General features: G+C 42.2%; 4 protein-coding genes across 7 annotated transcripts in view; 2 read left to right on the top strand and 2 right to left on the bottom strand.

Annotated features, from left to right (window-relative positions):
- Positions 1-1,173: 1,173 nt before the first annotated feature.
- On the bottom strand, positions 1,174-5,900 carry soul4 (heme-binding protein soul4). Of its 2 annotated transcripts, none has more exons than XM_026360425.1 (6): positions 5,755-5,900; positions 4,560-4,752; positions 4,140-4,225; positions 3,651-3,792; positions 3,369-3,552; positions 1,174-3,286 (listed from the first exon to the last, which is right to left on the bottom strand). In XM_026360425.1, the coding sequence occupies exons 2-6, from the start codon at positions 4,711-4,713 to the stop codon at positions 3,112-3,114; spliced, it is 741 nt and encodes a 246-aa protein (XP_026216210.1). In that variant the 5' UTR covers positions 4,714-4,752; positions 5,755-5,900; the 3' UTR covers positions 1,174-3,111. The 2 variants fall into 2 exon arrangements, with proteins under 2 accessions (XP_026216210.1, XP_026216212.1); XM_026360427.1 differs by lacking the exon at positions 5,755-5,900 and adding an exon at positions 5,366-5,711.
- A 2,736-nt stretch (positions 5,901-8,636) lies between these two features.
- LOC113161262 (mitogen-activated protein kinase kinase kinase kinase 3-like) lies at positions 8,637-40,559 on the bottom strand. Its single transcript, XM_026358750.1, is given in 33 exon segments — positions 8,637-9,443; positions 9,446-9,508; positions 9,584-9,654; positions 11,503-11,595; positions 11,673-11,741; positions 11,812-11,983; positions 14,081-14,184; positions 15,814-15,872; positions 17,720-17,825; positions 18,103-18,163; positions 20,207-20,286; positions 21,180-21,264; positions 21,378-21,419; positions 22,672-22,751; positions 23,258-23,399; positions 23,496-23,550; positions 23,640-23,768; positions 25,465-25,523; positions 25,956-26,018; positions 26,133-26,191; positions 26,273-26,342; positions 28,207-28,326; positions 28,813-28,894; positions 29,894-29,956; positions 30,786-30,917; positions 31,213-31,285; positions 32,103-32,145; positions 32,351-32,398; positions 32,476-32,531; positions 33,604-33,668; positions 33,797-33,887; positions 35,264-35,321; positions 40,346-40,559. Coding segments are annotated over 33 exon segments (2,757 nt in total). The 5' UTR covers positions 40,442-40,559; the 3' UTR covers positions 8,637-9,275.
- A 1,829-nt stretch (positions 40,560-42,388) lies between these two features.
- tmem178 (transmembrane protein 178) lies at positions 42,389-56,549 on the top strand. 3 transcript variants are annotated; one of them, XM_026358783.1, is made up of 5 exons: positions 42,389-43,033; positions 49,512-49,625; positions 51,286-51,423; positions 52,581-52,805; positions 54,443-56,549. In XM_026358783.1, exons 1-5 carry the CDS (start codon positions 42,508-42,510, stop codon positions 54,607-54,609), a joined length of 1,170 nt encoding a protein of 389 aa, XP_026214568.1. In that variant the 5' UTR covers positions 42,389-42,507; the 3' UTR covers positions 54,610-56,549. The 3 variants fall into 3 exon arrangements, with proteins under 3 accessions (XP_026214568.1, XP_026214569.1, XP_026214571.1); XM_026358784.1 differs by having other exon boundaries at positions 42,391-43,033; positions 56,036-56,549; XM_026358786.1 differs by having other exon boundaries at positions 42,391-43,033; positions 52,581-54,578.
- Positions 56,550-56,778: 229 nt separating this feature from the next.
- The window catches only part of LOC113161286 (son of sevenless homolog 1), a 26,404-nt gene continuing 22,234 nt past the window's right edge, over positions 56,779-60,948 (top strand). Inside the window, exons 1-2 of the mRNA XM_026358782.1 lie at positions 56,779-57,468; positions 58,555-58,680. Of these exons, the coding sequence (XP_026214567.1) occupies positions 57,382-57,468; positions 58,555-58,680 (213 nt within the window). The 5' untranslated portion in view covers positions 56,779-57,381. The remainder of the gene's footprint in view (positions 57,469-58,554; positions 58,681-60,948) is intronic.

The following is a 60,948-nucleotide window of genomic DNA, read 5'->3' as shown; positions in this document are numbered from 1 at the left end:
GTTCGCCTGAAACCACTATGGGAAATGGGTATGAACCCTAACCCCATGTAATCCCTATTTCATATTTTAATGAATAAAACTAAACACTGATAAAAGTAGTAACCAGCTGAGATCACTGTAAATGTCACTGGGAGTCACCTGGTGGACAGGTGGTGGCAGGACACCGATCCTGTCACGGTTAACCCATCATTCATCATCAGTTCTGTAACGTTGACAGAGCCTATGGAGTTTAAGTTGAACACAGATACTTTTACGGCTGCACTGTGGCGGTGTGTGGAACAACGGAAAGGGCCTCCAGGATCGGAGTCTCGTGCACGGAGTGAGTTTCTTCCTCTGTCTTTGCTCACGTGGAAGAGTTAGCAATAGAAAGACATAAACGATGCAGCTAAATGTGAAAGTCAAAGTGAGTTCAGGTCACTGCTGGGCCGAAACTGATCCTCGTGTCACTGATCATAATCCTGATTCACATGAATTTACATGCAGACACTGAAACTCTTTAGGTGCTGATGCAGTGACCGTTTCACCATCAATCAGAGCAAAGATCCTCTTTAGCTGTCCATACCACAGGTGAGTCCCAGTCCACATGCAGTATGGTGCTTTTGACCAAGATCCTGATCCACCATTAACTGGACTTTCAAGATCCAGGTGTATTTAAACTACAATCCACTGCACTCAGGTGAGTTAACTAACTGCGTGGCTCCAATTATTATTTTTTTGTTTTGTTTTACTCGAAACATCAAATTATAGATTATAAAAAAATTAAATCGTTGATTGTCTCTACGAATAATCATTTTGTTACAGTAACGGTACATGTTCAGTACACGGTTTAGCAGTAACTGATTCAGTATTACTCATTTCACTGTCAGCTCAGGAGGAAAACATGTAGTACAGTGATGAATATTAAATATTTAAAAGCACATTTTCCACAAAGACAGTAAAAACTGCTTCTCTCATCTGATCACTGTCAAACCTCCGCTCTATTGTGAGTTGAAACTAAGAATTGGAATCACATCACAAACGTTTGTAACTGGCATCAAGCACAAGGCAGAGACCATTACAACAGTGTGACTGCTGAGGGACCCAGTAAAAGCAGTAATGTAATGTTAATGTAAATTCATTATCATCAAATGATTTCAACTTTTACAGGATTTAACGACGCTTCAAGTTGCGTCGTCACTTTACATCAGATTTTATTTTTATTATCTTGCACACAAAGGAAAAAAAAAAAATCACTTTTACAATCAAAACTAGTCATCAGATAATAACAGGCACAAAAATCACAAAGACTTGTAGTTTGGTCATTTTCAAGTTTCATGTCGAATACTGAGGAAATAAAAAGTGAAGAACTGCAAAATTAAGTGTTAAATTCCGTTTTTAAAACGAGGTGTTTCTAATGTGCAGGAATAAAAATGTAAGTTTCTACGTTACTGAACAATAATCAAATCTAATCTAATCTAATCCAATCCCAGGTCTCTCCTGCGCCCTGAGCCTGTGATCTCACCTGTGTCCCGATTCATTAATCAAAGCAGTGGCTATAAACCGGTGAAGAACCTTTACTGAGCATTTCAACTAGTCTACTCTCTGAACTCTCTGATTAATTCGGTTTAGCATTGTCTGGAAAGTCCAGGACACCTGCAGGACTCTGGTTTATCCCCGCTCGTGTGTGCAGGGCGTCGAGGTGTGACAGAAGCAGGTCTTGAGTGAGCACGAAACAGTCGGGATCCTCTGGGAATAGTAAAGGAATCCACAGGGATTCGATCCAGCGTCCAGTTCTTGGAAACATGGATATATATTATAAGAACTGGATTTCTGGCAGTGGGGATAAAGCATGTGGCCTGCGACTGGGCCAAAGTCTCGTCTGCCCATCTTAACGCAGAATGATCAACTGTAACTGGACTTTCTATTTACTCCCAGGTTATTCAGACCTTAGTCTTTAGTCCGGAATGTGATGTTTTCTCTCCAGTCCAAAACAGATTGTTTATGGCATGATAAACATTTCAAAACCTTCAGAGAATCACCAACAAACTTTTATAAAAGCACCACTTTATAAAAAATATTCTGTTTCATTCTTCACTAATCTGTCAGCAACCGGTCTGTGGAAACGACTCAACTCCAGACCAGCTTCAGATCCTGGTCCAACACCTTTCAGAGCGGCAGATTAAAGGACAGTTCCATAGTTTATCAGTCACTGAGAACCGTTTGCTCGACACGAACCCGTCTGATAGACGAGAAGCTTCAGCAGGAGGAGATGATGTAAAACTAAGGTTTTATTCTGAGATACGAAGTGTTAATGAGTACCTGTAAAACTGCCCTTTAATCAGTGACTTCAACCTGTGAGTTTCCTCCGACAGAAAACCGACAGATTCTCTTTTCCCTTCATGAAAATTTCAAAATCAGTTTCTGATCTGAATCTGTTTCAGAGAGGTTTTATGTGATCTACCGAAAACGGATTCCGTTTCTGTAGAAAAACTAACTCTGTTAGAATAACCTGAACTTTAAATGCAACATTTTCTGACTGATTTTATACAAACTGTGGCAACAGCAACAGTTTTAAAGTGAGTTCAGAGTCCACAGACCCCGACTGGTCGTGGTTCTGTTCGGGTCTACGATGTAGTGCTGCAGCCTGTGTTCTACTCCCTCCCACTAGAACACATCAACAGCCTCCACACTTTAACCAGTTCCTGAATCTTAAGGAGGATTAAGTGCAGGACAGGTTTAGAAGGGGTCCCTAATGAACTGGCCACTGAGTGAAATCTGATAAACTATAAAGGTTTTACAAACCCCGTCTCTAATGCCACTCATGCCTGAAAATCTAGCTTAGCATGACAACTGAGACAGGTGGAAACGGATAGCTTAGCATTAGGACTACCCGCAGATGGAAAGCGCTAGCTTAGCATAAAGAAAGGAACAAACTCCAATGAATTAATCATGTTTCATCTAAACATTAAATTGAGAAAATATGCTGTTTGAATCCAGACTGAACCTGAACCTGATCCATCTCCACGGAAACCACCTGATAAACCATATTTACACAGAAAAACTGACAAATCAGAGAGAAGCTAACAAACATAAACCTGCTGTGATGGTGGAGCAGAGGATGATGGAAGACATCTACAGACTACGTCTGATGAACCAGATCTCGTTCCTGCGGCGGGGGACGCCAGGGTTCTCATACACGGCCACCATGTAGTCGTCTCTGCGCAGCTCGTCGCTGACGCCCAGGATCTCCCACAGCAGAGCGATCTGACGGCCCACCGTGACCTCAGTGGTTGTCCCAAAAAACGGCCTGACAGCCAATCACAGAGCACAAGTAATTTAATCACTAAAAAGTAAAAAAAAATATTTGGGGGTGGGGGGGTAGCACTCACCTGACAACCACTCTGATTGGCTCTCTGTGGACGATGGTGATGTCTGGGTCGAAGGGCTGGGGGGGGCTGGACTGGAAGTCAGCAGGCAGGAAGAATGAAGTCTGGACGTTTTTCTCAAACGTGTTTCCGTCCTCCATCATGTGGATGGTGCTCACCACTGGCACCGTCATCCCCAGATACCTGCCTACACACGATCAATACAGCCCCATCAGCCACAGCAATCTGTTCACCAGCGTGTTTACAACAGATGTGCTACAGGTGTGTTGTGGGTCGGAGTCTCACCTGCAGAGTTCTCTTTACAGATGAAGCGCATCAGCTTCATGAAGCCCATCGAGATGCTCTGTTCATAGAGATCTTCTCCTCTGGTCACACATGCCCAGTGTCCGGCTGGGTACACCCGCTCCTCGTACAGGACCTCCCCCATCTGGGGAGAAGCACACACAGACCCTCACCCATTTAAAGCAGGTTTCTGCAGTGCCCCAGTTGTCTTTAGTACATGTGAACATCAGATTCCTGTTTCAAAAATGGTTCGGTTCCTTTGCCTGCTCCTGAGCTAAACCCGTATCTGGCTGAACATGAGCCAGATCACACAGAGATGTTCAAAAAAATAACTCTCGCCACAAACTGATTACAGGATGCTGATGTTTGGAATCAGCATCAAACTAAACGGCGAAGTTGGATTTAACGAGACGGGTATGTGTAAACACCCTGGCCCCGACCTCAGATCCAGATCAGATCTGTTCTGGTCCAGTGTGGACTCAGGGCCTTTACCTTCTCATGGCGGGAAATGGGAGCGAAGGGGAGTGGTTCCCTTTGCTGACTATTTCGGGTCATTTCCTGTATGGGTCCGGTCATTTCTGTAACAAAAACAGGAAACAGCTGGATTAACATAGAACCAGGCATAGCACGGAACAGTGATACAGCACGTTCTAGCATCAACTGGATGTTCTGAGAGGAGAAAAAAAATTTCTTATTATTAAACCAGCAGAACTCAGTGGTTAATTATTGTCATTAATAAAACAGATTTCCTGTTATAACTACGGATTTTCCTTCTACATCAGCTGTAGCACGAAAGGTTGAAGTACTCTGCTCCTAAACCTTCAACCCAACCTTAAAACTCCCACACCACTAGCAGTCTCTCATTCAGGTGCTTTTATTGTGAAGGGTTATAGTTACTCCCACTAAACTCACCTGGTGGCACTGACACCTGGTGGGTGCTGGCCACCGCCTGCCAGTGACTTAGCAGTCTGTCATCTTCCTCCATTGGCTCAGGGTTGTCGGTGATGTCATCATCTAGCTGCTCATCATCCAATCCCTCAAGGTCTTCCAAAGAGATCAGTGCCATGATTGGAGGAGAAGCGCCCACCTGGATTGTTGATTGATTCTGTAACAGGAAATAAATACAGGTGGGATCGGCAGGTCACAGTCTGCTGATTAATGAAACTTTTTGATTCTGGACTAAAATCAGGCCGATGGCCATGTTACTGCTGCTGCTGATTTATCGCAGCACAAACGGGAAGTTTGTTTTTTGTCTGAGGCTGACACTCTGACACGCTAGAACCTCTGTCTTCATTCTTAGCTGTTCTGAATCTGTTGGACTGATCTACGTTGATTGAACAGTGACTGGCTGAAACGTTTGCTGTCTGTAGGACACCAGTGAGAACCAGACTGAGTGTGAACGTTTGCAGGTGACACAGCATCAGTTAAAGACTCTACTGAGGAATCTATTGTGTTCACAAAGCAGCAGGTTTTCTTCCTGTTCTCAACCAGCCCACAGTCTGACTGATCATTAATAAAATAAACCACAGTCACCAGTTAAACCAGTCACTAGTATTTTAATTGACACTAAAGATGTTGTTTTTGATTTTTTTTAATTTGAAAATCAGACTTCCTGATAAGACTTTTATTTTATAAACCGGATATGACTGTAGAATAAATAAGGAAATAAAATTATAAACATTATTTTAAGTGTTTAATTGTTTACCACTGAACCTAACCTGTCGTCCAAAAGTCGGATTCTGGTGCGGGCAGTTCCCGTCCTGGAAAAGGGCTCGGGTCTCGATACCGACCCATCATTAATAAATTAGGTCATCGCGGGACCACGTCCAAACAAACTGAAACAGGCCATTAACCCGCTTCAGTTCGGCCTGGATTAAACCGATTTACTATATGGACTAACAGGAGCGCGGAAGACCTGGTTCAGGAACCACAAGTACCAGAACCGGACCGGGTTTATCTAATCGCGATAAGGTTAGCTGCAGTTAGCTGAACATCAGCAGTTAGCACGGTTATCCTGGTTAGCTCCATTAGCACAGATCTGCAGATCGTGTACAGCTCGGGTAGGAACGGTTATCTGTCGGGTTTATTACGGGTCTACGGGTCTTACCGTGTTCTACTCGCACCTGTCCGCCAGGTGAGTCCGCAGCAGCGTTTTTAACGACACGGTGCTTCTTCTTCTTTACTTCCGGTGAACTGCGAACCCGTCAAAATAAGATCCGCAAGAAGTGATGGGGTCAGCCTTAATATCGTAAATATATTTATGATACAGGGAAGGTTGGTTAAATTTAAAATCTAGAGTTGTCTTTGCATTACGTTATTTTTTGGGAGTGGAATAAAAACCTATATGTGATTGTAGAATGGGAGGCAGAGCCTTTAGCTATCAATCTCCTCTCCTGTGGAACCAGCTCCCAGTTCAGGTTCTGGAGGCAGACACCCTCTCCACATTTAAGACTAGACTTAAAACTTTCCTTTTTTATAAAGCTTATAGTTACAGATGGATCAGGTGACTCTGAACCATCTCTTAGTTATGCTGCTATAGGTTAGTCTGCTGGGGGACCTCTACTGATAAACTGAGCTCCTCTCCTCTCTCCTTTCTCCTCTATCCATTCAAATTCTACCATTTCATGTCATTAAGTTTGTGTCTTCTCTCTCCTGTAGTTGTGTTTCCTCCTCTCTGTCTCCCTCTCTCTGTTCTCCTCTGCAGGTATCCTTCTCTTTGGAGCTGTATATCTCCACAGTCCAGTTACTGGTCCTACCAACCTGTCCAGTGTTTCTGCTGCTTGTTTTTTGTTGCCTGCTGTTCTTTTCTCTTTTCTCTTTCCACTCACCCCAACCTGTCGAGGCAGATGGCTGCCCACTATGAGCCTGGTTCTGCTGGAAGTTTCTTCCTCTTAACAGGAGTTTTTCCTCTCCACTGTCTCCTGGTGGTGCTCAGTGGGGTTGTTGGGTTTTCTATATAATTCTATATACAGTAATAATACTGTAAGGTCTTAAACTGTAAAGTTAATTGAGATTACCTTTGTTGCGATTTGGCACAATATAGATAAACTGAATTGAGCTGATTCTGTAGTGTTTTGTAGCTAACATTTGAATTCATACATAACTTAAACCGAACTTACGGTCGGTGTCCTATGAGTGTGATGAATCAGTTTAAGAAACAATTTAAACTAATGTAGGGGGTCCATATTAACAATACATAGCACTACAATATAATATTAATGTTACTAATATTTTGAAACTGTGTATCTAATTTAACAGGATTGTATGAGTGATATATTCCCAGATAACTTCTTGCCTGTGAAATAATGTTCCTCATTGCTTGCCATTGCCATTATTCCAGCACAAAAGTGTGTTTTCATTTACTGGTCCTGGTTAGTGTGGTGCAGAGTCCTGATCCAATGTGGCGGCGCAACAGACACGTTCCAGGAGCCTCAATGTGCATCTGTGTTTGTATACAGTATCTTTAAACCTGACCTGTTTGACATCATCAGCGCTGTTTTGGGTAAGTCAAATTCTTTTTGTGTTTTGTCTTTTACCCAACTGGGATGAAGACGAGTGAGTTTATCTCCTGTGAAAACTTTTTATTTACAGGAAAGTGCTCAGTTTGTTTTAAAGCTGTTTTCAGTGTTAACTAGTTCTCAGAGCCTGGTTTCTGATCAGTGCTGTTCACACAGAGGTTGGAGGAAACTGTCATTGTAATGAGCTCTGCAGTGCCTTCCACGAGTGACAGGGTGGGCCGGGTTGGTCCAGTTGGGTTAGGGTTACCAGTGCTGTTTCTGTGCTATGATGTACTCTAAATCCTGACTGAAAATCTTCATACTGCGCAGGTGGTCACATAATTGCTTAGAAACTACTTTTTCAAGGATTTTAGAGATAAAGGGCAGTTTGGATATTGGTCTATTATTTACTGAAACCTCTACGTCCAAAGTGGCTTTTTGAGTAGAGGTTTGACTACAGCAACCTAAAAGCCTGTGCCTGTTGTAAAGATAGACTGATCTGATCTAATATAGATGTGCTGATCAAAGGTAATTACTGAAATTAATTCAGAATGATCTATGGGGAGGTAGACTTATGATTTTATTTGAAAAGAAAGTCATGAAATCATTGCTGCTGGGAGTTGAGGGGATACTAGGCTCGACAGAGCTAGACTCTATTAATGAGGAGTAATATGAAGTTTTAGCTTTTTTATATATTATTGAACTATCTTTCCAGGCAAGACTCATCTAAATTAGTGAAACGCCACCTCCTTTCCAGCTTACGTGATCTCTGCTTTAAGCCACAGATTTGTGAATTGTACCATGGGCTAACTTCCTCTGATTCACTAGCTTCTTTTTCAGAGGGGCAACAATATAATAATAATAATAATAATAATAATAATACAAAATACAATAATTAATCCACTTGGGGACAGCTGCCAGACAGTACATGTCGGTGCTACTACAGGGTTTTGGTGTCTTGTCCAAGGACACCTCAGCAAGTAGGCACGCCTCCCGCGTGGCATATCGAGTATTGTTCGGAGTCAGGCTGCAGTATTATCAACAAGATGGTCTAACTCGTATAAGAGTAGGCAGTTATCAACATCTACCTGGATATTAAAGTCACCCACTATAATGACTTCATCTGCTCTTCACTGTTCTTTCTAACTAATTCAGATAGAAAGTCTGAGCATTCAGTTAAAAAATGTTTTCTTCTTGAAAATAAGAAAAGCAGATTAGTGGCAGTTGTTGTTAGGTGGAAACGATAGTTGTTTCTGTCTTCTCTTCCTATGTTTCCAGTCAGCTAGGCCCTGGAACCTTTGTTAATTAAGCCAGGTATTTTTTTTCAGGTAACTTAAGGGTGCGACACCTTCCCTGTGCTTGTCTGCTGTGTCAGGGAGTGACCATCTGTGTTAATAGCTTAGAAACTATTGAGTAGTGTTGATATGTTTTAGAAAAGTCTGTAAGCCCATTGCAAATGTGTATTTTGTGACTTAAGGATTACAACAACAAATATAAAAAAGTTTTTATTATACAGTATTTACATGTCAGCATAGAAAAACAATACTCTACTACTGTAACTCTGACTCTAGATGAAGGCACAGCAGCTCTGCCTTCATCTGTGTGTGTACCGATAAGCTGTGAGTACAGACCATTTACAATAATTACTGTAGGTTAAGGTCATGGAAAGACTAGTAGGGGTGGGGTGTGACCCCTCACCTCGCAGGTTGTTGCAGTTTGAACATGTCTCTCTGTCCACTAGTGGACAGACTGAATACTCAGATAAACAGTAGAAACCAGGATATCGCTGCTAGTCTCTTCACACATTCTTCAAACACACAACTATTCAGTAAATAGATTCTGGACCACAGAGAACCACAATCTGGTCCAGTTCTTTCTTTCACAGAGACTGTGGATTTTGAATGCTGACAGAATTTGTTCAGTACCGTTTGACTAGTGTCAGTCTTCTGACCTGAACTGGTTTGGTCCTCTAGAAATGAAGTAGAGAAGAGATTCTTGTTGTGTAACACCGGTATACAATTATAGACTGGTACCTGAAGCAGTTCTGGTTATTTGAACATTGTTTGATGCTGGCTTGGTTTTGGTTTAGCTCTGGTGTGGTCCTAAATTTGTTCCCAATGCCTTTAAGGTCTCAGTAGCTGTTTTCGTGTCCAGCGAGGATGTACAGGTTACTGTGTTCGGTTGGATTATCTGTTGCTCTGCTCTCCAGAACCACCACCCTGCAGACAAACAGGTGAACAGTCAGGTATTCAGACAGGTGAGATGACTGACAGGTGAGCAGACAGGTGAACAGTAGGATGGTTCCGACCTGTCGGAGCTCAGCAGGCGAAATATCCTGCTGCTGTCAACGATCTCCTGAGTGACCTGCAGAGAAAGAATCAGGTTATGACTCAGCAGTGCGGTGGGCAGGTTCCTGCTCTCTGATTGGGTGATAATTACCTCATTAGATTTTAAGCCCCGTCCCTGCATGCCGTGTCTCCAGAATGCCAAAACACTGTCCTGCAAACACACTGAGGTAAAGACATGGTCAGCGCACCTGGAGAAAGCTTCAGGTTTTAACATGGTCTGAGGTGGTTTAAGACTGAGTTCCAGACACAATCTGTAAGACGGACACTAAGCGTTTAGAAGTGGTACACCCAGGGGTAGGCAGGGTAAGCGTAAGGAAGTCTTGCCCTAGGACCCCTACTGGCCACAGCTGGGATTCAAACCCCAGTCTCCCACACTACACTAACTAGCCAGATGTTATATTATTATCTTATTATTCAGTGTCAGTTCGATGCAGGGCTGGTTAGAAGCTGAGCTTGTTATCCTGAGAACAAACGCAGACAACTGTGAAACAACAGTTATACTTCCCAAGCTCCAGATTAAATCTTTGAAATGTATAAATTTCACATTTTTTTCTGAGATGATGCACATATCAGTTATAAAGTATTGAAGTGCCCTCAACAGCATAGAGAGAAGCAGGTGTCGCAGGTGTCATGGAGCATGCACAGCCTGTTAAAGACGTTTATCTCCAGCTAATTATGTAGGTATCAAACTGTCAGAAAGTTCAAAAACTATTCATGAAATATGTCCCCGTAGTAACAGCGATGGTATGTCTTTGTAAAACTTCTGACTCATTAGAATTTTCTTATTTTATATGTAGTCGCCGCCAGACAGAAGCAGAATACCAGACACATGAAGACGTTTAAGAACATGAAAAACACATTAATATGTTGTCTTTAAACAGCCTGAGTCCCGGACTCATGACACACATGTTTAAACACAACACAGTTAGGACCGAGGACTGATTTAAAGCATTTTACATAATACATCAGGTTCCTCTGACTCTTATAAAATGTTGTCAAACCTTATAAAGACATTCTAGCTAAGTGACAGTTGACAAAGTATGTACGTCATTATTATTTATTTGAGGCAACGAGCAGGGAAACATGGTCGACTGCTCTGACGGATGGAAACTGCTGAGCTGAGGATTTTTAAACTTGAGCTGTTGCTACAGATTTTTCCTGCACCAGGAATTAATTTTCCAAAGACTGGGACTGAGCTCAATAAGGGGACGGTGGTTGTGCACAATGAAAACTGACGAAAGCTGCAGCAGCAAAGAAAAATTGTTATTCTCATTATTTAGGCTGGTTAGTGTAGTGGTAACATCACCGCCTCCCATGGGGGCGACTGGGGTTTAAATCCCAGCTGTGGCCTACCTCCAGTAGGGGTCCTTAGGCAAGACCTCCTCATGCTGCCCTGCCTATCCTTGTACCTTGTACTGACTTGTAAGTTGCTTTGGATAAAAGCGTCTGACTAAAATGTAAAAAATGTATTTTTTTGTTTCTGGACAGATTTTGTTTGATTTATAGCTGTTTATTTTATTAATTTGGTTTGTGCAATCTGGGACATTCAAACCTGTAAAACATGTTATATTTGTGAGTTTGAGTTTTTCTATTAAATAAGAAGTGAGACACAAATGCTGTGTCTGTGTTCTGAGTGGGGTCAATGATTTAATCAAGAACCCCGATTTAGCTTCTGGATTACTGGTTATGATCTGAGACCCTTGGGTTTTCTTTTCCATACTAGCTAGCCTTAGCTGAAGCTCAATACTAACCTGTTCAGAAGACAGTTTGTTAATTCCAGGTCCATCCTAAAACCTGTTTGGACCCGTGTTACTGGTCAAATGCGCAATAGGTAGAATTACACAGGTCCAAACAGAAACAGACCTTCTGACCCAGAACGAACATTGGGAAAGAATTTACAGGCTGTAGCATTGTTGTCTGATAAGCTAATAGTTCAACTTAGCATATGACCTATAGTGGTCATGTTATTAAATTAATTAAATTGCATATTGTTCCTTCAAGGTGGTTTACCAATCGACTCAATCTGGAAGTTGAAGGTGAGCTCAGCTAACAGCTTCTTGCTGGACTTCAGTTTCCCCTGAAGGTTTACGATCTTAATACAACCTGCAAGAAGCACAAATAAAGCTCAGCTCAAATCTCTTAGATCAAACAGACAAAATCATCTGAGCTCAGAAACTTACGGTCCAGACAGACCAGGATGGTGTCTCTCTCCAGCTGAGTGATGTGGATCACACAACTCTGAGGGTTTTCTGAAGGAAGGAAACATAGTTAGACAACTGTTCATGGTAGGACACATACCTGTGTCAGTAGAAGATGTACCTGAATCAGGTGTGGCAGAGCAGGAGGAGTTGGGATCGAGGGTCTGAAAGCTGATGGGCTGGTCTGGTTTGGTTTCTCTGCTGAGACCGACACAGATTAGCGGGTAGGGCTGCTCCGGGACAACGAGCAGCTCCAAAACCTCCAGAGGACATGGAGGCTGGAAGTCCACGTTCTGAAGAAGCCAGAGAAGTAATGACTTTTCACTGTGTCTGGTTCTCACAGTCTGAAGCTTGATTTATGGTTCTGTGTAGAATCTAGTTGGTGGTGGGGTTTGATGACACTACAGTGGTGTGAAAAAGAGTTTGCCCCCTTACTGATTTCTTATTTTTTTGCATATTTGTCAAACTTTAATGTGTCTGATCATCAAACAATTTTAATTATTAGTCAAAGATAACACAAGTAAAAACATCATGCAGTTTTTGAATGAATTAAAAAGTCATTTCTAAAACTTTGGGACTGCAGTGAACCACAGTGAGCCATTATCTATAAATTGCAAAAACATAGAACAGTGGAGAACCTTCCCAGGAGTGGCCAGCTGACCAAAATTACCCCAAGAGAACAGCAAAAACTCATCCAAGTGGTCACAAAGACCCCACAACAACATCCAAAGAACTGCAGGCCTCACTTGTCTCAATTAAGGTGAGTGTTCATGACTCCACCATAGGACAAAGACTGGGCAAAAATGGTTTGCATGGCAAAGTTCCAAGACGAAAACCACTGCTGAGCAAAAAGAACATAAAGGCTCATCTCCATTTGCCAGAAAACATCTTGATGATCCTCAAGACTTTTGGCACAATTCTCTGTGAACTGATGAGACAAGTTGAACTTTTTGAAAGGTGTATGTCCCATTATGTGTGGCGTAAAAGTAACACCACATTTCAGAAAAAGAACATCATACCAACAGTAAAATATGACGGTGGTAGTGTGATGGTCTGGGGCTGTTTTTCTGCATCAGGACCTGGAAGACTTGCTGTGATAAATGGAACCATGTATTCTGCTGTGTGCCAAAATATCCTAAAGGTGAATGTCCGAATCCAATTGAGATGCTGTGGCGTGACCTTAAAAAGGTGGTTCATGCTCAAAAACCTTCCAATGTGGCTGAATTACAACAGTTCTGAAAACGTTTGATTGCAGTTGTTGCTGCTAAGGGTGGACCAACCAGTTACTAGGTTTAGGGGGCAAACACCTTTTCACACAGGGCAATGTAGTTTTTGATTTATTTTTACCCTTAATAATAAAAACCTTCATTTAAAAACTGCATGATGTGTTTACTTGTGTTATCTTTGACTAATAATTAAATTCGTTTGATGATCCGAAACATTAAAGTGTGACATATGGAGATCCTTTCTACCTGTGGCAATCAATCTGTACAATTCCTCCCCCCTCTGTAAGGGGTGGGGGAAGTGATACTGTCATAAACTTGCTGTGAATATATTGACCCAATTTAATTTATCTATTTACGTATTCTGTATATATATTTTTCAGTTTTGATGTTATTGTGTATTTCTGTTTGTGTATTTATGTTGGTGTTGGATCTTTCCTGGTTGTGGTTCCTTTTCTTTCTGTCTGTTTTGAGAACAATGGTAATGAGGCAAAACAATTTCCCTCTGGGATTAATAAAGTTTTTTGAATCTTGAATCTTGAATCTTGAATACATGCAAAAAAATAAGAAATCACAAAGGGGGCAAACTCTTTTTCACACCACTGTATGTGGAGCTTCTTTACCACTGGCTGAGTTACATTCACCCTGCTCAAAGCCAAGTAGGACGTTAAATGTTGCTGGTGCTGTCAGTGACAACCCAACAAATTTCGCTTCACATTCTCCTTTACTCACTGGTTTATAATTCATGTAAATATGTTTGTTTGTATGTGTCCATGTTGTTCCCTTTTCTCTGTTATTATTTGGCCTTTGTCTGTAACAAAGACATTTTTTAATTCCTCGAATACAAATTCACTAATACAGACAAAACTAAACCAACCATATTAAGGTTACTCTGAGTGACAAGTATATTAAGCTACATTCCTCGCCTGGGGGTTAGGGTTAGCAATGGACACTGAAAGTGGGCAGATCATGTTGGAGTTGAGATACATTTCTGGGGAGGTGCATGTCACATAGGCTATTTGACACAGAAGCATAAATCAAGCTTGAACCATCACAATGTTCAGCTGTAGGTTCAACTGTAGGGGGCGCTCATAAAAATTATTTTTCATAAAAAAATGTTTCTCTACTTTCAGAAAAAACCCACCGCTCTGATGTTTTCTGTCTTACCTTCACCAGCATGAACTTCTGCATTGGCTCGACCCACTCCAGCAGGACCACACCTGATTGAAAGGCTCCACCCAGGTATTTATGACCTGTGTAGGGGTTTCTCACTGTGGGGAGGGGGTGGGGAGGACAGATAAGTTACAGTTTCTGAGAAATCTGGCCTTGACCTGTTTGTTGGTGACTGAGCTCATATTCTTCTAAAACTCACTGAGTCCTGTCACCACATCAGAGACACAGAATAATGTCAGGGTAATCGTCCATTGCTATGCAGATGATACCAAGCAATATGTATGTTCAAAACCAGAAGAAACTAATCAATTACTCAAACTTCAAGCTTCTTAAAAGGTATAAAGGCCTGGATGTCCTCCTTCATTCTCCTAAATCCAGACAAGACAGAGGTTATTTTGTTTGGTCCTAAAAATCTCAGAGACACTATGTCTAATCACGTTCTCACCCTTGATGACTTAGTATTGGCCTCAAGTAATAGAAAGAAATCTCTGAGTTATCTTTGACCAGGATATCTCCTTCACTTCATACATCAAAGAAATCTCTAGAACTGCCTTTTTTCACCTGAGAAACATTGTTAAAATTAGGAGCATCCTGTCCCAAAGTGATTCTGAAAAACTAGTCCATGCATTTGTTACTTCCAGACTGGACTATTATAATTCATTATTAATGGGATGTCCCTATAACTCCTTAAAAAGCCTCCAGTTAATCCAAAATGCTGCAGGCAGAGTTCTGACTGGAATTAGCAAGAGAGATCATATTTCTCCTACGTTAGCTTCTCTCCATTGGCTCCCTGTAAAATCCAGAATTGAGTTTAAAATTCTTTTCCTCACATATAAAGCACTTAATAATCAGGCTCCATCTTATCTTAAAGACCTCATAGTTCCATATTGTTGTTATTCTTTTTTGTTGCCTGCTGTTCTTTTCTCTCTCCTCTTTCCACTCACCCTAACCGGTCCAGGCAGATGGCCGCCTAACCTGAGCCTGGTTCTGCTGGAGGTTTCTTCCTCTAAAGCAGTGCTTCTCAAATAGTGGGGTGGTGCGATGCTGGGGGGGGGGGGGGGGGGGGGAAACATGCTTTTTGGCCATACTTGAATAACATCTAGCACACTAGATGGCGGTGGCGCTCTCATTGTCCGAGTGTGCATAGAGAGTATTAGCTCTATGGTGTTATTGCACCGAGTATGCGCACATACTGCACAGAACGGGAGTTTTGAAGTGCAGTGAACAAACCCTCAAGAGACACCATGAAAAAATATTTAACAGGGATGAAAAGAAAGAGAGAGGTAATGAGAGAAACGAAAGTCACCTGAAAGCTAAGACGAGGAAATATGACGAAGGTTATGTAGCGCTTGGCTTAACAACGGTGGGAGATGAGGAAAGACCGGTAGGTTTACTGTGTCGGGGGGGGGTTTATTCATTCTTCCTGGGGGGGGAGTAACAGAAAATAATTGAGAAACACTGCTCTAAAGGGAGTTTTACCTCTCCACTGTCTCCTGGTGCTGCTCAGGGAGGTTGTTGGGTTTTCTATCTAACTACAGTTATATTCTGTAAACCCTAAACAGCGTAAAGTGGCTTGAAATGACCGATAAAATTGAATTGAAATTGAATTAATGTGTTATAGATTACGTCTGTAAAAACCCAGATGAGACAGCTTAAGTCCGAAGACAAGTGATAATGGAGCGTACACTCGGTTCATGGTGTCTAATGTGAAACTTGCGAAAACTCACCCACACAGCTTTTCAGGCAGCCTTTGGTGTCTGGAATCTTACTGGAGATGGAAAACTTCCTGGAAAACACACAGAAGACAGAGAGCGTTTTTACTGTGAGAGAAGCATGAGACTGAATCTGAGTAGCGGAGCAGGTTTGTTTATTGGACTTAATCGAGTTTTAAGACCGGTGTGAAAATCTGATTTTAAGAAAATTTCTACGAAAACTGAGAAATTTCAAATTGTTTTATATTATTAGATTTTATTTACTGATGTATTAATGTACTAGTCACTTCATTGCTGCAGAGAGATGTTTACTACTATAAACTGTAATCATTTCAGTATTGTTTATATTTAGTAAATAAATACAGGTGTCAGATAAATGTAGGTGAATAACTTAATACCACAAGTACAGAACCTTAGGAAATATACTTTACTATTTTCCGGAATTGCGTACACATAGTACAGTGGCAAGAAATTGTGAACCTTTCGGAATTTCATGGTTTTCTGCATTAATTTGTCATAAAATGTGAGTCATAACAATACAAAAACACAGTCTGCTTAAAATAATAGTACACAAACATTATATGTTGTCATGTTTTTATTAAACATAACATGTAAACATTCACAGTGCAGGGTGAAAAAAGTATCTGAACCCCTAGCCTAATGACTTCTCCAAGAGCTAATTGGAGCCAGGAGTGAGCCAACCTTGAGTCCAATCAGTGTGATGATATTGGATGTGTTGCTGAAAACTGTCCTGCCCTTTAAAAACACAAACCAGACTTGGGTTTACTGTTTTCAAGAAGCACTGCCTGATGTGAACCATGCCTCACAGAAAAGAGCTCTCAGAAGACCTATGATCAAGAATTGTTGACTTGCATGAAGCTGGAAAGGGTTACAAAAGTATCTCCAAAAGCCTTGATGTTCATGTGTCCACGGTAAGACAGATTGTGTACAAATGGAGAAAGTTCAGCACTGTTGCTACTCTCCCTAGGCGTGGTCGTCCTGTAAAGATGACTGCAAGAGCACAGCGCAGAATGCTGAATGAGGTAAAGAAGAATCCTAGAGTGTCAGCTAAAGACTTACAGAAATCTCTGGCACATGCTAACATTTTTGTTGACACATCTACAATAAGGAAAACATTAAACAAGAATGGAGTACAGGGGAGGACACCACGGAGAAAGACATTGCTGTCCAAAAAACGATATATCGCAGCACGTTTGAAGTTTGTAAAAGAGCACCTGGATGTTCCACAGCACTACTTAAATATTCTGTGGACAGATGAAACCAACATTGACCAATCACCATCCAAACACACAACACTATGTGTGGAGAAAAAAAGGCACAGCACACCAACATCAAAACCTCATCTCCACTGTAAAACATGGCAGAGGGAGCATCACGGTTTGGGGCTGCTTTGCTGCCTTAGGGCCTGGACGGATTGTTGTCATTGACAGAAAAATGAATTCCAGAGTTTATCAAGACATTTTGCAGGAAAAAGGAAGACCATCTGTCCGACAACTGAAGCTCCACAGAGGATGGGCGATGCAAGAGGACAATGATCCAAAGAATACAAGTAATTCAACAGAAGAATAGCTTCAACAGAACAAAATACGCCTTCTGGTCAACCAGTTATTAAGTCCAAAGATTCACATACTTTTTTCACCCTGCACTGTGAATGTTTACATGTTATGGTCAATAAAAACACGAAAACATATAATGTTTGTGTACTGTTATTTTAAGCAGACTGTGTTTTTCTATGTTGTGACTCACATGAAGATCAGAGCACATTTTATGACAAATTACTGCAGAAAACCAAGAAATTCCAAAAGGTTTGGAAGGTTTTTCTTGCAACTCTATATGTTTTTAAGCCTGTTCTACATGGACCTGCAGCAGGGCATAAAGTGAGTTTTTGGGCGGAACTGACCGGGGTAGGATGCGCTCGGGCAGACGATGAGTCGACAGCTTCTGTTTCTGTCGAGCGTAATCGAACAGTCCCGTCAGACTGTGGCAGTAGAGCTGAGAGGCTTTACCTGCAGACAAGAATCAGGTCAGCAGTCAGAACAGTAACTGGTGCTGAAATGAAGATGTCAGATCCAGTTTATAATTCTGTGATCATTCAGTTTCAGGAGGCTATAGCTGCACTGATGCCTACTGACTCGTTCTCTGTCTTAGTCAGAATGTGAGTTTGAAAGACAACATTTACTGATGGAATAGAAAAGAACGTGACGGAACAGCAACCGTTAAACACCTCAAATCCCTTCAGGTGTGAACCCAAAGAGACATTACAGCGGCGACACAGAGACTGACCTGAGATGGAGATCAGAATGTTGTTCATCACGTAAACCCAGGTACACCTGCGGGGAAACAGCTGCGCACACACACACACAAATGTCAGAGGAAAAATCCAGAACCAGTCAGGGTGCTTGTACATATCTTATAGACACACCGGATCTTTCAGTCACGCCTCCCATGGGAGGTATAAAGTATCCTCGGAGGGGTGAACCAAAGGTTACACTGTAACCCTATTGTTATCTATCGCAAGGGACTCTTCAAGACACCCCACGAGGAGACCGTGCAACCAACACCAAGTGACAAAGGAACTTTATACAAATGTACAGATATCAAAGCCCACAGCCACCCCAGCCCCACAAAATGCAGAGGCTAAGGGCGATAAGGCAGAAGGCCGCCCAATGAATGTCGCCAGATGCAAAGAAACCGCAGGGGCCTGAGGTGCCCTCCCAGAGGCAGGAGACGCTGCACCAATTAGGGAGACTGATCTGTAAGATGCCAGAACAGCCTGAGGAGGAAGGGGTCAAGAAAAGCCCCATGCGGGCCCCCTGTGTGCGCCACCATGCCCAGCACACGGTCGCCCAGTTTAGGAGCCTGAGCTTCGACAGGTGCTGTCCCAAGCAGCCAGGTGTGAAACACACAACGAGCTGTTCCAAGTGCCTGAGCTTGGGGGTACGCCAGCACCTTGGGGAGAAAGGCCGTATGGAGGATGACACCGGAACCATCGTAGAGGAACCTCAAGACATCCGCTGCCGAAGCAGCAAGGGGATCCATGTCCCAGGTCGCACACCACCCCGCAAAAGCGTGCCAGTAATAAGTGAAGGCCGTCCTGGTGGACTGTGCTTGTGCTGCTTGCACAGTCTGCACCACAGACAACGGCAGCCCTAAGGCCAGGAGCCGGTCCTGCACAAGGGCTCTGGGGCTCAGCCCGCTGAACCTCAACCTGAAACACAATTATGATTTAAGACAGAACAGCCTCAACAGGGCTCTGACACTGCATCCCCCCTTGGAGAGACACTAGGGGAAACCGGGGGTGGCATGTGTGGCACTCTCCATAATGTCGTCAGAAGTGTTTTAATACTAGCTAGCGACAAGACGACACTCAACGAGCTGCCACCAACCCAAGCCTGATTCAAAACCCACAATTAACGCTATTCAGTGATGACAGTACACCCATGAGAGAAGCACAGAGGAGAGAGAGGTGAATAATGCACCCAACAGCACTGAAATTTTTTTTCACGCGTAAAGACCGATATGGCTGTAGCTGTCTGATGGTCAGAGTGTGATTAACAGTGTGTTTTAGGGAGAAGACTGGTTAGTGTAGTGGTAACATCACCGCCTCCCATGTGGGAGACAGGGGTTCAAATCCCAGCTGTGGCCTACCTCCAGTAGGGGTCATCAGGCAAGACCTCCTCACGCTGCCCTGCCTACCATTGTACCTTGTACTGACTTGTAAGTCGCTTTGGATAAAAGCGTCTGCTAAATGACTAAAATGTAAGTGTAAAATGTAAAATGTAAGACTGAGCTAGCCAGGCACTGCAGATGCTCCTGCAGGTCTGATTGCAATCGGACACTGTGGATCCTTGCCCGAAGTGGTGATCCGTACAGACAGACCCTACACAGAGGGCAGTTCTTACCGCTGACTCATACCCGGACCCGCGGAAGAACGGCTAGAGTACACCATTAGCTAGCTACCCACACAGACTGGAGACCTGACTAGGGAGGCTGCCGACAACGCTCAAAACCCACTCCAACACGTACACACACAACACCAGACGTTCTTTGCTTTTCTCTTTGGTTTCTAGAACGACTGTTTGCACCCTGACATGGTGGAGATCAAACAATCACTGAGTTCACATCTCCGAGGGTAATTTATACCTCCAGAGGGAGGCGTGACCGGAAGTGTGTCTCCCGTATCCGGGAGGTTATTTTCCCGTGGAGAATAAAGAGATAGTCTTGAACGATAGAGAAAAGCTACTATGGATAAAAGGCATCTCCAAGTTTCTGTATCTGCCCCCTGGTGGTTTCTGGTTTTAAATGAACTCAAGCAGAAGCTCTGAGACTCAACCCGGACATGTCCTGGTACTCTGTCTCTGAGCCTGGAACTGGAGCCAGGTCTCACCTGTTCCATGCAGTTCTCGTGTAGCTCGTTCAGGTTCAAGGTGTAGATCCCCTCCTCGGCTCCAAACACCAGATACTGATCTGAAAACACAGACATGAGATGAACTCAGAACATCAGTTCTCCGTGCAGCCCTAGAGACAGGAAGCAATGAGTTTGTGACTGTTTCACTTTAATTATTAAACACCCACACTGCTTAGTGGCTGCTACTGAAGTAGGATGATATTCTTCTGCTGTTCACTTTGTTCCAGGACAACACTTAAATTTTCAAAATAAAACACTGGATCTTCTCTCGACTGTGAGATTTCTGCAACACCGTGTTTATGGTGTGGAAAGCCTTTATTTTCAGTCCCTAATTACTAAGCATTTAGCAGGCAGGTAATGATTGTGTAACAAAAAGTAATTTATTGTAAAGTATTGTCCTAATTTCTCAGTAGTACATCATTGAACTTGGGCTGTTACCAATATGGATACTAACTACAATTATAACTTCACCTGAGGTTTGAACTAACTGCCTACTTTGCCAGGATGTACACAGTCATATATGATTTATTACCAACTTAAACTGCTCCACATTACAAGTTACTTATTCAACGTGATGGGTAATAGTGAAGGTTTTCTTAGTATTTCAACTGTAGTTTCTGTATGTACCAGCTATTACTTATTGTAATTACTTTTTACATGATGTAAAGAGTAATTTCAATAATATATATAGGTATATAGGTTTCCTTATATTTACCAGGTCAATGCTTATTAGTTAGGAGACTGTTAAAAAAAAGTTCCCTATGCTCCTAGTTTGTAGTATTTGTACTGCTCCGTAAAACAGCTGCTGTGGGAATAAAATAAAGAAATACTTCATTCAAATCTGAATAAATGAAGTAAAACAAATGTAGAGAGGAAAAAAAGAACAAAGTCAGAGGAATCAGTAATGACACATGTGTCTGTGGGTCAGAGGTCAGGGGTCAGGTGAAGGTACCTCTGGTGAGGGGGTTGATCCAGGAGGCAGCCGAGTGAATCTTGAGAGGACAGCCATTAAAAACTTTGGAGAAACAAGCTCCCATCTGAGACAGAAACCCAAACACAGGAGGGTGAAGAAGGTTCAGATCAGCTGCATTTTATTAGCGTCACTGAAGCAAACATCTGGATCCCAAGTACGAGTGTGGAAAGGACTTACGTGGACTTTGGGAGTCGGGGGGAGCCCATTGCTCACTGGTTTCTGAAAAACAGCAACATCAGCAAAAGGAGCCACAACTATCGAATCCGCCCAGAAATGTTCATGTACAAATAAAATGTGAATAGTATAATTATAACTTTTGCCAGAGTTCAGGAAAAATCTGCAGCTAAAAAAAGCTAAAAATACACATCTCAGATCTGAAACGTGCTACATTTAGATAGAAAATACTTTTACTTTGTCAGGGCTGCATCTTAATTGATTGTTGAGAAAAGGATGTTTATGGTTCAGACATTCTCAACATCACACCAGGAAATTGCCTGCTGTTCTTTTCTCTCATCTCTTTCTACTCACCCCAACCGGTCGAGGCAGATGGCCGCCCACTATGAGCCTGGTTCTGCTGGAGGTTTCTTCCTCTAAAGGGAGTTTTTCCTCTCCACTGCTGCCTAAAGCTTGCTCAAATGGGATTGTTGGGTTTTCTATATCATTTTTGTATAATTATTCTCTGTAAGGTCTTAAAACTTACACTGTAAAGTGCCTTAAGATAACTTCTGTTGTGAATTGGCGCTATACAAATAAAACTGAATTGAACTGAATTGAAAATTGTATTTTGAGAGTTTGTACTTTGTCCCTGTTCCTGCTTCTATGTTTTCTAGTTTATCTTTGCACCAGTTCCTCATTTCTGTTTAAGGAGAACGAGTTTAAACCAGTCTTGAAGGATCATTTTTTATTAAGTAAAAACTCCCCGTTAACAATGTTGCAGGCCTCTGACTGTTATATAGCGATATACTGCGTACCTGTTCTATGTACTTTTACTGTGTACTGTGTATTTACAGGCTGTGTTCTGAACACACACACACACACACACACACACACACACACACACACACACACACTTTACTGGTTCACAACCTCGTACACATCATCATTATTACTGTTCGTCTCTTCTGCATCTATAATGTTCTCCTTTTATTTTCTTGTAGGCATTTTATTTATATACTGAGACGTTTGCTGCTGAAGCACCTGAACCCCCCTTTGTCATTTATTGCAGTTAAACTGAAGCCTGAAACCAGGTCCAGCATGAGCAGCTCTAATGGTCACTGCCGGTATTTAATCAACAGAAACTGAAATGATTCAGTTCATTCAGTAACATTCACTGTTGTACTTGGTTTCTGTTCATTTTTCAGCAAAATCCATCTAATTCTGTGAAGAACAGGTTTAGTCCCAGTTCTTGAGAATCAAGATTGGAACCTCAAGTTAAGATCCTTATATCTGCAGAATAGTTAGTTTGTCTTACAGGAGCATCTGCCTTGTCTTTTCTGCCATGGACAGCAGGAGACGCTGCAGGCTGACTGTCAGAGGAGGACGAGCTGTTCCCTACAAAGAGACAGTGAAGGACGTGAGTAGACCTGCGATAAACCAGAAAGAAGCAGCTGTACCAAAAGTCTGAAAAACAATCTGAGACTCTGAGGATTCAGAAACAGAAGTTTAGAGTGAAGAGTAAATGTTTCGGAAAAGTGTTAAAGCTCAGATCTCCGGAGTCTGATCCAGTGAAGCAGGTGACTCAGAATCTGGATCATTTCTTTCTTGGACACACATCAGGGCTGAAGGTTTTAAAGGTGACAGAGAAGGACTCTTTGTTTGTAGTTTAGTTTGTAGAAACTAAATCATCCAAAACAGGATCAGACATGACCGGTTGATCAAAACCTCAATGTTCTGAACAGCTTCAACACTGGGCCCAATCAGACCAGTTCAGACCACCAGAATAGGACTTTCTGGATCTTTTAGATCCTGATGGATCTCTTTAATAAAATGCACGTCAAGATCTGAAGAGACATGTTACACTTCTAACCAGACACATCAGGTTTCTAAAGACAGCTCACCCAGGCTGCTTAGTTTGTGTGGGGGCAGTTTGGGAGGTGGAGGTCTAGGGGGAAAGTGGAGGACAGAATGTGCTGGGCTTTCTGACAGAGGACAACACTTTATTGTACCCTGGTCCTCGTCTTCAGAATGCAGTGGTCCATCCTGGTGGGGGTAAAGATATGAGAGGTTAGTTCTGTCTGATACAAATGAGCCGGATACAGAGGGATGGACTGATCCAGGACAGGTAAGGGCATTTACCTGAAGGGGAGGAGCTTTATGATGATGGTCTGGCCGCAGTGTTGAGTCTTTTATTCTGAAAGACACACAGAGGCTTCCTGTAAAGTATCCACCCTAAACTGGATTGAACTGTAAAGAACACCTGTGCAGGTGTGTCACACTCACTGCATTTCACTGTCATTGTCATGGTGACCTGCAGCATCAGAGATTCTTGATTGGTCATCTTCACCACCTGCTTCCACACAGCCATCATCCTCACCCGCTGCATCATCAGCTAGGTGAATCTCATGAGCTCTGGAAGGTAAAAATGTCTCACCTGAGAATAAAGGAGTACTCATTTCTATTCACCTGACTAAAACTGAAAATAAAATACTGTCACGGGGCACTCTGTCAGCAGGGCCTATTGAAACACATAGAAGACAACAGAAGCACTGTTCAATCTGCAGTTTTGCATATTCCACTTTCATCTTTGTGTTCTTCATTCAACAGTGAAGTGAATAACTGTCACTCAAAAAGCAACCAATGGAGCGATGAGACAGAGATTTTTCCCGACATTGATCTTCAGAGTTTCTTTGGAAGTGGCTGTTGTCTCCTTGTCTACTATGCACATATTTAATCTGGGGATGATTTTCCTCTTACTGTCACACCCAGGGGGGATGGCTACACTCCTGTTTAAACCTCTGGACCAATTGATGTGATCTTGAGGTTTTTAACACTTTGTCAGAATGTTTGTCTACACTTTTCTTTCTGATGCTCCTAATATGACTAAAATCCAGTTATAAGAATCTTTAGTAGGAGCACCATCATTTTTGTCCAGACCATTTTAAGTAGTTGTTTTACTTAAAATATTCTGTTAAATCCAGAATCAAAGAAATGGTTTTCTTACATTTTGTTCTTATAACTTTTGTCTTTTTAAAGTCCTGTTTGAAGAAGACAGCCACATCTGGACTGGACTGTGCTGGACTCTCCAGAATCAACTCAAATTAGTTTAAATCTAGTCTAAACGGCAGCAGGTGAAAAATCCTGAAAAACTGTCTTGGGTAACGTCCACATTCACCATCAGTTCTTGTGGTTTGTAAAGACAACACATGGAAAAGGACAATGTGGAGAATTTGTTCTGGCTAGTTCCATGTCTGAACAAATCTGTGGTCATAGCGGAGTTAACAACACGTCTCCCTGAGAGCTCGAGTTGAGAGTTCAGGTTTAAAATGTGTTGGCTCAATAAAAGCTCGGTGATGGATTCACAGGTGGAGTTTTTTGCATTAGGTGTTCTGCTGCATCAGCACAGTTTGTTTCTAACACCTGCTGTTTACCTGTCGGACGAGCCTGTGCCTTTCATATTTATCAATTAAACACAACTGTCCATTAAGTGGTTCGACTGAAAATGCTGGAGAGCTTAAATAAAGTTCAGTGTGTGAGGTGTACCACGGTCAGAGGTCAGTTAGACACTCTAACTGACCTCTCCACTAGTAGAAGAAGAGAAGATGCTGGTGACCCGAGCTCATGACAATCGGTGGAAATGTCAGCCGTCCATTTAAAACCACCCAGCTCTGGATTTTCTTCACCGTTAGCAAATATTCCAAAGTGCTCAGATGCAGCTTCTTTAAATTTTTATCAGGTGCTCTGTTCAACCCCCCCACCTCCCAGCCCCGGCTCCTCCACCCCCCTCTGAGAAGCATGATGAATTATTCAGACAGAGCTGAGGTCGACACTCTAACACTGATGGAGGACAGACAAACACTGCAGCTCACCGCACACTGCGTCTATTTAATCAAAAACAGAAATGACTGAACTGTGTGATATGAAGCTCAGAACTGCAGGGATGAGTGCAGGACGTCCCCGTGACCCCTAAACCAGTTAGTATCTGTCCTCAGACTCATTGACCCATTAAACAGAGAAACAGTGTTGTTACTGTATTATCAGCCCATAGCCCCCCAACCCTCCCACCCTCCTTCCCATGTATCGATGTGATGTGTATGGAGGGATTCACCTGGTTCCACTGAGGATGGAGCCTGATTCTGCAGCATCTTCATCCCCCACCTGCAGCTCCTGAAAAAGACACCTTAGCTGATTTCTACTGCAGTAGAAACAGTAGAGTCCCGTTTTATTGAGCACTTATGTGTAAAGTTGATCTGGATCCCAGGATTCAAGATGTTTTGTTCTCTTCTAGAACTGCACAGCTTCTACTATTGAAAGTAAATCTGATGTGTGATCAGACTAAAATACACTGAACACACAATAACTGGACAGGAGACACAAACTGGTTCTCTGAACTCTTACACACCTGTGAATTGTTGATTGGACTAATCCACAGACTACTACCACCATTAATGGAGGAGCAGGAAGTGACATCATCCAGGTGAAAAGAGAAAACATTTATGTAGCAAAGAAGAGACAGTTAAGTCTGTGTCAGACGGGTTGGTTACGGTCAGTTAGCTGCAGGAACTGGTATGAGGACAAATTTGTATTAATGGTAAATACCAGGTGGGATTTTGCAGTGTAGTACAACTCCTCTTCACAGTCCAGGAAACGATCTGAGTCCAGCTGTACAGAAACAAATCTTTCTTGTTTGTGTTTTATTAATATTATTATTATTATTATATTGATATTTAGATTATTCAAATTTTTTACATTCTGAATTTTTTTTAATGTTTGTACCTCTTCATGATAAGCTTCGGTCTCCTTCCTCAGAGGAGGGCCAAACTTCATCTGATCGACTGAAAGGAAAACATGCAAGAAGCACAACATCATCATCATCATCCTTATCCTCTTCATCATCATCAGACAGGTCAACTCACAGGTGATCTCAGACAGTGTTTTTCCTTCTCTCATGTTTCCAGATGGGATCCTCTGGGGGACCGAGATGACCTGAAGACAGACAGACAGACAGAGCCGGTACTCCGGTAATCCAGTCCACACACTCCCCCCAGATTTGTTTACACAGTCTCTTTCATAGGTACTGGAATGACACAGCTTGTGCTCAGTTTGATCATATTTCTGTTTATACTGGGGGGGGGGGGGGGGGTAAATGGTCCGCACTTATATAGCGCTTTTCTACCTAGCAGGCACTCAAAGCGCTTTACACTGCATCTCATTCACCCATTCACACGCACAAGCACACACACATTCACACACCGATGGCAGAGCTGCTATTCAGCTGACCTGACTAGGGGTTCAGTCTTGCCCAAGGACACTTTGGCATGTGGCAGCCGGGAATCGAACCACCAATCCTATGATTGGCAGTCAACTGCTCTACCTATTGAGCCACAGCCACCCTTTAAGGGGGGGGGGTGTCTAAGTAGAGCCGCATCAGGTCCTGTTGCTGGTCACACATTATTCCTCTGATCTGCTAAGAGTATTTACACATAAAGACACAGAAATGCAAAGAAGACTACTGAGAGCCAGTAAACTATTTTTCTGTTTACTGTTGTGCAGAGCTGATTTATTCAGCAGCATCCTTTTCCTCTAAGGACTTGATGTGAAGCCGCAGACAGACATAAACTGACAGCTGAGGGTCGGCAGCAGGTCGAGGTCAATTGCACCAACTGACCTGGGACCGCTACTTGTTTTTAACATTTCTTCTTCTTTATTCCAACAGAAAACCAAACTGCAGCTGTTAGTTTCTGAATCTGAAAAACCGACTTTCGTCAGTGTTTCATCAGAGCATTTGAAATGAAAGGGTGACTCGTGGCTGCTCACAAACACTTATTACACAGAATCATGTGTCACTGAAGGATAGTTTCAGAAGCAGATGTTACGTTACGTCTTTTCTCAATGTGAGCTGTAACTTTAGCAGGAAATATGGACACAAGCACAGTATGAACACTGTTCTCTTTAGGAAACAAACCTCAAAACAAACAAGTTTGATTCAAATTAAAGAAACATTGTACGTAAAAGCACCAAAGCTATAAGAGCACTTGTTCACTTCACACTGTTTTGATGCTAAACATCAGAAGCAGATTATCTTTCACTCATAAACGAACTGACTACTCAGTTACCTGGCAGCAAGTGAAGCTGAAGACAAAACAAAACACAGAGTGACTCAGCAGAGCAATGCAGAAGCTGACTGTGGGACATGGTACAACTGGAAGACATGATTACGAACAGCAGCAACGTAACAGAGAATGTTAACGAGAGTGAACAAGATGTAACACACTGTAAATATGACGGAGAATTATCAAACATATAGAAATGTGTTGAAGAAGATTCTCAGTCGTCCATGTGAAGTCATCTGGAAGTTGAGTCATGATAACTGGACTTCCTTCTTGTCTGGTTGAAACATTTCTCTACTCATCAAGTAGCTTCTTCAGTCTGAAGATAGTTGGTTAGAGACAAATTTATCCTTAGGGCTTAGTTTCACTTCACCCCTGGACTGAATAGACTTGTTAGGTGAAACAATGGAAGGGGAGGATGTGAAGGATGTAATAGTCACACCTCTGCCAACCCCTAGTTGGTCGGAGCGCAGTGAGCAAAAGGGATTGTAGACCTGGATGAGGAAGTGGGCCTGTGCTGTTTAGTTGACTACTCTGTAGGTAAGGGTCAGGGCTTTGTACCTGATGCAGCCATTCCACGACCTACACACCTCTGCACGTTCAGCTTTCTTCACTCTTAACTTAAACCTGCTGAAAACAGAACTCTTCCGAATCCTTCTCTGCACTTAAAAAGAGATGTACCTGGGGGACCTCTTTACACCCAGATCTGAACACCTCAGTCCTGCAGACCCTGCCTTTACCTCTGTATCAGCCTCATCATCTTCAATGTGGTCCTGGAAGGACGTCTGATCCGGGTTACTAACTTTATCCAGCAGCTCGATGACCAGAGTCCGACTGAGAGGCTGAGAGATAAATGGGAGCTGGGAGGGAAAAACAAATCAGGAGTCAGGTAGAAACATTCAGTCAGTTTGAATCTGAACCTAAGACCCACAGGTTTGACCCTGTATGAATGTTTTTACAAACATGAGCCTGAAATGCTGAACTCAACATGACTCAGCAAACCTGGAGACACAAGGTAAATGGTCTGCATATAGCGCTTTTCTACCTAACTGGTACTCAAAGCGCTTTACACTGCGTCTCATTCACCCATTCACACACCTGACTCACCGGGGGCAACTAGGGGTTCAGTGTCTTGCCCAAGGACACTTTGGCATGTGACGTGGCAGCCGGGAATCGAACCACCAATCCTGCGATTGGCAGTCAACTGCTCTACCTATTGAGCCACAGCCACCCCAAGGTTTCCACCAGGCGGTTCACAGTCATATATATGAGCTGAAATGATGACATGTGTGTGTGCTTTGAGTCATCATCATCATCATCATCGTCAACATCATCAGCTTCTTCACCTGCAGCAGTTTCTCTGCAGTAGGTCGTTTCCTGGGGTTCTTGGTCAGAGTGATTTTAACAAACTGATGGAAGTTTCCAGTCCTGCAAAGACAAAGGCAGAAAAATTAAACACTGATGATCTCAGTTTGTCTTTTTAAACACATTAGTGAAGACATGTAACCTCTATAACCTGTAAGTATGACAGACAAAACCCATATGATAGGAGAGGAACCGCACTCTAATGTTCTCACTATTGAGTGAAATGCACATGCATCACAGAAGGTCCACGGCAATAAGAGCATGGATCTTCAGGGTTTTTAGAGAGCATCAATAGTGATTTACCGTTCAGCTGGTGATACTTTACTGTTCTAATATTGATTACATGTACTGCTACCATAATGCTTTCTTCTTTCATCAGCGTTTTCCAATTCAATTCAGTTCAATTCATTTCATTTCATTTGTATAAAGGTTTAAGACCCTACAAATATAACTGTATACAGAATTATATAGAAAACCCAACAACCCAACTGAGCAGCACCAGGAGACAGTGGAGAGGAAAAACTCCCTTTAGAGGAAGAAACCTCCAGCAGAACCAGACTCAGGGTGGGCGGCCATCTGCCCCGACCGGTTGGAGTGAGTGGAAAGAAGAGAGAGAAAAGAACAGCAGGCAACAAAAAACAACAACAACAAGAAGCAGCAAAAACACTGGACAGGTTGGTAGAACCAGTAACTGCACTACAGATAAAGAGATAAACAGCTCCAAGGAGGAGGATACCTGCAGTTTTCCAGTCACAGTAAAGATTCACTGGCCTAGTGCTTTACTGCTGCAGCAGTGATGTACAGTTACAGTTTTACTGCACTGGGAGGTGAAGTTCCAGTCCGTGTAAAATCCCCATCACTTTGCTGCCCACGTCACTGCTCTGCTATGTTTAGCACCAGCTGACATTCAAAGAGAATTTTCTATCTCTTTATTAGCATTAACAGCACCTGGTTGGGTGATGTTAATAATTCAGCAGCTGCTTGATTGGACGCATAAATATTACATCACTATCTCTATGCCGAGATAGATACTAACGGACAGACAGACAGATGGATACTCACCACTTTAGCTTGTCTTTCAGTTTGGGAGGCTGAAAGTTGCTTTTGGTCATCAGCAGCAGAGCTCTGAGAGACAGAAAAATTAATAATCACCTTAACAAGTTGGAGTTGGTTAAGATGTGTGATCTGATCCGACTCCACCCTAAAGCTCGTTAGTGAAGTCCTCCTTTCTGCAATCAGCTGTTACCCTGATTATATGCAGTACACATGCAGAATATTATCACTCTGTTCACGTGGAGCTCTGGATGATACTGCAGTGGGTTTCTCTAAAGTTACATGTTCACTGCTCCTCCTTTAATCCACATTTGTCTTTGTGAACTTTTTCCTTTGAGCTGCACACACACAGTTTGGGTGTGTCTGTGTCTGTTGGGGTCAGTAATGTCATGCCAATTTGTTTGGTGTCCAAGTGTAAACAAAATCAACCAATGTTTAGTATATTAGTCGGTTAGAGCTGGAAATGCTGTATGATAAATGATCTGATTTTTTGTTAGTGTACAGTCCCACAGTAGCACCAGAACTAGCACCAGCAATGTTTGTGTCAGGCTACAAAGGCTGAGCTACAGTAACTGGAAATGATTCATGTTCTAAATGTATCTAGCAGAGACTGGAGGATTCTCTGTTCTGGACTCACTCATCTTTCACAAATTAGGAGAAAGTATTTTTGCAGTAAAGTCACATTAGAGCTGAGGAAGTACTTAGATCCTTAAATTGGAAAACTACCAATAGTACCAATGTAAAAATACTTCCATACAGTCATTCCTGTGTGTACAGAGACATTATCCACATTTTGTAGTAAAAGTTCTTTTTCTTTACTGTTGTAGTTGCTGAAAGTTGAACTAGTCTCTAGTTAAACCTAAGCTCGTAAACCTTCTGCTCCTTATTTACACTAATGCACCTCATAGGATGAAGGTCAAACATGGGCGGCTGGAGCTCTGCCAGTTCCATGGCAGTAATGCCAACTGCCCAGATGTCGCACAGCTGGTTGTAGCCGCCCTTCTTCTCCACCGCTGCCACCTCAGGAGCCATCCTGAAACAACACACCTGAGCTTAGTCAGCCAATTACAGAGCTTGAAACCCTATCAACCCAAAATCATTTAAAAAAGAGATGGAACGCGTCATCTTGTGTCTCGTCATGGTGAAGCTATCACAAATTCACCAAACAACACAGCAAAGGAGGTGGAGGTAGAAAGAGAGAGGTGACCAGGTGAGTACGTGTGTGAGTGGAGGCCAAGAGATGACCAGAGAAAAACAAAATATGACAGAAGCTGATCCCAGTGTTACCATGGAAACGACTGACAGGAGGAGGAAGACGAAGGTCGTACCAATACGGAGTGCCGATGAAGGATTTCCTCTTAGCGATGGTCATGGTGATCTGAGCTGACACACCGAAATCCGCTGCCAACACACAAACGGAGGTCAGAGGTCAAATCTGTCACCTCATGGTCAGGTGGTGTAAACCCTTCTCTGCTGTCAGCTTGAGAAACTGATTAATCAGAGGAGCAGTGAGCAGGAGGACAGATTACTGTTGTGGACAGATTAAGGTGAAGGACAGATAACTATTGCAGACAGATTAAGGTGGGGGATAGATTACTATTATGGACAGATTAAAGTGAAGGACAGATTAAGGTGGGGGACAGATTACTATTGTAGACCGACTAAGGTGAAGGACAGATTACTCTTGTAGACAGATTAAAGTGAAGGACAGATTAAGGTGGAGGACAGATTACTGTTGTGGACAGATTAAGGTGAAGGACAGATTACTCTTGTAGACAGATTAAGGTGAAGGACAGATTACTCTTGTAGACAGATTAAGGTGAAGGACAGATTAAGGTGGAGGACAGATTACTGTTGTGGACAGATTAAGGTGGAGGACAGATTACTATTGTAGACAGATTAAGGTGAAGGGCAGATTACTCTTGTAGACAGATTAAGGTGAAGGACAGATTACTCTTGTAGACAGATTAAGGTGAAGGACAGATTAAGGTGGAGGACAGATTACTGTTGTGGACAGATTAAAGTGGAGGACAGATTACTGTTGTGGACAGATTAAGGTGGAGGACAGATTACTGTTAGAGCCACTGCTTTCAAGCGTCATTTATTTAACTTTATTTATCAGTTACAGTTATACTGTAGGTAAAGAAGCTGAATCTTTGTTCTGTGTTTCGCTGCTGATACTTGACTTCACCTGTGTTTGATCCGACAGGTGACTTACCCAGTTTGACGTATCCGTTCTCAGTCAGCAGGATGTTGGCTCCCTGTGGACACGGCAAACACTCGGGTCAGTTAATGCTAATATTTAAATTACACAGTTTCAGCTCCCAGAACATTACTTTTAGGTACTTTTTAACAACAGAAGATAAAAGTTCACGTTCCCAGTTTCCCAAAACTGGTCAAATGAAATAAAAGTGAATATGCAGGTGCTGACATCGTCCCACTGTCGTCCCCGAGGCTGCGGCTCACCTTGATGTCTCTGTGCATCTTCCCTTTACTGTGCAGGTAGAACAGACCCTGCAAGACACACGGCACAGTATACTATCTTCAGATTGGACAGAGATGCTTAGTCAGGCAATATGATTGGTTGTTACCTGCAGAGTTTCCCGCAGGACGTAGGCGATCTGTGATTCAGTCAGGGGACCAGTTACTGAAGGACGAAACAACAGATTCAGTCCCAGACTGGAAAGGATGATGTCATCTTTTATCTAGTATTTAAGTTGTTTAACAAATATTTCCCATGAGCCCACAGCACATGATCCTGTGAAGAGTGTGCAGATACTTCAAAGTAACCACAGGAATCCAGATCTGCCAGCGGTTGCAGAAACAGATCTAGGACCACGTGTGGAACTGGACAAGACCAGATCTCATGTGAAGAAACCTGATTTCCTTAGTTGAAACACAGACTAAACATCAAGGGTTGTGGTGTGTTCAGGGACTGCAGGAAAGAAAGTGTTGTCTAACGTCCAGTGTTAGTGGACGGACGAGTGTGTCTGACTTTACCAGGCTTTTGTTCCTGTTGTTCCTGTTGGCAAGTTGTTCCTGCCTAAGAGTCAAACTGTAGCTCCACATGTTTAAAGCAGTTTAAATCATTATCTGTCTGCAGGGGGTGGCCTACGCTTGCCCTCCTCCTCCCTCTGTGCTCGGTGTGCCACTGCTCCCGCCTTCAAGGTTTAATGAGTGTGAACAGCCGACAGGCCTCATTAATGAGAACCTGACAAACGGAAGCTGAACAAACTGAGGCTTTAACGAAACAACGCCTTAACGAGCGGGAAGATAAAGGCAGTGTGGCCGTCGTCACGGCAACAGGGACAGCTGAGGATGGACAAAGATGTTAAAGATTTAAAGACAGATGCCTTGTTACTGAGCTCAAATGTTCAAAGCTGCAGCAAGTTTGTTTCTGATGAGTTCTTTAAGAATCAGAGACGCTTTAAACGTCACACAGCGTCTCAAGCTTTAGTCCAAAGCCTGTGACTGACGGCAACTTCTGGTCTTCACTGACATATACTGAATTATACTGTGCAAGGTTCAAACAACTTAACTAATAGGCTGGTTCTGGTCCTGGTTCTAGACAGTCTCAGAACTGATCAAAAAGAAAAGCTCTTCCTGTTCTGATTAACTGAAGTAATAATCAGTATATTGATGGATGATTAAAACTGTTGTCAGCTGCAATGCTAACAAACAGCAAGGATGGAAACTGCCAAAATAAAAGCATGTCTTACTGTGGTAGATGTCCTGTAGTGATCCTCCTCCACAGAACTCCATACAGATCCACAATGTCTCCCTGCTATACACAGACACACAGACACAGACACACACACACACACACACACACACACACACACACACACAGCATCAGTGAGTCTAATCTGATCTGTCCTGTGGTCCTGGTGCTGTTGTCATGGTAAGAGTTACCGGAGGTAGCTTCCATAGTAAGCCACAATGTTGGAGTGTTTACAGTCCTTCATCATCAGGATCTCCTGCTGCACCACGGCAAAGTCCTCCCCTACACACACACACACACACGTTAAGTTTGCATTGAGAGCAAAGTTTCATTCACTTTATCACATATCTCACATAGGCGTAGTGTCCATTTCTGACGATGCACCAAATCATCACAGGCCGTGTGAGGGCACATGTTAGATAAGTGACCACATAGTTGAAATTGTAATAACAGTGAAAATTGTGATTTGTGATGCTGGGTTGTTGAAAATACAACTTGGTTTCGTTAGCCAGGACTGGTTCTGATAGCAGGTTTTAGATTAGATCTGGTTCCAAGTCATTAAGCTCAGCAGCTATAGCTGGACAATTCCTAAACTGTCTCAGCAGGAGCATAAGACAAACACGTGAGCTGCCCTACAGCACTGAGCATCAGAATTCAGAAACTTGAGTGGACCTCTTCTCAGTGTTAAAGTTTGTACCATGTGCAGCTGGATCTAGTTTACAGAGAACAGACAGAGAACTTCTGAAGCAGTCACTTCCACTTATATTGCAGAAAAAAAAACAGTTTCTTTCTACTTTCGAAACTAATTTCTTTCTTCATTCATTTGTCATTTTGTGGAGAAGTCAGTGAGAGAGGAGCTGCTGAACTGGTCTGACTCCAGCTCCACACAGTCTTAACTCAGGAGCTGTGGTAAAGAACAGGTACTGACCACAGCTGCTCACACATCTAAAAAAACTGATGACAGGACATCACGCTGATCACACTTTCCTCTATTTATTATAGCCTCAGAAATGTGACGTGGTTATTTATCAGGCTTTGACGACTGCAACAAATCTGATCTGTTTGGCAGGTATGCTCTCAACTTCCTCTACCTGTTTAGTGTTCATTGTGTCAGAACTCACAGAGAAAAGAGGGGGAACAAACAGTCTTTGTCATTAAAACTGATCAGAATGAATATGGAGGATTTATGTAACTGGTCTCATTAAAATGCAAGTGGTGCTGCGAGCAGAGGTCTGCTATGCTGCTCAGACTTCATCAGCTCAACATTTCTTCACTGTGGATGAACTGGCTTTCGTCTTACAAACCACAGTAGTCTGAGGAAAAACTGGAAACCAGTGTGGGCCAGATAAACAGGATGTTTTTAAAAAGCTGACCTGTGACTGTGACTCTGACTTCCTGTGTCAATCCTTTTTTTCATTTTAACTGTTCACACTGACATCTTTGTTTTATTCACTGTTTTCTTCTTAACTGACCAATAAAATTAGGGTCTTTTTTTTCCTGCAAGACAGAGATGGATGCTGAGTCAGCACTAAGACTACTTCACCTCCAGTCCACTTTAAAACACAAATACAGTCAGTGGAGGAGTATAAAGGTGTAGTGAAGTGATGCAGTGAAAGGTTTATGAATGATGATGTTGATGTTGCTGGTTTCATTCATACCAGGCTCCAGTTTGACGACCTTGATGGCAGCCAGTTCTCCGGTGCTGATACTCCTTGCCTGGTAGAGAGAAGCATTTCGTTATCACAGGGATCTGTTTTCATGCGTATGTTTAAGCTTTAACATTGATCATTTATTGCTTTCTCAGATCAGCAGCTTCTACAAACGTCACTTCTGTTTACAAACATCATGTCGCTTTATAAACATCACATCACGTAGATTTACAAACGTCACTTTACAAACTTCACATTACGTTGATTTACAAACGTCACGTCACTTTACAAACGTCACACACGTTTACAAACATTACGCCCATTTACAAACATCACACACGTTTACAAACATCACGTCACTTTACAAACTTCACATCACGTCCATTCACAAACATCACGTCACTTTACAAACGTCACACACATTTACAAACATCACATCTATTTACAAACGTCATCTCTGATTGTTAGTGAAGACTTGAAACATTATTTATCAGCATTAATGTTTCTCTAATCCTGAACGCAACAGACTAAATGCTCATGTTAGTCTTTGTGTGTCCGTGTCTGTTGTGGGGGTGGGGGGTGGGGGGTGACAGTGATGGTGTCTTTTGGGATCTGAGGACCCGATGAAGGACAGGCTGCCACTAATCGATCTTCCTCCGCCCTGACCTCCATCATCTTGCAGTTTCAGCACTTCATCACAGTGATGATATTCACACTGCTGCAGCAGCTCTGACTGAGTGTTAATTAAAACACAGCTCATGAAAATCACACCCCCCTACCCCTATCCAGCATCCCCCTGAACCCTCGGCTCCACACCCTCCTCCTCAAACCCCTTCAACCCTGCGGAAGGTGACGCTGCAGCATGTGTCCTGTGGGTCGATACAAGCTGATGAAGCTTCAGGACAACAATCAATAACCTCTGATGGGAGAGTGAGGTGGGGGCGGGGGGCTGATGCTAACAATGCTAATGACACAGAGCAAAGGATCGTGGGAACCAGCTCAACCAGGTATCGACTGGTGTGAGGACTCTATTCAGTTTATTTATATGGCACCGAATGACAACAAAAATCACTTCAAAGCACTTTACAGTTTAAAGTTAAGGTGGTAAGGTAGGTAAAGACCTCACAGAATATACCAGAATAAAACAGCTACAGCTATAAACAGTGGATAGAAAAGTCTTCCTTCCTCTGGGGTGAGTGGAAAGAGGAGAGAGATAAGAACAGTAGGCAACAAAAAAACACAAGAAGCAGTGTAGTGGTTAGAGTTTATATAGATCACATATTGCACATTTTACTGGTCACATATATTGTAGACAGCATATGTATCACACTCACATAGAAAGTAGTTATGCACACTCAGATAAACACAATTATACAAATTTCAACTGTTTGTACTTAGGTCTGTGTATTTAATGTGTTTCTAGAGCAGTAATCAGTGTATTTGTCTGGATCAGTGTACAATTAATCAGCGCTCAACTTGGGTCACGGTAACCTGGCTGATATACAAGAAGAGTTGGGTTGACCAATCAAGATAAATAAAAAGGGGATAGGAACCACCAGACTTGGCTATCAATAACTCAGAAGCTATTATTGAGACTATATGGTTTTAGACTCAGATATGATCTGACAAGGAGCCAGGAGAAGTCAAAAATAAGAGAAAAACAGGATGGGATTATAAAGAAGGTTACAAAAGTGGAAGTCAGAAGTTAGAGAGAGGCAGAGGGCAAGAGAACTTGAGACACATACACATGAAAGAGGTGTCTTTTCACTATGTCTGTATAATTTGTAATCTTATAACAAATGGTTATTTGAACTGTACTTATTTGTATATGTAAGTATTTGTCTGTGGTATAATCTGTACTAGAATGTACAGAATCTGGAGTCATGCAAATAGGTAGGACCTGGTTGATTTTAAGGGCACAACATTGTGCGCTTGTTCCCCATTCCAGATACACACAGTTGATCAACTGAGGTGGAGAAGTTTGTTATCTTAAACAAAAGAAATTGTGTGTGGGATGCTGCTGCAGGATGTCAGTAAAACCATTAGACAAACTCTAATATAGAAAAGTAAAATTCTGATTCTAAATTGGTTGTCCTCCAAGTATTTGTGTAGGGGAAACCCGGCAGGCAGAGTATAAATAATTAGTAAGACTAACACTGCTTTGAATAACTAACTACTACTAATAACTGTGTTGTCTCTGTGGCATGGCCTAATTAGCGCAGCCAACTGGCGCTAAAGTATGGGATAACATTTAACTAAATTTTTTAAGAAGAGATTTTAAGAAGGGTGCAAAGATATGTACTGAGGTGGGTCATACAGATAGGATTCAACTCAAATGAGAAACTGAACTCGGACTGGACGCGGCTAAACTTTTTTTTGTGTGTTGAGTAAATTGAGCTTGAGAAGAGAGTGTGTGTGTTTCTGTAGTGTAGCCTCTAAATTAAATGATGCTCACCTAATAAGTGACCAATAACTAACCTGTGTAGGTTAGAAAGTTAAACTGCGGTGAGAGGTGGTGATAGCTGGAAACCCCACCACAGAGCTCTGTATGTAGTGATACTGTTATTTACTTGCTTTGAGGTTCTCATGGTCTTGGGGAGGGTAACTTGTGAGTTTGAGTGCTTTGTTTGTGTGAATGTGCAGAATTTGTGGCAGAAATTGTGGTTATATTATATTGGCTGTCATTGTCTTTCCCTCTCTGTGATCGGTTCTTGGGCTAGATGTATAGCAAAAAGTTGGTAGGACCAGTAACTGGACTCTGGAGACATACAGCTCCGAGGAGGATACCTGCAGAGGAGAACAGAGAGAGGGAGACAGGGAGGAGGAAAATCAACTACAGGAGAGAGAAGACACAAAGTTAATGACATGCAATGGTGGAATTTGAATGGATAGAGGAGAAAGGAGAGAGGAGAGGAGCTCAGTGTATCAGTAGAGGTCCCCCTGCAGACTAACCTATAGCAGCAGAACTAAGAGCTGGTTCAGAGTCACCTGATCCATCTCTAACTATAAGATTTATAAAAAAAGGAAAGTTTTAAGTCTAGTCTTAAATGTGGAGAGGGTGTCTGCCTCTCGAACCTGAACTGGGAGGTGGTTCCACAGGAGAGGGGCTTGGTAGCTAAAGGCTCTGCCTCCCATTCTACATTTGGAAACTCTAGGAACCACAAGTAAACCTGCAGCCTGAGAACGGAGAGTTCTGCTTGGAAAATATGGAACTATAAGGTCTTTAAGATAAGATGGAGCCTGATTATTAAGAGATTTATAAGTGAGGAGAAGAATTTTAAATTCAATTCTGGATTTTACAGGGAGCCAATGGAGAGAAGCTAACGTAGGAGAAATATGATCTCTCTTACTAATTCCAGACAGAACTCTGGCTGCAGCATTTTGGATTAACTGGAGGCTTTTTAAGGAGTTATTGGGACAAACTTTTAATAAGGAATTACAATAGTCCAGTCTGGAAGTAACAAATGCATGGACTAGCTTTTCAGGATCACTTTGGGACAGGATGCTGCTAATTTTAGAAATAGGGAGATAATTTTAGAAGAAGGCAGATATAATCAGCTACCTAGAGCCTTTGAGCAGGGCACTGAACGAAACCTCAAGTTAGACTGACCTGTACCCTTCCAGTGCATCATACATATTTACATATCTTACACTGCAGATTGAACATGCTGTTCTCTTCTCTCTCTTCTTTCCACTCCCCCTGAACTGGTCGAGGCAGGTGGCCGCCCACCCTGAACCTGGTTCTGCTGGAGGTTTCTTCTTCTAAAGGGAGTTTTGGATTATTGGGTTTTCTATATAATTCTGTGAAACTTATTGTTGCTGCTTTCAAACATGCACTGGAATTCTGAACTTCCAGGGGGGAAACTAAATCTAGAAGTTGAATCAGCTGGACTTCCTTGTTGTTGGAGGAAGAACAACAAGGAAGTCCAGTTGTCATGAGTCAACTTCCAGATACCTTCACCTGGAATGAGAATCTTCTTCTACGTTTTCATGAATTGTTTATAAGTTTACTGGAACTGATCCAGTTCTGCAGTAAAATGTGGTGACAAAGCTTCTCGATATTAATGTGTCTGTGTGAGAAAGACCATCATTAGTTTACCAGGCTGTAAAAGTCCACTGGGTCTCCAGGGATCTGGGTCGAACTACATGTGAAACCTTCACTCATTCTAATAACAGGAATACTGATGCTAGTAATGATGGCACACTGCACCCAATCAGAGAAGAGAGTTTAGGTGGGAGACTTGGAGGGGGTGGAGGTGAGGAGGGTGTGTGTGTGTGTGTGTGTGTGTGTGTGTGTGTGTGTGGGGGGGGGGGGGGGTCGTATTACAGGAAGCAGCAGAACTCTGCAGGGTCACTGCTGCTGAATTATTGATCGACCTGACCCTGAGAGTCACCTGAGATTTCCCATGAGGCCTGTGCCCAGGTTGCCACGGAAACACCACAAACCTCATCTGATTAACACAGAGTCAGCTGATCAAGGACGGGTCCAGTTCTTTATAGTCACCTTCACCTGGAACATCTTGACCCCCATACCCTGCTCCAGACCCTACTCCAAACCCTGACCCCAACACCCTGCTCCAGATCCTGTTCCAGACCCCCACACCCTACTCCAGACTATTTTCCAGACCCCCAGACCCCCAGATCCCCAGACCCTGCTCCTGATTCCCACACCCTGCTCCAGACCCTGACCCCCACACCCTGCTCCAAACCCTGCTCCAGACCCCCACACCCTGTTCCAGACCCTGCTCCTGATTCCCACACACTGCTTCAGACCCTGCTCCAGACCCTGATCCCTCACTCTGCGGATCCAGACCCTGACCTTAAGCTGTGGTGGTGAGGACCTTCAACAGCTCTTTTTCACTCTAAACTCGGTGTTGATTTTGTTTGCATTACGTCACTGACGTGTAGAGAAACGTTCTTATTGGAGTAAAGGTTCATGTCAACAGGCAAACTTTACTGTCTGATCAGTTATTGATGAGTTATCAGTCACGTCCACACACACACACACACATCTGTGCCTGAGTCTGATAAGATAAACACACCTGACGCAGTCTCTCCGAGCTAATTGACGCTAAGCTAACTGTGACGTACCTTGTAGACGTCACCGTACGTCCCGTTTCCCACGCGCTGGATCAGCTGGTAGTCCTCCTGCGGGTTCCTGCGGGACATATCCGCACAGTAGCTCATCTTCCTGCCGTTCAGCCCGACCGGATCCGGATGCTAGGACGCAGCAAAGAACCGTTCCGACCCGTACCAATAGACTAGACCCACTCTCTCAACACTGCTTTAACATGGCCTCTTCCGCCAGCACAACGCATGCGCATTGTCACACACGGTGGCCGGTGAAGTTGCGTTTAGGGACCGCGGCAGAAAAAACAAGCAAATCAGGAAACAAACAGTAACATAAATGTTTAATATTCAGATTCCGCCTGCGAGTATTATACAACAATAAATAAAAAATACAGAAAACAAACCTTCTCTATACAAATACATAAAAAATGATATTATATTATTATTATATTTTATCAGAGGGAGTTTTTTTTCCAATTCAATTTAATTTATTTTTATTTGTATAGTGCTAAATCCCAACAGCAGTCTTATCAAGTCACTTCACAGTGTTTAAGAACATTATAACAAATATAATATATTATATATATATATATATATATATATATATATATATATATATATATATATATAACATTATAATCTGTATACAGAATTATATAGAAAACCCAACAACCCCACTGAGCAGCACCAGAAGACAGTGGAGAGGAAAAACTCCCTTTAGAGGAAGAAACCTCCAGCAGAACCAGAATCAGGGTGGGTGGCCATCCGCCTCGACCGGTTGGGGTGAGTGGAAAGAGAAGAGAGAAAACAACAGCAGGCAACAAAAAACAACAAGCAGCAAATACACTGGACAGGTTGGTAAGACCAGTAACTGGACCATGGACATATACAGCTCCAAGGAGGAGGATACCTGCAGAGGAGAACGGAGAGAGAGAGAGGAGGAAACACAACTACAGGAGAGAGAAGACAATTTTGTGGTTTTCTATGGTGTGATGAGTATGCTATTTTGGGTTGTTGCTCTAATGAGACGCCACTGAGACTACTGATAGATTGGCTAAACCACTAAGATCTGCAAACTGAGACCAGTCCCAGACTTTGTTGTCCCCCCCAGCACAAAAGGTTCCAGTCTCTTCACTCACTAAATTCACCAAGATAAGCTGCAGCCTCAGTTAATCTGATGGATTCACAACAAGAACTCAGTGTGAGAATCAGCTACAGAACATTTCCCTCAACAGTCTGTTCTACTGAGATTCTACTTCAAACATCCAACCAACGCGGACAAAGCAGCATGATCATTAGTCTGTGTTTGGGTTTAGGGGGGTGGAAATGGGCACAGGGGTGTGGGGGAGCAAACACCAGCTCAGTCAATTCACCTGCAGGGCCTCACTTCAACACTTCCTTTCTCAGATTTCAAAATAAGAGTCAGTGGTGAACCTTGTCAGAGATATTCTGCACCAGCGCGCTAAATAATTACATGAACAATTACTTACATCATTATGGGATTGAACTGCAAATACACAAATGTAATGAATTATTAATACACATATTACGTCACTGTCCAGTTGCCGGGCTATTCTGTTTCCATGACAGCAATAGACGTGTACAAATCCATGTTTCAGAGCTGCAGAAACTAATGACAGAAGAGTTTAACTCCTTATAAACTGCTCAGATACACTTTTTGTTTTTACTTTCAGGAACCTGTCAAGGACTCTCAAGGTCTGAAAACAGCCAGACTGACTGAGGATAGATCACAGCCTCAAAGTGAACGATTTGCTTGTACGGTGACCCACCAGCTTAGCTTGAAGCTTATTTTCTGGAAATAAAACTGATTTTTATTGCTGAAATGCTGAACCCACTGTAACTTATATGTTTGATTTTTCTGGTAACAAACAGAGATCAAAATTCAGAGCAGGATCATTATCATCATTCTGTTAAAACGGTTTAGTACACTTTCAGTGTCCTTTAATCCCCCCCACCAAATTAGATACAGCTCCATATATTTTGGATTTTCTTGCAGATTCATTTATCCCAATTTTATTTTGAAACCGGTCTCGATGACTTTCCGGTGCTGCTGCGTGTTACCTGCGCTCACCTTGACGCCGCTCGGGCTGTTAGTCGGCATGACAACGCGCTCTCGAGGGCAAACGGGGAACGGCTGACGGACGTGAGGATGGCAGCAGAAGATGCCCACTAACCGAAACAGCGGCGGGATCCGAGCGAACGGCCTCACCGGGACCTGCACCGGGACCGGCAGCGGCTCGGTCCATGTCCCGACAATGGAGAGAGCGCGCCCGGTGACGGTGACGGTGTCCGCGGTGAGCTTGGCGCTCAGCGTGCTGTCCCTGCTGCTGCTGGTCACCGCCATCTCCACCGACCACTGGTACGAGACCGACACCCGCAGACACAAGGACAATTGCGACCGACACGGATCCGACTCCAACGACCAGAAGAACCGGGAGATGCCTATTTATCACCTGCCACTGGTGGACACCGGCAATAGCGGGGCGCGGCAGCGGGACGTGGCGCTGATGAAACCCGTGCATGTGGGCAGCAGAGAGGAGGAGCTGCTGGAGAACTGGCGGGCCATCCTGGGGATGGGCATCCTGGAGACCGAGTGCGGCAGGCCGCTGTTCTCCACACACTCCGGCCTCTGGAGGAAGTGCTACTTTAAGGGCCTGGACCCGGACATCGACAAACTCATCGACCGAGGTCAGTCTCAGCATATATACTTACCTACCTTTATATAGACACACAGGATATATACTGTACCTTTATATAGACACACAGGATATATACTGTACCTTTATATAGACACACAGGATATATACTGTACCTTTATATAGACACAGGATATATACTGCACCTTTATATAGACACAGGATATATACTGCACCTTTATATAGACACACAGGATATATACTGTACCTTTATATACCAACACAGGATATATACTGTACCTTTATATAGACACAGGATATATACTGTACCTTTATATAGACACACAGGATATATACTGCACCTTTATATAGACACACAGGATATATACTGCACCTTTATATAGACACACAGGATATATACTGTACCTTTATATAGACACAGGATATATACTGTACCTTTATATAGACACAGGATATATACTGTACCTTTATATAGACACACAGGATATATACTGCACCTTTATATAGACACACAGGATATATACTGTACCTTTATATAGACACAGGATATATACTGTACCTTTATATAGACACACAGGATATATACTGTACCTTTATATAGACACACAGGATATATACTGTACCTTTATATAGACACACAGGATATATACTGCACCTTTATATAGACACAGGATATATACTGTACCTTTATATAGACACACAGGATATATACTGCACCTTTATATAGACACACAGGATATATACTGCACCTTTATATAGACACAGGATATATACTGTACCTTTATATAGACACACAGGATATATACTGCACCTTTATATAGACACAGGATATATACTGCACCTTTATATAGACACAGGATATATACTGTACCTTTATATAGACACACAGGATATATACTGTACCTTTATATAGACACACAGGATATATACTGTACCTTTATATAGACACACAGGATATATACTGCACCTTTATATAGACACACAGGATATATACTGTACCTTTATATAGACACACAGGATATATACTGCACCTTTATATAGACACACAGGATATATACTGTACCTTTATATAGACACACAGGATATATACTGTACCTTTATATAGACACACAGGATATATACTGTACCTTTATATAGACACACAGGATATATACTGTACCTTTATATAGACACACAGGATATATACTGTACCTTTATATAGACACACAGGATATATACTGTACCTTTATATAGACACAGGATATATACTGTACCTTTATATAGACACACAGGATATATACTGTACCTTTATATAGACACACAGGATATATACTGTACCTTTATATAGACACACAGGATATATACTGCACCTTTATATAGACACACAGGATATATACTGTACCTTTATATAGACACACAGAATATATACTGCACCTTTATATAGACACACAGGATATATACTGTACCTTTATATAGACACAGGATATATACTGTACCTTTATATAGACACAGGATATATACTGTACCTTTATATAGACACACAGGATATATACTGCACCCTTTATATAGACACACAGGATATATACTGTACCGTATAGAGACACACAGGATATATATGTAGCATTTATATAGACACAGGCTATAACTGTACCTTTATATAGAGCACAGGATATATACGGCAACTTTATAGAGACACAACAGGATATAATCTGCACCTTTATATAGACACACAGGATATATACTGTACCTTTTATAGACACAGGATAGATACTGACCTTTAATATAGACACAGGATATAGACTGTACCTTTGATGACACAGGATATATACTGCACCTTTATATAGACCACACAGGATTATACTGCACCTTTATATAGACCACAAGGATATATACTGTACCTTTATTGATATACACAGGATATATACTGCACCTTTATATAGACACAAGGATATATACTGTACCTTTATATAGACACACAGGATATATACTGTACCTTTATATAGACACAGGATATATACTGTACCTTTATATAGACACACAGGATATATACTGTACCTTTATATAGACACGCAGGATATGTACTTTACCTTTATATACCAAAACAGGATATATACTGCACCTTTATATATAGACACAGGATATATACTGCACCTTTATATAGACACACAGGATATATACTGTACCTTTATATAGACACACAGGATATATACTGTACCTTTATATAGACACAGGATATATACTGTACCTTTATATAGACACACAGGATATATACTGTACCTTTATATAGACACACAGGATATATACTGTACCTTTATATAGACACAGGATATATACTGTACCTTTATATAGACACACAGGATATATACTGTACCTTTATATAGACACAGGATATATACTGCACCTTTATATAGACACGCAGGATATATACTGTAACTTTATATACCAACACAGGATATATACTGCACCTTTATATAGACACAGGATATATACTGCACCTTTATATAGACACACAGGATATATACTGTACCTTTATATACCAACACAGGATATATACGGCACCTTTATATACCCACACAGGATATATACTGTACCTTTATATACCAACACAGGATATATACGGCACCTTTATATACCCACACAGGGTATATACTGCACCTTTATATACCATCACAGGATATATACTGCACCTTTATATAGACACACAGGATATATACTGTACCTTTATATACCAACACAGGATATATACGGCACCTTTATATACCCACACAGGATATATACTGTACCTTTATATGCCCACACAGGATATATACTGTACCTTTATATAGACACAGGATATATACTGCACCTTTATATAGACACACAGGATATATACTGCACCTTTATATAGACACACAGGATATATACTGTACCTTTATATACCAACACAGGATATATACGGCACCTTTATATACCCACACAGGATATATACTGCACCTTTATATACACATAGGATATTTACTGCGCCTTTATATAGACACAGGGTATATACTGCACCTTTATATAGACACACAGGATATATACTGCACCTTTATATAGACACACAGGATATATACTGTACCTTTATATACCCACACAGGATATATACTGCACCTTTATATACACATAGGATATTTACTGCGCCTTTATATAGACACAGGGTATATACTGCACCTTTATATACCCACATAGGATATATACTGCACCTTTATATACCCACATAGGATATATACTGTACCTTTATATACCAACACAGGATATATACTGTACCTTTATATAGACACACAGGATATATACTGTACCTTTATATAGACACACAGGATATATACTGTATCTTTATATAGACACACAGGATATATACTGTACCTTTATATACCAACACAGGATATATACTGCACCTTTATATACCATCACATGATATATACTGCACCCTTATATAGACACACAGGATATGGACTGCACCTTTATATAGACACACAGGATATATACTGCACCTTTATATAGACATGTTATAGATATCGTTATATATATTGCGCCTTTTTATACACATAGTATATTTATACTGCGCCTTTATATACGCCTTTTTTTTTGTTTCTGTTCCACACTCAATCAGGATCTTACAATCAGGATCTGTTTTATTAGCCCAGTATGTGTTTCGCTTTATTAGACCAAACAGATACACCACTCGTGTCAGTCACATTATTTACCATCACCTTCAGAAAGGCTGGAAATTAGTTCAGTGTGGAATTGGACACTGAACAAGTCAGTGTTGTTGTGCTGTCAGAGCTGAATCAGCAGCTGTAATAGCAATGTTAAGCTTGAGGCAGATTACAGCATTGATCTTTCAAAAGGAAGCATCGTGGAAAGATGTTTGGAAACCTCACTTCACCGTGTGAAAAGTCAAGCTTCATTACTTCACAGTGGTATCAGATGTATGGCACTAGTGTGGAGATCCCAGGTTCTTACTGCTCCTTTGTGTTGGCATATTGAGTGCCAGTGGAACAGTGAAGCTGAAGACTTCTAACGTTTTCTTGAGGCACCTTGTGACTCGATAAGCAAGTAACTGGTAAATGGTCTGCACTTATTATTATTACGCTTTTCTATTTAACTGGTGCTCAAAGCGCTTTTACACTGATTCTCATTCACCTATTCACACACACACTCACACACCAATGGCAGACCTGACCTGACTCACCCGGGGCAACTTGGGTTCAGTATCTTGCCCAAGGACACTTTGACATGTGACAGGAGGGGCCAGGAATGGAACCACCGATCTCATGATTGGTAGACGACTGCTCTACCTGCTCCAGACAGGGAGGAAGACCGTTTGTCTTACTGGGAAAAAAAAACACTTCAGCCAAAATGCTCTGCACCTTAAAGGATGATGCTGTTGCACATTAACATTTTAACATTACATTTTATCAGATGGGGAAAACAAGTGAACTGTAACTGATCAAGACCCATTTTAAGACCTTGGCTTGAACATTTGTGCGTTCATATTAAGCTTGTTTTTTGTGCTAGAATCTTTGAGACATATACTTTCTTATATATGCTCTGTACTCCTGAAAATAGAACACACCACAAACCTATTTAAAGGCCCAGACATGCATAAAAAAGAAAACACAGTGAAGTATACAGAATCAGAAAACATGACGTCACGTTGGTAGAGCTTCATCCTGGTCTCATCAGTCCAGAAAACTTAATTCCAGAACCTTTGTGAATCATCTCTGTTTTATTAGGATTGTTTTTCTGTACTTAAAGTACTGCAGTTTACTTTACCTATACTGAAGTTAACTGTTGAACTGTACTATACTTCAGTGTAGTGTAGTTTAGAAACAGTTTGTTGTCTGCTCTTTGGATTGTTTCAGGCAGGTTCAGTACATGACCAGTCAAACGTTATAGGAATGACCATGTTTTTCATGAAAACACGTCTTCAGCTGTGTTACCATCTTTTAAAAAAGGTTTTCTAATGATTAGTTGCATTAGCAAATCCATCGTGCTGTAAGAAGACAGTACTAATGTCTGCTGATGACAGACCTCTGTACGTTTATGTAAATATTCCTTTAAAAACCAGCTGTTTCCAGCTAAAATAGTGAATTAAATGTTATAAAAAGCATTCGTGCAGTAGGGCTGGACACCTGGTTTCGGCTTTCAATTTCAATATTCCAAATTGCATGGTTGACCTGGGACAGGTTAAACCATCAGCATAATGGTTTCAGACAGTTTTCTAGTTGGTTTCAGGTTGACTGATCTCTTCAAGTCTCTTCAGTTTCTGGGCTCAGACTGGTTCCCGGACTGATCTCTGCAGTATCAGACTGGTCTCTGCAGCTCCTGCAGTCTGTGGCAGGCTGCCATCTGAGAGCTGGAGGTCAGAGCGGCGCTGACCACACATCAGATCACCAAGCTTTAAATCACATTACACAACATTAAGTTTTAGATCATTACACTCCATCAGACCGGACCAGAGTCCAGATCAGATTAGATCCACTGACCCCACAACAACAAATACTGGTTTACAGGACTTTGTGTGCTTTCTGTGGACAAGGTTCAGCTCAGACCGGAATGACCTCTGTCCTGTTTACAGACACTTTGATTACTGCAGCAGTCACTTCCTGTTGTCAGGAGTCAGACTGAGCATGTGCAGATCTCCTAATTTTCCACAGTGAACTGGATAAGTGTGTTTGATTAGAGCCCGGTATCAATGTTAGATGTTAGTCAGCAGAGTTCCCAGTTCACACTGAGGAAGGGAGGAAATGACACAAACACAACTGTGTGTTCCTGACCATAACAACCGTTGTCAGGGAAGCAACATTTGTGGTAATGAGTTGATTTGAAAATGTCTGTTAGTGACTCGTTTCTCTGTATTACCGTGTTACATAATCAACAGTAGCTTTCTACCATTACCTGTCCTCGTGTCTGTGTCTGGCTGTCTTGTAACGCCCACCGACGTTTCGCACACAACCGTCACTCTGCACCTCAGACTGTGTTTTTAAAGTACTTAAGGCGTAAAGGTCAGCTGGAGTCCTCGGGTGTAGGGCCCCTTTAATCAGCTCTTGTAGTTTATATCAGAGAAATTATTACAGTGAGCAAGAAATACGTCCAAAAACAATCACGAGTAACAGACACAGAAAAGCGACATGAGACACTGAAGGGTTTCCGTTCTTTCATTGAAAAGTTGCCTTGTAGCTAAATGTGTGGGTGTGTAAAGTGAAATAGTAGAAAGTTTAGAAGAACCAGCACAAAATTGAAACAATTGAAACACTTGACTTAGATAGACAGGCATTGCAGCACATTCAGATTCTTCCATCTGTTTCAACTGTTGCACTGATGAATCCTTTAGTACTGAAAAGTAATTTAGTTCTGTTTTACTTGTGCTGTTCCATTTAGGCTGTTGTTGGGGTCTGAGTGTGACATGTTTTTAGGTCTTCCCCACCAATGTCGGGCTACACTAAGACACTCTATCTCAGCCGCGTTAACCATTGTTTTCTTTGTTTTATCTGCTCTGTCCTCTGCAGGTATCGCTGATCGCTGCACAGCTGTGAAGTATCACTTCTCTCAGCCAATCAGACTAAGGAACATCCCCTTGAACCTGACCAGGACCATCCAGCAGGACGAGTGGCACCTGCTGCGTGAGTGTAGACACTCACACCCAACACACACAACACACAGTGCCTTACAAAAAAAAAGCACCGGTGACATGTTCCAGTTCACATCTGAAGTAAAACATGATGTGAACAGTTGAACTGAGTGTAGATTACTAATTGCTGATTATAGATACTAATCACTTACTATAGGTTACTTACTATAGATTATTAATTACTGAGTGTAGATTACTAATCACTGGCTATAGATTACTGACTGTAGATTACTAATCACTAACTATAGATTACTGACTGTAGATTACTAATTACTAGATATAGATTACTGACTGTAGATTACAGTAATCTATAGTTACTGTACTAATCACTGACTATAGATTACTGAGTGTAGATTACTAATCACTAACTATAGATTACTGACTGTAGATTACTAATTACTAACTATAGATTACTGACTGTAGATTACTAATCACTGACTATAGATTACTCATTACTGACTATAACTTACTTATTACTCACTATAAATTACTAATTACTAATTATAGATTACTGACTGTAGATTACTAATCACTGACTATAGATTGCTCATTACTGACTATAGATTACTAATTACTGACTATACTAAGCACTTACTATAGATTACTCACTATAGATTACTCATTACTGACTATAGATTACTAATTACTTACTATAGATTATTAATCACTTACTATTGATTACTGACTATAGATTTCTAATCACTTACTATTGATTACTGACTATAGATTACTAATTACTGACTATAGATTACCTTCTATAGATTACTAATCACTTACTACAGGTTACTGACTATATTCAATTCAATTCAATTCAGTTTTATTTGTATGGCGCCAATTTACAACAGAAGTTATCTCAAGGCACTTTACAGTGTTTAAGGTTAAGACCTTACAGAAAATATTTATACAAAACGTTATAGAGAAAACCCAACAATCCCATTTGAGCAAGCTTTAGGCAACAGTGGAGAGGAAAAACTCCCTTTAGAGGAAGAAACCTCCAGCAGAACCAGGCTCATAGTGGGCGGCCATCTGCCTCGACCGGTTGGGGTGAGTGGAAAGAGAAGAGAGAAAAGAACAGCAGGCAATAAAGACAACAACAAGCAGCAAGAACATGGGCAGGTCAACTGGATTCTGGAGATATACAGCTCCAGGCCGAGGATACCTGCAGAAAAATACAGAGAGAGGGAGACAGAGAGGAGGAAACACAACTAAAAGAGAGAGAAGACACAAAGTTAATGACATGACACAAAGTTAATGACTATATATTACTAATTGCTGACTATAGATTACTAATCACTTACTATAGATTACTGGCTATAGATTACTAATCACTTACTATAGGTTACTGACTATAGATTACTGACTATAGATTTCTAATTACTGACTATATAGCTATTATTACTCCAACAGGCCCTTTAATGCCTGAACTTTCTTGCTCTCCAATCTCTTCCTTGCTGCTTGTCACTAGTTGTCATGGAAACATGCCATGACAGTTTTATGTAACAGTGGGTGGTGAGCCGAAGGCACTTACCATGGTAACGTTGTCTGTGTTCCCTCATCTACCAGTATCATTAGTGATGGTGTGTTTGCAGCGTGTGTATTTAAATGTATTATGTTGTAGTATAATGTGGGGATCTGTGTGTGTGGTGGTTCAGACCTGCGGAGGATCACTGCCGGCTTCTTGGGCATGGCGGCGGCGGTCCTGCTGTGCGGCAGCATTGTGGCCTCGGTCGGTTTCTTCTGGGAGGAAAGTCTGACGCAGCACGTGTCCGGCCTGCTCTTCCTCATGGCAGGTAAATAACCTGAGACAGAACGTGGCGCCCTCTGCTGTTCAGAGCCTGCAGTGAGTCAAGTTCATTCAGGGAGTGGTTGAGGAGGGAAATGACTACCATCCATCCCTCCATTATAGACAAAATGTTTCCTCTTAAAGGTTGTGGGAGTGCTGGAGCCTATCCCAGTTGTCTTTGGGTGAGAGGTGGGGTACACCTTTGTCACAGTCTATGGCACAATTTATTTGATATTTGGAAAACATTTGATTCATTTCAATATTTATTTCTATAGGGCCAAGGCACTTTACAGTGTTTAAGATTTAAGACCCTACAAATATAACTGTATAGAGAATTATATAGAAACCCCAACAACCCCACTGAGCAGCACCAGGAGACAGTGGAGAGGAAAAACTCCCTTTAGAGGAAGAAACCTCCAGTAGAACCAGGCTCAGCGTGGGCGGCCAGTTGGGGTGAGTGGAAAGAGGAGAGAGAAAAGAACAGCAGGCAACAAAAAACAAGAAGCAGCAGAAAACACTGCACAGGTTGGAAGGACCAGTAACTGGACTCTGGAGATAGAACGCTCCAAGGAGGAGGATACCTGTAGAGGAGAAAAGAGAGAGGGAGGCAGAGAGGAGGAAACCACTACAGTAGAGAGAAAGTAACACAAAGTTAATGACATGAAATGGTAGAATTCGAATGGGTTATAGTTAGCAATTAAACATAAAGTCTTATTCAGAACTGTCTCCATATGGGTTCTCCTGTCTGTTGATCACTATGAAAATAAAGTGTTTGTAGCTATTTGACTTATTTCTCTGTTTACTGTTCACTAAGGAGAGAACAATTCTCCAACCGAGTACAAGTACACATATAGTAATGTTCTGACACATTATACACATATACATATAAATCTACATGAATGGCTGAGACAGTTATCACATAAACCACTGATGTTACCAAACAGGTATCCAGTTAAATCCCAGTTGAATGAGTTTCATCCAGCTGTTTATCAAGTTAGAATATATATATTAGATATAATTTTAATAAGAAGAAGCAGAACTGAGCATTTGAACAATTCACACAGCGGATTAAAAGCTTTTACTGCTGGTCAGTCACAGAATCTCTGCTGTCAGGTCTTTCTACAGGGTTTTGAACCTGGTCTCTGCTCACTCCTCTGTTCTCAGGAATTTTCTGCACCATCTCTCTGTGCACATATGCAGCCAGTGTGACCTACGACCTGTCCAGGAACCCCCCCTTCATCTATGGGCTGCCGGCTGACGTGGATCACGGTTACGGTTGGTCTATCTGCTGTGCCTGGGCCAGTCTGGGTCTGACAGTGGCCTCCGGCTGCCTTGGCACCACCTTTCCCTTCCTGAGCCGGGCTGGAGCCCTGCAAACCAAAACGGCCCGTGAGTCCTCAGTCTGAGCCTCTTGGTGTTGGTAAACCAGATACAGAGGAACAGGTTTATTGAATCTGGGAGCATCAGGCTTCAAGTGGAGCTGCAGGTGTCAAAGACCTGTTTGTAAAACATGTTCAGTGATTCAGACACTAATCTGTTATCAGTGTTTGTGTGCAGCACAGCGCCTCCTGCTGACTTTTGCACGCCGCTGCAGAGTCCGGACCTTACTGATCATGTCTGTATTTTCTCACACACACACACAAGCAGTCAGGTCGAATCAGAGTCTCAGAGGTTTTCTCTCTGACCAGCAGCAGGTGAATATTGGCAGAATGGTTCTGGACTGGTTTAACTGGTCTATGAGTCTTCTTTATCCAAGCAACAGAACCAGACTTAAACAGATTTAAGTCAGGTCTAGACGATGATCAGAAGAGCTGGTGGTTCCTCTTCTGTTGGTCAACTGATTTAATTCTGAGAAAGTGGGAATCCTGTAGACCCAGATCCTCCCCATTTTATTCTGATTCCAGTCCAAGCCTGCATTTCTCAAGTGTCTAAGAATCGGTCCTAGGAATCACACTGACGTTTCTGGTTGGACAAACAAGGAAGAAGTTCTGTGAGAAAGAAACTTCACCTTACAGTCATCAACATTATCACAGCATCAACACTCTGGTGGTTCTGGATTTGGACCATGTGCCATGTGAAACGTTTAATAATAAAACCATGAGAATAGTTTGATTCTGTATTTGATTTCCAACTGTTTAAACCTGCAGCTGAATGTCAGAGCAGGACGCTGAAGAAATAACTGCAGACTTTTTAGTCCCAGGTTCAACTTCAGGCAGGGTCCTAGGACTGAGTCAGAGACACTTGCTAAACGCAGTTCTGTTCTACATCCAGACTGGAGCAGAAAATGTTCAGATGATCACACATCAAACCAAACCCTATCCCTCAATTCCGAATAAAAGTGAAGCATTAACATTTGTAGAGCCAGAACTGTCCCAGCTGGTCTAGGTCCTCCTGTCCACTGATTTTCAAGATCATAAACCCCTAAACCGTGACCCTACAGTGACATCTCGTCCAGATTCTAGTGAAAATCAAAGCTCCCAGTGAGATTTGTCTGGTTGTTAAAAATTAATCTGGTCCAACCCTCCAGCCTGGACCGTCACAACGATGTGTTTAACCCCACCCTAAATGTGCAGACACGTTAGAACAGAAACAAATGAACACACAAACTGTAGAACATAGTGATCCAAACCTGCAGATCCAGATCAGTCCAAATGGTGGATTTAGAATTTGAAAACATGTGGACATGTCTTTCTAACCGTGACTGTCACCAAAGACCATGACGTATAACAAAGTCCTCTTCAGATGGAAAAGTAACTGATGTGAAAGCGAGTGAAACTTGCTGTGTTTTCAGAGAACTGAATCAGCAAAGAGCAGGACTCAGGATGTATATAATGTTAATCCTACAAATGTACAATATAGAATTTATGTATATGATGAGTTGAAGTTGTTCTGGAAGGTGTGGCTGGGTGGATTACTGAACAATGGTGGTGGTGGGTCGTGGATTTTACCTGCAAAATGTCTCAAAGACATGTAGGCTACAAAGAGACACAGAACATCCACAAAGACTCTTATGTGTCTGTGTCCAGGGGCCATGTCCGCGGCTGTAGAAGAGATTTTGAGGGAGTCGATGCAGGTTTGGATCACAGAGTTTGGCTCACACTCGGATGTGTACCTGTATAAAAAAGTATTTTACCTGAGAATGTGTGAAGGACCTGAAGCCAAGCTGAGCTGCAGATTCCGACCTACAGAATGATGAGTGTCATGTGTGTCCAGACAATGTGTGGAAGAGTTACACCAGAACTAGACCTGCATCTGGATAAGACTAAACCGGAGTCCCTTTACTCAAAACACTGGACCTGATCCACCAATCAACTGGTCTGAGACTGGTGTTGACATCACCTCTGCCTCACAGCTGTATAGGTGTGAACAACATGTAATTTACTGAACTGCTCCTCTGTGCTTCGTTATTTATTGAATTTAGGAGCGAACTTTCTCAGATACTGCAGCGTACTAGAGACCCTCTGATTCCCTCTAAGGTGATGTACCCCAGCACATAACTGTTTTTTCAGGGTTAGTCTGGAATGATGGTGTTTCTGATCACATCTATCTATGTGGTATTAAAGTCTCTGATACCCCATCATACCCCTTAATACTCTGCCCACTGCTGCCCACCAATACCCTACTTAACTTGTGATGACCTTGATGCCTTCTGCTGTCCCCTGATACTACCTGGAACGTCAGATACCCCATTGTACCCCCCCTTAAAAATTGTTGAATACTGTATGAAATTTCCAGTATTCTCAAAACCTCCACAATATCCTCCCTGTACCCTCTAATATGGTCACATACTGTATAAACCCTCCTAATGCCGTCCAAAAACCCCTTGATATTGTGCCAACCCCATTGCATACCAGTGAGTTACTGATCATAATCTCATTATTAAACTATTAAACCCTGTAACTCTCTGACACTTCCTACTCCGTCTCCTGTACTACCTGAAACTGCTCTTTTTCCCCATCATACCCTATAAACCTACTATTCTATTAAACCCTCTGATATACCCTCGAAATCCTTTTGATACCCACAGTACTCACATCCTGTGTTTGCTGGAACAGCCTAATACCCACCCCCTTAGCCTGCCCCGTACTTTCTAAAACACCTTGTTGCCCTTGCTGGACTCTGAAAGTCTTGTGTTGGTGCCCTGACGTTGGGTTGTAAATAAACAACATGTAAATCATCAGACATGATTCTGCTTGTTTTCACAGTAGTGTGTCTGATATCATCTAGATTTAGAGTTAAATACTTTTGAGGTGTAATCATCTTTGCAGTTAGCCATGATGCTTCAACTGATCCTCAGAGTCAATAACATGATTGATCTGTGAAACCGGCAGCACCTCGGTTGGCATGCAGGCTTGTGGATTATAGTCTGTGTGATTTCATGGAAACTACAGTTTGCAGCACGGTGTTTACTGCTTTGTCTGTACTTTAGTCCCTATCCCTGAACGCAGCCTCACTGCCAATCATTTATATTAATTTAAATGACATCAGGGACTAAATGGATCCAACTGATAGAATCCAAATCTTCTTCTGAGACAAAAAATCTTTAAACATGTCCTAAATTGAAAAGTCAGTTTTCTGCTGAGGAGGTTTTGTTGATTATGTGTTTGAACATTTGACAGGTACATCAGGTTGTGCCTAAACATAGGAGTCCAACAACCAAAGCTGGGCTCCTGTGGCTGAAACAGGTATACCAGAAACATGGAACACTGAGAACACGATAAAGGAGTGAGGAGCCTGGTGTGACAATGGTCAAAGTGAAAACTGGTGAGCGGGGAACACAGGAAGAGTCTGGGAAAATCTGGATTGTAGATGTCAGACTCCAGGGTCCACTGTTCAATAAACAGTCCTGAGAACAAGATATGCCATGACGACAGAAAAGTTGAGACTGAGACACAGGCTGTTGCGTATTCCTGCAGAATTGAAGACTTCACATGAATCAAATTAAGTTTAAAACAATAAAATTGTTGATTTTGTTCACTCATGAGTTTGGACATACACATCTGTAAATTTCAATGTCACTGGTCAATGCAGTAATTCCAGTGTGTGTTTTTATTGTAGAAACGTTCATCAATTTACTTTTAACAAACAAGTGCTGCTACTTTAAGCTTTCACTAAATGAAACTCCACTTTGTGTTAACTTGTGAAAGAGCTAGAGGAAATGTAATTTTATTTTATTTTATTTTATTTTGTTTTGTTTTGTTTTGTAAATCTTTGAAGTACCGCCTCTATCCGCCCGAGCGGTTGACGTCAGTCTGCCACGCGCCGTCTTCTGAAGCCACTCCCACTGCGAGCCCCGCCCATGTACGTCAGGACCTGGCTATTACGCATGCGCAGCCCCTCCACAGCCTGCATCACACCGGACAAACAACAACCGACAGCCGCTCATCAGATCGGCCGTTAGCTCGGTCACTGTCTCCCGGACAACTGGAGGGAACGGGTTGTAAATGACGGGGCGGCCCTGCCGGAGACTCTGTGTGTCCGGTAAAATGTTTGCCGCTAACAGAGAGCACCGACAGGCCACTGCTATAGTCCTTTAACCCGGGTAACCCTTGCCGTGTGTGCGCTGACATAGAGCTAAACAGCAGCTGTGATTCGGAGCTAACATTAGCGCCCAGGCTACAGCTAACAGGCTAACAGCGCCAGCTCGCGGTCACGCTGTCCCGGTACCGTCGTTATGGATCGGTTATCGGCCACCATGCCGTCGGCCCGGTAAACAGAACTACACCCTCAGTTAGCTGCTAGCCGCGGAACTCACTGTAAGCTGTGGAACATCTGCCCGCATTTAACGCTAGCTCTCCATGTAGCGGCCGAGGATGGTCGCAGAGACGGCGTCTTCTCCGGTGGAACGGCTCGTCCCCGCTGGACCCGGCCAAACCCATATAGCGTTCATGTAAACCGGGGAACCGTGGTGTCGGTCCCGCTGCGGCGCTCAGATCCCGCACACCCCGCAGCAGCCGCCGCCGCCATGCAGGCGACCCAGCTTCAGTACGACTTCTTCAGCGAGGACAACGCTCCGAAGTGGAGAGGCCTTCTGGTTCCCTCCCTGGAGAAGGTACTAGTACACAATAATACTGCAGAATTACTCAGTACGTGTACACGGCCTGCTAGTTTCCTACCTGGAGAAGATACTAATACACCAAATATACACAATAGTACTGCAGGATTATTCAGAATGTGTACACGACCTGGTGGTTCCCTTCCTGGAGAAGGTACTAATACACGAAATATACACAATAGTACAAGTATCAGCAGTGTCTCTCTGCAGCTACTCAAACAGCTCCAAAAAGCAGCATGTTCTGTCACAATATAGGTCAAATCATTTGCCAGTCTTCTGGAGATGGAGGAGAAATCAGGTTGTATGTATATGTGGATTTGCATTATTGAGTTTGTAGGGTAGACTCTGATCCCTGACATCTCCAGAACGCTGCTTCCGCTGACTAACCTGGTTACTGATGTGCATGCTAACACAGTCAGGGACAACAGCTTACTCGAGGAGAACAAGTGCTGCTGCCTGCACCTGCAATCAGCGATAAAACATCTACAGTCTCATCATCTTTTAACTTTGTGTTCAGCCTAAATTTTACAGATTGTTGCAGTTCAGGTGTAATTGTCATTTTTCTATTTGTAGGTGTTTGAGAGCAGTCCATTTGATATTGTTGATATTCTCACTTGCTGTAAGTTTGTGAATACTGTACAGTTATTTTCTGACTTCCTGTGAGTGTCTGAATCTAGTACAGTTTTTATTCATATTTCCATTAATTTTCTTACTTGCATATGGTTAAAGAAGTACATTTGTGATAGGTTGTTCTAGTTTCTTATTAAAATAAATGAAACACAAAACGGTCATGTGATGATGGACACAAAGTAGAGTGATGGATGTTTTTTTTTCTCCTGAGCTTAAACTAGTGAATTTATTCAGTTTTATTATTTATGATCAGAACATTTGTATAGACTCTGTGCTGTTTGCCATGGTTGCAGGTAGAAGCTGCACCTACCACTAACTTCACCGGTTGGCAGCACAGAATCAGGGCAGGGCTTGCTAGGTTAGACTGGGTTAAATTGCAGCAGGTGATCCCTCCATGTGCAGCTCTGTGAATACTCATAATCTCTGGTCGTGTGTTTAATGTGTGTGTTGCAGGTACTGAACCAGGTACATCCTAACCTGGTGTCCCAGCAGGAGGCGCTGCAGTACATCGAGGAGCTCATCCTGCTTCTGCTCAGCATGTTGTGTCAGGCACAGCCACGCACCGTGCAGGACGTGGAGGTGACTCATAAACACACGAACATGCAACAAGGCTGATACTGCACCCTGAGCAACAGCACTGATTAGGTCTGACAGTAACTGTTTCCTGTACAGTCGGGTTGTTTGATCTTAGGCTGGAGTTCAAACAAACAGGTTAGAGAAAACACTACACATAAAATCCAGGTAAATTCACTTGTGTCACTGCTACAAAAGTCAGTTTTAACTGGATTCTTTCTGTAGTTTTGCTCAATTTAAATATCCAGTGTGAAAACATGCTAATAACAAAGCTTTTAACTGAACAGCAAAGAAAGAGACTTTAATCATTGTCAGATTGTTGTTCATCTTCACATTCCTCAGACAGTAAACATGAATCTGTGCAGGAAAGATCTACTCTCACTGGAGCTGAGGTTTTCTCTAATGGTTTAATCTAACCCAACAAACAACTGTCCTTTCTCTATATTATAGTGTTGACTTTAATTTGTCAAGTTAACAAATCTGAAGCAGTTTGGACCTAAATTATAATAAATAAAAAAGTTAAATTATAAGGTTTGCACATAAGCTAAAACAAACATGCGGACAATTGGACCTGATCCACTGTGTAGTTGACCTGAACAGACCAAAAACCCAATTGCAGCAGCATGAGGCATCATCACTTACATCAATTAAAAAAACAGCAGAAATACACTGATCAGCTACAACTACAACAATAATAATAATAATAATTATAATGATGAACACTTCTCTAAACTTGTGTTGCAAAGTTCTTCACATGAGCTTAAAACGCAGAAAGTCACTGCAAAAGGCTTTATAGGTTCTAACAGTGGACCAGTACAGAATGCAGAAAGTGTTTTACCAAATGCTGTGACTCTATGACAACACTCTGTTTTGTTTGAGTTGAGTTGTAAAAATGTTTTGCTTTTGAACTCACCTTGCCAGTCCTGTACAGAATTCATGATTCCGCAGTCTAAGACTCTAATGGGCTGGTAGAGCTACATGTGATCAGCAAAGCAGTGAAAAGAAACCATGTTGATTAAAAATATATTCAAGTTAGAGACTGAACAAGGAGAAAAGAATTGGCCCCAAGACTTATATTTGTGGGACACTGCACTTAGCAGAGGAAAACAGGTGACAGGTGATTATTGATGGAAACACAGAAACCTTCTATCTGTCACGGACGAGGAGAACCATTTTAACAATTACAGTGCCTGTTATTCCAGGCCAGTGTTTCAGTCTGTCCAATAAAATGCAGTGATGTTCTATATCAAAGGCAGCATTGATATCTGTGACTGTTTCTACCTCAGCCAAACCCTGGGTGATTAAAGGCCACCATCTTTCTCTGAATGTTCTACTATACCTGAACCAGTTCTGAATCAGAACCAAGTGGACCTGTGAAGCCCTCTAACAGACACTTGTGAAACTGTGAAATGATAAAGCTCATTAATACAGAAAAAACATGGTTTGACTGTTTGCATTGAAGAATAAAGAGTTTTCATATGGAGTTGATTCACTCAATCTTTAAAGATTTTTGTTTTGGTTCAAATTAAAAATTATTTTAACACAGTGATGGTACAATAAGTGGAATGGTCCTTTTCAATTTCTACCTGTACTTGCACCTGATGACATCACTGTGAGGCTGACGTGTGATTGGTTGGTTTGTTTCTCATTCCCAGCTGATGGAGACTGCAGCGACATAACAAGGTGCTTTGTGGTAAACCCCCAGCCCCCCACACCACCCACCCCATGTGCTGTGTTCCTGTTTGGTGACATGTTAAGTCTGATGATCACACTGAAACACCTGCAGGAAGTGGCCAATCAGAGACCCGCAGGTGGCCCCCACCTGTCTGACACTGACACTGACCCTGACACTGAATCTGCCGTCATTGTGGTGATGTCCCTTTCCCTGTGTTACACAGTTGTCGGACAAGTCGGGGTCTCAGGGTTTAGACCTTGTTTCCTCCCTAATGATAATTTGTAAACCACGACTGAGACAACAAACTAAAACTAAATTGAACACATTGTGACGTGTTTGAAAATGTTCAATATTAGACAAATAGTTTCAGATGAGATTACACAGGTACCAAGGTTACACTGACATGGTTTAGGTTATTAGAACAGGACAGGATCCTGCTGTGAAAAAATTAGGGGCAGGCAGTCGTCAGCCCAAACCCATGAGTCAGCCAATCAGATCAACACACCTGTAGATTCGCTCTTTGACTTTTATCCCTTCACCACATCTCCACCCTGTGGAAACATTTTCCATATAACAAAGCTGCAAACACGTATCTTACA

The sequence above is a fragment of the Anabas testudineus genome, chromosome 1 (assembly GCF_900324465.2).
Source record: "Anabas testudineus chromosome 1, fAnaTes1.2, whole genome shotgun sequence".
Lineage (NCBI taxonomy): Eukaryota > Metazoa > Chordata > Actinopteri > Anabantiformes > Anabantidae > Anabas > Anabas testudineus.
The sequence above is the reverse complement of the archived record's forward strand: the minus strand, read 5'-3'. Positions and strand labels throughout refer to the sequence as shown.

Excerpts from the sequence above, each read along its gene's own strand:
- soul4 (XM_026360425.1), bottom strand. The coding sequence starts at position 4,713 with ATGGCACTGATCTCTTTGGAAGACCTTGAGGGATTGGATGATGAGCAG. Across the intron at positions 4,226-4,559 it reads CCAGGTGTCAGTGCCACCAG|AAATGACCGGACCCATACAG; the intron begins GTGAGTTTAGTG and ends TTTTTGTTACAG. Across the intron at positions 3,553-3,650 it reads CTGTAAAGAGAACTCTGCAG|GCAGGTATCTGGGGATGACG; the intron begins GTGAGACTCCGA and ends GATCGTGTGTAG.
- tmem178 (XM_026358783.1), top strand. The coding sequence starts at position 42,508 with ATGCCCACTAACCGAAACAGCGGCGGGATCCGAGCGAACGGCCTCACC. Across the intron at positions 43,034-49,511 it reads CGACAAACTCATCGACCGAG|GTATCGCTGATCGCTGCACA; the intron begins GTCAGTCTCAGC and ends TGTCCTCTGCAG. Across the intron at positions 51,424-52,580 it reads CCTGCTCTTCCTCATGGCAG|GAATTTTCTGCACCATCTCT; the intron begins GTAAATAACCTG and ends CTCTGTTCTCAG.